The 72089-nt window shown below is 43.8% G+C and overlaps 2 protein-coding genes across 7 annotated transcripts; one reads left to right on the top strand and one right to left on the bottom strand.

Annotated features, from left to right (window-relative positions):
• Positions 1-20150: 20150 nt before the first annotated feature.
• On the bottom strand, positions 20151-27160 carry LOC140726598 (DNA ligase 4-like). The gene is made up of 2 exons (XM_073043185.1): positions 26862-27160; positions 20151-24669 (listed from the first exon to the last, which is right to left on the bottom strand). The coding sequence occupies exon 2, from the start codon at positions 24636-24638 to the stop codon at positions 21900-21902; it is 2739 nt and encodes a 912-aa protein (XP_072899286.1). The 5' UTR covers positions 24639-24669; positions 26862-27160; the 3' UTR covers positions 20151-21899.
• A 38-nt stretch (positions 27161-27198) lies between these two features.
• LOC140726601 (protein ABHD13) lies at positions 27199-58517 on the top strand. 6 transcript variants are annotated; one of them, XM_073043190.1, is made up of 3 exons: positions 33202-33235; positions 42220-42267; positions 56535-58517. In XM_073043190.1, exon 3 carries the CDS (start codon positions 56575-56577, stop codon positions 57586-57588), a length of 1014 nt encoding a protein of 337 aa, XP_072899291.1. In that variant the 5' UTR covers positions 33202-33235; positions 42220-42267; positions 56535-56574; the 3' UTR covers positions 57589-58517. The 6 variants fall into 6 exon arrangements, with proteins under 6 accessions (XP_072899290.1, XP_072899296.1, XP_072899291.1 ...); XM_073043189.1 differs by lacking the exons at positions 33202-33235; positions 42220-42267 and adding an exon at positions 27199-27242; XM_073043195.1 differs by lacking the exons at positions 33202-33235; positions 42220-42267 and adding an exon at positions 27210-27242 and having other exon boundaries at positions 56540-58517.
• Positions 58518-72089: the final 13572 nt, after the last annotated feature.

Raw genomic sequence — 72089 nt, 5'->3', positions numbered from 1 at the left:
CCACCATTCCAGTAACAGCATGTTCTGGGCCACTTTTCCGGTAACAGCAGGTACTGGGCCACCTTTCCGGTAACAGCTGGTACTGGGCCACCTTTCCGGTAACAGCTGGTACTGGGCCACCTTTCCGGTAACAGCAGGTACTGCGCCACCATTCCAGTAACAGCACGTTCTGGGCCACTTTTCCAGTAACAGCAGGTACTGGGCCACGTTTCTGGTAACAGCAGGTACTGGGCCACCTTTCCGGTAACAGCACGTACTGGGCCACCTTTCCGGTAACAGATGGTACTGGGCCACCTTTCCGGTAACAGCTGGTACTGGGCCACCTTTCCGGTAACAGATGGTACTGGGCCACCTTTCCGGTAACAGCAGGTACTGGGCCACCATTCCCGTAACAGCAGGTACTGCGCCACCTTTCCGGTAACAGCTGGTACTGGGCCACCTTTCCGGTAACAGCTGGTACTGGGCCACCTTTCCGGTAACAGCAGGTACTGGGCGACCATTCCAGTAACAGCACGTACTGGGCCATCTTTCCGGTAACAGCACGTACTGGGCCACCATTCCAGTAACAGCACGTTCTGGGCCACCTTTCCGGTAACAGCTGGTACTGGGCCACCTTTCCAGTAACAGCTGGTACTGGGCCACCTTTCCGGTAACAGCAGGTACTGGGCCACCATTCCAGTAACAGCACGTACTGGGCCACCTTTCCGGTAACAGCACGTACTAGGCCACCATTCCAGTTACAGCACGTTCTGTGCCACCTTTCCGGTAACAGCTGGTACTGGGACACCATTCCAGTAACAGCACGTACTGGGCCACCTTTCCGGTAACAGCACGTACTGGGCCACCATTGCAGTAACAGCATGTTCTGGGCCACATTTCCGGTAACAGCTGGTACTGGGCCACCTTTCCGGTAACAGCTGGTACTGGGCCACCATTCCAGTAACAGCACGTACTGGGCCATCTTTCCGGTAACAGCACGTACTGGGCCACCATTCCAGTAACAGCACGTTCTGGGCCACTTTTCCGGTAACAGCAGGTACTGGGCCACCATTCCAGTAACAGCACGTTCTGGGCCACTTTTCCGGTAACAGCAGGTACTGGGCCACCTTTCCGGTAACAGCAGGTACTGCGCCACCTTTCCGGTTACAGCAGGAACTGGGCCACTTTTCCGGTAACAGCACATACTGGGCCACATTTCCGTTAACAGCACCTACTGGGCGACCTTTCCGGTAACAGCACGTACTGGGCCACCTTTCCTGTAACAGCAGGTACTGCGCCAGCATTCCGGTAACAGCACGTACTGCGCCACCTTTCCGGTAACAGCACCTACTGGGCCACTTTTCCGGTAACAGCAGGTACTGGGCCACCATTCCAGTAACAGCACGTTCTGGGCCACTTTTCCGGTAACAGCAGGTACTGGGCCACCTTTCCGGTAACAGCAGGTACTGGGCCACCTTTCCAGTAACAGCAGGTACTGGGTCACCTTTCCGGTAACAGCACGTACTGGGCCACCTTTCCGGTAACAGCACGTACTGGGCCACCTTTCCGGTAACAGAAGGTACTGGGCCACCTTTCCGGTAACAGCTGGTACTGGGCCAACTTTCCGGTAACAGCAGGTACTGCGCCACCTTTCCACTAACAGCAGGTACTGCGCCACATTTCCGGTAACAGCAGGTACTGGGCCACCTTTCCGGTAACAGCAGGTACTGGGCCACCATTCCAGTAACAGCAGGTACTGGGCCACCTTTCCGGTAACAGCACGTACTGGGCCACCATTCCAGTAACAGCACGTTCTGGGCCACCTTTCCGGTAACAGCTGGTACTGGGCCATCTTTCCGGTAACAGCACGTACTGGGCCACCATTCCAGTAACAGCACGTTCTGGGCCACTTTTCCGGTAACAGCAGGTACTGGGCCACCATTCCGGTAACAGCACGTACTGGGCCACCATTCCAGTAACAGCACGTTCTGGGCCACTTTTCCGGTAACAGCAGGTACTGGGCCATCTTTCCGGTAACAGCACGTACTGGGCCACCATTCCAGTAACAGCACGTTCTGGGCCACCTTTCCGGTAACAGCTGGTACTGGGCCACCTTTCCGGTAACAGCTGGTACTGGGCCACCTTTCCGGTAACAGCTGGTACTGGGCCACCTTTCCGGTAACAGCAGGTACTGGGCCACCTTTCCGGTAACAGCACGTACTGGGCCACCATTCCAGTAACAGCACGTTCTGGTCCACCTTTCCGGTAACAGCTGGTACTGGGCCACCTTTCCGGTAACAGCACGTACTGGGCCACCTTTCCGGTAACAGCACGTTCTGGGCCACCTTTCCGGTAACAGCTGGTACTGGGCCACCTTTCCGGTAACAGCTGGTACTGGGCCACCATTCCAGTAACAGCACGTACTGGGCCATCTTTCCGGTAACAGCACCTACTGGGCCACTTTTCCGGTAACAGCAGGTACTGGGCCACCATTCCAGTAACAGCACGTTCTGGGCCACTTTTCCGGTAACAGCAGGTACTGGGCCACCTTTCCGGTAATAGCAGGTACTGGGTCACCTTTCCGGTAACAGCACGTACTGGGCCACCTTTCCGGTAACAGCTGGTACTGGGCCACCATTCCAGTAACAGCACGTACTGGGCCATCTTTCCGGTAACAGCACCTACTGGGCCACTTTTCCGGTAACAGCAGGTACTGGGCCACCATTCCAGTAACAGCACGTTCTGGGCCACTTTTCCGGTAACAGCAGGTACTGGGCCACCTTTCCGGTAATAGCAGGTACTGGGTCACCTTTCCGGTAACAGCACGTACTGGGCCACCTTTCCGGTAACAGCACGTACTGGGCCACCTTTCCGGCAACAGCAGGGACTGCGCCACCTTTCCGGTAACAGAAGGTACTGGACCACCTTTCCGGTAACAGCTGGTACTGGGCCAACTTTCCGGTAACAGCAGGTACTGCGCCACCTTTCCACTAACAGCAGGTACTGCGCCACATTTCCGGTAACAGCAGGTACTGGGCCACTTTTCCGGTAACAGCTGGTACTGGGCCACCTTTCCGGTAACAGCAGGTACTGCGCCACCTTTCCGGTAACAGCAGGTACTGGGCCACCATTCCAGTAACAGCACGTACTAGGCCACCTTTCCGGTAACAGCTGGTACTGGGCCACCTTTCCGGTAACAGCAGGTACTGGGCGACCATTTCAGTAACAGCACGTACTGGGCCATCTTTCCGGTAACAGCACGTACTGGGCCACCATTCCAGTAACAGCACGTTCTGGGTCACCTTTCTGGTAACAGCTGGTACTGGGCCACCTTTCCGGTAACAGCTGGTACTGGGCCACCTTTCCGGTAACAGCAGGTACTGGGCCACCATTCCAGTAACAGCAGGTACTGGGCCACCTTTCCGGTAACAGCACGTACTGGACCACCATTCCAGTAACAGCACGTTCTGGGCCACCTTTCCGGTAACAGCTGGTACTGGGCCACCTTTCCGGTAACAGCACGTACTGGGCCACCTTTCCGGTAACAGCAGGTACTGGGCCACCATTCCAGTAACAGCACGTACTGGGCCACCTTTCCGGTAACAGCACGTACTGGGCCACCATTCCAGTAACAGCACGTTCTGGGCCTCCTTTCCGGTAACAGCTGGTACTGGGCCACCTTTCCGGTAACAGCTGGTACTGGGCCACCATTCCAGTAACAGCACGTACTGGGCCATCTTTCCGGTAACAGCACGTACTGGGCCACCATTCCAGTAACAGCACGTTCTGGGCCAATTTTCCGGTAACAGCAGGTACTGGGCCACCATTCCGGTAACAGCACGTACTGGGCCACCATTCCAGTAACAGCACGTTCTGGGCCACTTTTCCGGTAACAGCAGGAACTGCGCCACTTTTCCGGTAACAGCACGTACTGGGCCCCCTTTCCGGTAACAGCACGTACTGGTCCACCTTTCCGGTAACAGCACGTACTGGGCCACCTTTCCTGTAACAGCAGGTACTGCGCCAGCTTTCCGGTAACAGCACGTACTGGGCCACCATTCCAGTAACATCACGTTCTGGGCCACTTTTCCGGTAACAGCAGGTACTGGGCCACCATTCCAGTAACAGCACGTTCTGGGCCACTTTTCCGGTAACAGCATGTACTGGGCCACCTTTCCGGTAACAGCAGGTACTGCGCCACCTTTCCGGTAACAGCAGGAACTGGGCCACCTTTCCGGGAACAGCACGTACTGGGCCACCTTTCCGGTAACAGCACGTACTGGGCCACCTTTCCGGTAACATCACGTACTGGGCCACCTTTCCGGTAACAGCACGTACTGGGCCACCTTTCCGGGAACAGCACGTACTGGGCCACCTTTTCGGGAACAGCACGTACTGGGCCACCTTTCCGGTAACAGCACGTACTGGGCCACTTTTCCGGGAACAGCACGTACTGGGCCACCTTTCCGGTAACAGCACGTACTGGGCCACTTTTCCGGGAACAGCACGTACTGGGCCACCTTTCCGGGAACAGCACGTACTGGGCCACTTTTCCGGTAACATCACGTACTGGGCCACCTTTCCGGTAACATCACGTACTGGGCCACCTTTCCGGTAACAGCACGTACTGGGCCACCATTCTGGTAACAGCAGGTGCTGGGCCACCTTTCCGGTAACAGCAGGTACTGGGCCACCTTTCCGGTAACAGCAGGTACTGGGCCACCTTTCCGGTAACAGCAGGTACTGGGCCAACTTTCCAGTAACAGCAGGTACTGCGCCACCTTTCCGGTAACAGCAGGTACTGGGCAACCTTTCCGGTAACAGCAGGTACTGCGCCACCTTTCCGGTAACAGCAGGTACTGGGCCACCTTTCCGGTAACAGCAGGTACTGGGCCAACTTTCCGGGAACAGCAGGTACTGGGCCACCATTCCGGTAACAGCAGGTACTGGGCCACCTTTCCGGTAACAGCAGGTACTGGGCCAACTTTCCGGGAACAGCAGGTACTGGGCCACCATTCCGGTAACAGCAGGTACTGGGCCAACTTTCCAGTAACAGCAGGTACTGGGCCACCTTTCCGGTAACAGCAGGTACTGGGCCACCTTTCCGGTAACAGCAGGTACTGGGCCACCTTTCCGGGAACAGCAGGTACTGGGCCACCATTCCGGTAACAGCAGGTACTGCGCCACCTTTCCAGTAACAGCAGGTACTGGGCCACCTTTCCGGTAACAGCAGGTACTGGGCCACCTTTCCGGTAACAGCAGGTACTGGGCCAACTTTCCGGTAACAGCAGGTACTGGGCCACCTTTCCGGTAACAGCAGGTACTGGGCCACCTTTCCGGTAACAGCAGGTACTGGGCCATCTTTCCGGGAACAGCAGGTACTGGGCCACCATTCCGGTAACAGCAGGTACTGCGCCACCTTTCCAGTAACAGCAGGTACTGGGCCACCTTTCCGGTAACAGCAGGTACTGCGCCACCTTTCCGGTAACAGCAGGAACTGCGCCACCATTCCGGTAACAGCAGGTACTGGGCCACCTTTCCGGTAACAGCAGGAACTGCGCCTCCTTTCCTGGAACAGCAGGTACAGCGCTACCTTTCCGGTAACAGCTGGTACTGGGCCACCTTTCCGGTAACAGCAGGTACTGGGCCACCTTTCCGGTAACAGCAGGTACTGCGCCACCTTTCCGGGAACAGCAGTTACTGGGCCAACTTTCTGGGAACAGCAGGTCCTGGGCCACCTTTCCGGTAACAGCTGGTACTGGGCCACCTTTCCGTTAACAGCAGGAACTGCGCCACCTTTCCGGGAACAGCAGTTACTGGGCCAACTTTCTGGGAACAGCAGGTCCTGGGCCACCTTTCCGGTAACAGCTGGTACTGGGCCACCTTTCCGGTAACAGCAGGAACTGCGCCACCTTTCCGGGAACAGCAGGTACAGCGCTACCTTTCCGGTAACAGCTGGTACTGGGCCACCTTTCCGGTAACAGCAGGTACTGGGCCACCTTTCCGGTAACAGCAGGTACTGCGCCACCTTTCCGGGAACAGCAGTTACTGGGCCTACTTTCTGGGAACAGCAGGTCCTGGGCCACCTTTCCGGTAACAGCTGGTACTGGGCCACCTTTCCGTTAACAGCAGGTACTGGGCCACCTTTCCGGTAACAGCAGGTCCTGGGCCACATTTCCGGTAACAGCAGGTACTGGGCCACCATTCCGGTAACAGCAGGTACTGGGCCACCTTTCCGGTAACAGCAGGTACTGGGCCACCTTTCCACTAACAGCAGGTCCTGGGCCACCTTTCCGGTAACAGCTGGTACTGGGCCACCTTTCCGTTAACAGCAGGTACTGGGCCACCTTTCCGGTAACAGCAGGTCCTGGGCCACCTTTCCGGTAACAGCAGGTACTGGGCCACCTTTCCGGTAACAGCAGGTACTGCGCCACCTTTCCGGTAACAGCAGGTACTGGGCCACATTTCCGGTAACAGCAGGTACTGGGCCACCATTCCGGTAACAGCAGGTACTGGGCCACCTTTCCGGTAACAGCAGGTACTGCGCCACCTTTCCGGTAACAGCAGGTACTGGGCCACCTTTCCGGTAACAGCTGGTACTGGGCCATCTTTCCGGTAACAGCAGGTACTGGACCACCTTTCCGGTAACAGCTGGTACTGGGCCATCTTTCCGGTAACAGCAGGTACTGGACCACCTTTCCTGTGCAGGGACTGGGCCACCTTTCAGTCTGAGAAAAAGATTAAAACACAAAATACTCCGCAGATGCTGGGGTCAAAGCAACACGCACAACACGCTGGAGGAACTCAGCAGGTCCGGCAGCATCCGTGGAAACAAACAGTCAACGTTTCGGGCCGAAACCCTTCATCAGGACTCTGTCGACTTTGTCTGGCACCTCAAAACCAGGTGCTTCGGGCAGGTGGGGCTCGTTAGTCCTGGTCGACTGCCCACCTTGGAGAAGGAAAACTCTGATTTTAAACCCTCCGCTGCCTTGCTGCCACACTCAATCATGGGAACGGCTATGGGAGTAAACCCTGAGAAAAAATCCAGAGCCGGAGTCCCGTAGGCGATCAATTGGGAGGACTTTATCAATCTATTGTCCGGCAACTCCTGCAGCCGAAGAGGCCACCATGTGTAACGATCTTCGTGCCAGTGGGTCCTGACCTCCGAGGCCGAGAGAGTGGGAATGTCTCCGTGCTAAGGCTTTTTCACTATAATATTTTTCACGCACAGGTCCTTGTGTTGTGCATCTTCATCTCAAGTGATTTTGTAAAATTGTACCGATGTTGTCAAATGTCTTCCTTGCTGGATTTTCAGGGGTTACTAAGTTGCATAAGAGACTATGTTCTTGCACCCACAAAGCTAAGAAGCATGGGTCTTTCTTTAGCTCAACCACTACATTTGCCTTACAATACAGCTCAACCCTCTCAATACACAACTTCATTAGCCTTCATTAGTGCTATCAAGTTCATCAACTTTCCCAACTGAAGCAAACGCTTTAAATTTGCTAGTTTTATCTTCCACTGTGTCCTATATAGTGTAATCACGCACCCCTTTGTTAGAGTCTGCGACAGCCTTCTCTGTACTGCTTAACTCTTTCCTCTCAGTGTTTTATCCATAACTATCGTTGCAGTTGGTGATATTCTCTGGTATTCAGGTTCATACTCACTGCCAGTTTGTTGTGCTTGTGCACAACTGCATATCAATTAAATCAAAACACATACGTGAGAAGTGGCTTTAACTTGTGTATTCACATTGCAGTGAGGGAGAGAGAACAATGAGCATGCATAGCCAATAGTTCAATATGCATGTGCAGACACAGATCAATATGCAAGCATAGACAACAGTCCATCCATAGTGCTGAAGGGAGTCATTGCTCTAAAATAATGCATTACACTTTCTGTTAAGACATCCATTATCCAGTTGCAGAGGGAGGAGCTGAGACCTAGCAAAGACACCCTCCCTACCAGTTTCTGGGGTATGATGATGTTGAATGCTGAACTGAAATCTATAAACAGCAGTCTGGCATATGAAACCACATTTTCCAGGTGGGACAGGACAGAGTGTAGGGCAGAGGCTACTACATTATTAGTGGATCAACTTGAGTGAAAAGCGAACTGAAATGGGTCCAATGTAACTGACAGAAAGGCTTTAATGTGCTCCATGACCAGTTGCTCAAAGCATTTCATAATGGTTGATGTTAATGTCACTGGAGTTAGTCATTTAGGCAGGTTACTGTCACCTTCTTTGGCATTGGAACGATGGTTGCGGCATTGAAAATTGAGGGGACAATGGAAGGTTCCAGAGAGATGTTGAATATATCTGTCAGCTGGGTTCCACGCAGTCTTTCAGAACCCATCCCGGTAGATTATCGGGCCCCGCAGCTTTGCGTAGGTTGACTCCGGCCAGGGTCTTCCTCACCTCAGCTTCAGCTAGACAGACTATCTGCTCCCCTGGGTGGAGGGGTACATTTCCTCACCAGTACTTTGTTCTGTGCATCAAACCTGACATAGAAGACATTCGGACTCTCAGAGTGTGATGCATCTGTGATCCTCTGATTTCCCCACCACATTCACCTCGTGTCTCTGGTGTTGCAGAAGTGACTGTAGATTCTCTGAGAATGCTTATATTTCATCTTACTTATGCAGTGGGAAAGCACAGTTCTTGCTTCCCTGAGAGCTGTTGCATCCCCTGATCTAAAGGCAGTATCACGATGCCTCAGCTTGGCATGGACCGCTGCAGTGAGCCATGATTTCTGATTTGTACTCACGGCTGTGTTTTGTGATGGTAATACCCTCTGTACACTTCTCTATATAGCTGATCACAGAATCCACATGTTCCTGTTGGTTAATGTGCTTGCCATAGGTAGCAACCTCCCTGAACATTCTCTAGATTGTATTATTCAGAGCAGATATTGCCCCCTCAGGCCAGGTTCTTACCACCTTTAGAACGGGTTTGATCAATGTTGGACTTAACATTGCAGATGATACCAAACAAGTTCTTTTGAACGCAAGCCTACTGGTGCAGCAGCTCCCCAAAGCACCCATACCTCTTACCTCTAATAATGGGTACCTCATACCCATTACCTCTGATATTTCAGACTATGCTCTAGGTGCTGTGCACGAGCAGTTGGTCAGAAGTACGTGGCAGCTGCTCACCTTCTTCACCCGCCAGCTCTGTCCTCCCAAATAGAAGTACAGCACATTTGACAGTGAGCTTCTCGATCTCTATTTGGCTGTCCGCCATTTTTTGTTTTCTCTTAGAGGGTTGCTATCTTACAGTATTCGTTGACCACAGTCCCCTTGTGCATGCAATGGCCAAAATATCAGACCCTTAGTCTGCATGGCAGCAGCGCCACCTAGCCTACAAATCTAAATTCACAATATATCAAAGGGAAAAATAATGCCAAGGCCAAATGCCCTTCACAGCCAGCCACTGAGGCCATACACATAGGGGGTGACTATGCTGGCAATGACAGCCGACCAAGCTATTAACCCAGAGGTTCAGGCTCACTGAACAGCAGTTACGGGCCTGCAATTGGCTATAATGAAGTTTGGAGAAGCTGGGGTTTCTCTCCTGTGCAATGGCTCAGCAGGTCACCCTCACCCCATTGAGCCCACAAACCAGAGATGGACTGTTTTGGACTCTATACATAGCCTCACAGAAAGTGGTCGCTCTAAAGTTTGTGTGGCATGGCCTTCAAAGGGACTGTTGCTTGTGTGGATTGCCATCGGGCAAAAATTAATTGTCATATTCAGGCCCATGGCCCCTCTGGAAGTCTCTGAGCGATGGTTCAACCAGTGGCCAGAGATTATTTCCCCTTGCATTAACAATGGCAGCAGATGTGGCTCAGACATTGATCAGCACCTGTGTTACTCAATTTGGCACCCCATCTGATATTTCCTCTGACCACAGTCCCCAGTGATGGCCCAGAGCCTTGGCGTTAGGCTACATCACACCATGTTGTGTCACCAGCAGTCCAATGGCTTATGTGAGTGGTTTCACTGCTCCATAAAGGCTGCTCTGAGGGCTTCCCTAACCAATGAGTGCTGGCATGATCAAATCCTGTGGGCCCTTTTGGGCCTCAGAACAGCTCCAAACAAAGACCAGCAGTTATATGTGGCTGAGTGGTACACAGACAGTCATTATGAGTGCCAGGTGATTTTATTCCTGAAGTCACGACCACCTGGTCAGCCTCCTCAGCAAATTCAATTCCTTTTCACTTACCCATTATGTGGTACAGCACTCCTCAGTTCCTGTTGACCTAAATTCCAATTTCCTGGTATTAGCCACCATGTTGCACACCGACATCCCCTTAGGCCCATTCCGCATTTAACAGCGAGAAAAGACAGGAGTGGTAAACCTGACCGTACTTTGATATATCCAGTCCACCAAGATTCAGAGGATTCGACTATTGTGTCCCCAGTGAAATGACGTGACTGTGAGTGTATCTATGCACCTCTGGATGGGCCAGAGTCACTTGCTGTTCCTCCAACCATGGAACTTAGGACTGGCTTGTCTGAGCTCCAGATAACCAGCTCACAATGCCAGTTTTAGTGAATTCTGGAGGTGGGGGAGGTAGGTCTGCGTGGTGTAACATATTTGGTGGAAATGTATATTATTCACAGCCACAGACATTGAGTTGGGGGTTTCACTTTATGAGGCTGGTCTGATGTGATGATGAAATTACATTAAAAGTTCTTAGTGTGCTTTGGATGCAGTTCTTGGTTTTTGATAAATCAGTTGCTACTGCTTTCCTGAAACATAAAACATCTCCACCATTATATATGTGGAAACCTACAGTATTGTACGTAGCCCGCAGAGCATCATCGTGGTTCACTGGCCCCATCTTGCTCAATTCTAAGCAAGAAAAATGACTTACCACAATCTATTTCAATTTATTTATTCATTTATTTAGAGATACAGCATAGTAATAGACCCCCTGAGCTGGACCACCCAACAGTCCACCTATTTGTGGGACAGCTAACAATGACCATTTAACCTGCTGACCGATAGATCCTTGGACTGTGAGATGAAACTGGGACAGCTAGGAAACCCTCACACACACTGGGAGGAATGTAAAAACTTGCTTACAGAAGAATTGAACTCTGATATCTGATGGCTATAGCTGTACTGTACTGTACTGTACTACCATGGCACCCTAATCACATAGGTGAGTGCAAAATGCATGTTTGCTGATGATTCAAAACTAGATGAGAATAAAAAATGAAAAGAGCTATGAATAGATGAACAAGTGGGAAAAGTTTCAGGCCCAGTCCTGAGGAAGAGTCTCTGTCCAAAATGTCGACTTACGCTTCTTGCTCTCAAATTGCAGTATGAATTCAATCATATTCTGATCACTGCCTCCTAAGGGTTCCTTTACATTAAGCTCCCTAATAAGATCTGTGTTATTACACCACACCCAATCTAAGATGGCCTTTCCCCAAGTAGGCTCAAGCACAAGCTGCTCTAAAAAGCCATCTCATAGGGATTCAACAAATTCCCTCTCTTGCGATCCAACGCCAACCTGATTTTCCCTATTACCTTGCATTTCAAGTCCCCCATAACAACTGCGATATTACGCTTCTTACGTGCCTTTTCTAAGTCCCTTTGCAATCTCAGCCCCACATTTTAGCTACTATTTGAAGGCCTATATATGATTCCCATAATTTTTTTTAACCTTGCGGTTTCTTAACTCCACCTACAAAGTTTCAACATTCTCTGAGCCTACGTCACTTCTTTCTAAAGACGTAACTCCATCTCTTACCAACAGAGCCACACCACTACTTGCGCCTTCCTGTCTGTCCTTTTGATACAAAGTATAACCTATGATGTTAAGCTCCCAACTCTGGCCTTCTTTCAGCCACAACAAAGAGATGCCCACAACGCTGCACCAACCAATCTCTAATTGTGCCATGAGTTCATCCACCTTATTCCGAATGCTACGCGTATTTAAATACAGCACCTTCAGTCGTGCATTCTTTGCCCTTTTGAATTTTGCCTTGGTGGTACAATTTAACTCATTGCTCTGTCTGCATTTGCACCCAATTGTCCTTCCTTACATTCATGTTACACCCATCATCTACTTGCAAACCTGCTGGTTCATCCTCAGCTCTATCATACTGGTTCCCATTGCCCTGCTATATTAGTTTAAACCACTCCCAACAGCTCTAGTAAACCTGCCCGCAAGAATTTTGGCCCCCCTCCGATTCAAATGCAGCCCATCCCTTTTCTACAGGTCCCACTTGCCACAGAGGTCCCAATTATCCAGAAATTTGAATCCGTCACCTGCTCCAATTCATCAGCCACACATTTATCTGCCACCTCATTCTATTCCTATCCTCACTGTTGTATGGCACAGACAACAATGCCAAGATTACTACCCTTGAGGTCCTGCTTCTCAGCTTCCTGCCTAACTCCCTGTAGTCTGCTTTCAGGGTCTCCTCCCTTTTTCTACCTATGTCATTGATACCAATATGTACCACAACGTTTGGCCGCTCACCCTCCCTTTTCAGGATATTGTGGACGCGTTCAGAAACATTGCAGGTCCTGGCATCTGGGTGGCAAACTACCATCTGTGTTTCTTTTTTGCATCCACAGAATTACCTATCTGTCCCCCTAAAGGGTATTCTGGGATTGCTTAGTCAGTGGAATTCAGGTGAAACTAATGATATCCTGGATTTACTATCTGACAGAACATCCAAAAGGAGAGGGCATTTAGAAATGTGAAGCAATTTCACTTTGAATATGATTCTGAAGTGCAAGTAGGGAACAAATCCTTAAATATAGTAATGAACTCTTCACTGCTGTGTCAACTATGTGTCTGGAGTACTGGCAACAGTACAAGTCAGTCAATATTGAAAGAGGTTTTGTGCCATCTCCTGTTCCTACATCTTATGATCTTATTACAAGCCAATTCAGTGGAAACCAGTGGGCCATTTCCTGCCAAAAGTATGAAGCCTATTTGTTTTCATTTTTCATAATTCCATGCAGTCACAGAGAGACCACAGCAGAGCAAGGGAACACAGTCAAACCCAGATCACTGGATCTATGGGAATGCTGTACCAGCACTTCTTTGTGGCATGGGAGCCAGCTGTTTATCCAATCTCCAGACAAAGTTCCTAGATGATTGCTGGGATTATATTCTGCTGTTGCTAACCAACCAATCACTTTTCATTTCTTTCTCATGAAGTTTATACACCCAGTATTCTTTTCTTCAGTATTGACAGACAGACAGACGTACTTTATTGATCCCGAGGGAAATTGGGTTTCACTAAGGAGAAGGATATTGAATTGTGTAAGGCAAGGGAAAGAAGTAGGGAAGTTATGGAAACTATGATGATTAAAGAGGAGGAAGTACTGGCACTTTTAAGGAATATAAAAGTGGATAAATCTCCAGGTCCTGATAGGATATTCCCAAAGACCTTGAGGGAAATTAGTGTAGAAATAGCAGGGGCTCTGACAGAAGTATTTAAAATGTCATTAGAAACAGGGATGGTGCCAGAGGATTGGTGTATTGCTCATGTTGTTCCATTGTTTTAAAAGGGTTCTAAGAGTAAACCTAGCAATTATAGGCCTGTCAGTTTGACGTCAGAGGTGGGTAAATTAATGGAAAGTATTCTTAGAGATGGTATATGTAATTATCTGGATAGACAGGGTTTGATTAGGAACAGTCAACATGGATTTGTGCGTGGAAGGTCATGTTTGACAAATCTTATTGAATTTTTTGAAGAGGTTACTAGGAAAGTTGACGAGGGTAAAGCAGTGGATGTTGTCTATATGGACTTCAGTAAGGCCTTTGACAAGGTTCCACACAGAAGTTTAGTTAGGAAGGTTCAATCATTAGGTATTAATATGGAAGTAGTAAAATGGATTCAACAGTGGCTGGATGGGAGATGCCAGAGTAGTGGTGGATAACTGTTTGTCAGGTTGGAGGCCGGTGACTAGTGGTGTGCCTCAGGGATCTGTACTGGGTCCAATGTTGTTTGTCATATACATTAATGATCTGGATGATGGGGTGGTAAATTGGATTAGTAAGTATGCAGATGATACTGTTATGACCCCAGCCCCCTCCTTTGTGAGATTCGCAAGAGCCCTAGTCAAGGGGGGGTCAAATGACCCAAGAGAGAGAGGGAGACGTGCTGAAGACCACGTTCCCCCGGGAAGCAGAATAAAGCGACTCTTTGACTATTGTCTCATGAAGACCACGTGTAAAGCCCTCGGGCAAAGTGGGCTGGTCACTCAACAAGACAAAAAGCTTGGACATAGCCATTGTCTTGGGAGACACCTTTGTGGGATAAGGAACTGGCCTACGTGCAAAATCTCAGAGCAATGTGAGGTGGGTGATGGGGGAAGGATTGCTTCGCCCCCCCACCCTGATGGACATCTACAACCCTGCCAGTCCAGATAAAAGGTGGGCTGCCGAGGCGGGGCACCAGACGCACCAGAAGACCGCGTTTTGAGAGCGACAGCCGGTGGTGGGGTTCGTGTGCGTCCTTTCCTTGCCTGGGATTGGCGACCTCACCACGGAAGAACGGCCTAGCTACAGGGGAAGCCACAGATGAGAGTCCATTCCCCAATGAGACTTCCGACTACCTCCTACAGGTTGGAAAACCTGTCGGGTAAATGTTTCATTCTCTCTCTCTCTTTCTAACAAAAGTGCACCAACGTGACACCACAACCGACGGCGGCTGGTGGAACTGCAGTGATCTAAAAGACTTTTAGATATCCAGCAAACGATATATATCTACATTACCCCTAGACAACAATAGAGCTTATTTCTGATTGATTATTACTATACCTGTGCTTTAGATTGAGTTGTGACGATGTATATGATCTGAATGTTTTGTATTAACCATACGTTTGTGCCCCTTTATAAATAAAAACATTTGAAAATAGTAGCATCAGGCTTCGGTGGATCCATCTATCTTTGCTGGAAAATTACCCGGTTACTGGGGAACGTAACAAGTGGGTTGCTCGTCCCGGATTTGAAACCAAAGTGGAGGGTCAGTGAATCGGGCTGTAAGTCCAAACTTAAATCTGGTTACGCAGGTAGCCAGACAGGAAACCAGTAAAGATGGATGTGGGTGAATTTATGAGAAATCCGACTGTAGAGGTGCTAGGGACAGCTGCCAAATCAGACTTGGTAAATCTGGCAAAGGGGTTAGGCCTCGCAGAGGTGAGGTCATCAATGAAAAAGCAGGAAGTGCGAGGGGTCATAAATCAGTATTACATTGAAAAGGAGGTGTTTGCAGCTGAGGATTTGGAAAATATCCCCGAAAAGAGATTAGCGAGTGGGACAGATCAGGTAGAGTTGGAGAAAGTAAGGTTGGACCATGATCTTAAAGTAAAGCAGCTAGAAGCAGCTGCAAAGGAAAAGGCTGAGGAAAGGGAGCAGGTGTTCAAAGTAAAGGAATTAGAGATGAAACGGGGTCATGAGCTCCAGCTAAAGCAGCTAGAAGCAGAAGCAGAAGAGAAAGAGAAACAAAGGAGCCATGAATTGGAGCTGGACAGGCGAAAGCAAGAGCGAAGAGCTCAAGGGCAAGAGAGAGAGGAGGGATTTGATGTTAGTCGGGCGTTGAGGTTGGTCCCCCTGTTCGAGGAGACGGATGTTGATAGTTATTTCTTGCTTTTTGAAAAGGTGGCAGTGAATCAGAAGTGGCCCAGAGAGCAGTGGGTGGCGTTGTTACAAAGTGTGTTACGAGGGAAAGCACAGCGGGCATATGCCGCGTTGCCCCCAGAAGGGGAAGGGAATTATGATCAAGTAAAGGAGGCCATTCTCTGAGGTTACGAGTTAGTACCTGAGGTGTATAGACAAAGGTTCCGAAATTTAAGGAAAGGGTGGAATCAAACGTATACCGAGCTAGCCCATGAGAAGGGGTGTGCTCTTGGACCGTTGGTGCACCGCGGAAAAGGTGGCCGAGAATTATGGGCGTATCAGGGAGTTATTTTTGATTGAGGAATTTAAAGGTTGTGTTCCGGAAGAGATCCAGATGTATTTGAATGAGAGGACGAATCAGTCCATCTCAGAAATTGCTAGGTTCGCAGATGAATATGCCCTAACCCACAAGACAAAGTTTTCCTTGCCAAAAAGTTACCAGAGAGACCGTGGGAACGGTAGAGAAAGTCCGCCGGCTGAGGCGGAGATCCCGTTGGGAGCTAGTGGTAAAATTGAGGAGGAGAGGCAAGATGGCAGGAGAGGTCCTGGCGTGACCTGTTTTAATTGTGGAAAGGTGGGTCATATTGCATCTAAATGCTTTGCTCCGAGAAAGGAGCCAGAGAGAGGGAAAGCAGCGATCCCTATCGGGTGTGCAGTGGTAATCAGAAAATCGGCAAGAGGGTCCCAGGGGAGCAGAGAGCGCGAGGGGTCGGAGATTTATATGTCACACGGAACCGTGTCTGTGAGGAAGGGGGACCCGCCAATTCCCGTACGGATTTGGAGAGACACGGGGGCGGAGCTATCATTAATTAGCCGTAACGTATTACAATTCGGACCTCCGATGGGCGAGGTAGCCCTGAGAGGAATAGGAAAATGGACAGAAATGGTGTCCTTACTTAGGGTCATTTTGGATTGTGAGCTGGTGTATGGATCAGTTGAAATGGGGGTGCCATCAGAATTCCCGAGAACTGACGTGGATGTCCTCCTTGGGAACGATTTAGCAGGAGGAAAAGTTTGGTCGGCCATGACTATGACCCGCCGTGTTGAGGCCCCGCCCATAGCAAACGATATATATCTACATTACCCCTAGACAACGATAGAGCTTATTTCTGATTGATTATTACTATACCTGTGCTTTAGATTGAGTTGTGACGACGTATATGATCTGGATGTTTTGTATTAACCATACGTTTGTGCCCCTTTATAAATAAAAACGTTTGAAAATAGTAGCATCAGGCTTCGGTGGACCCATCTATCTTTGCTGGGAAATTACCCGGTTACTGGGGAACGTAACAATACGAAGATAGGTGGCGTTGTGGATAATGAAATAGGCTTTCAAAGATTGTGGAGAGATTTTGGACAGTTAGAAGAGTGGGTTGAACAATGGCAGATGGAGTTTAATGCTGATAAGTGTGAGTTGCTACATTTTGGTAGGAATAATCCAAATAGGACATGCATGGTAAATGGTAGGGCATTGAGGAATGCAGTAGAACAGAGTGATCTAGGAATAATGGTGCATAGTCCCCTGAAGGTGGACTCTCATGTGGATAGGGTGGTGAAGAAAACTTTTGGTATGCTGGTCTTTATAAATCAGAGCATTGAGTATAGGAGTTGGGATGTAATGTTAAAATTGTACAAGGCATTGGTAAGGCTGAATTTGGAGTATTGTGTACAGTTCTGGTCACCGAATTATAGGAAAGATGTCAACAAAATAGAGAGAGTACAGAGATTATTTACTAAAATGTTACCTGGGTTTCAGCACCTAAGTTACAGGGAAAGGTTGAACAAGTTAGGTCTTTATTCTTTGGAGCGTAGAAGGTTGAGGGGGGACTTGATAGAGGTATTTAAAATTATGAGGGGGATAGACAGAGTTGACGTGGATAGGCTTTTTCCATTGGGAGTAGGGGAGATTCAAACAAGAGGAAATGAGTTGAGAGTTAGGGGGCAAAAGTTTAGGGGTAACACAAGAGGGAATTTCTTTTCTCAGAAAGTGGTAGCTGTGTAGAATGAGCTTCCAGTAGAAGTGGTAGAGGCAGGTTTGATATTGTCATTTAAAGTAAAATTAGATAGGTATATGGACAGGAAAGGAATGGAGTGTTATGGGCTGAGTGCAGGTCAGTGGGACTAGGTGAGAGTAAGCGTTCGGCACGGACTAGAAGGGCCGAGATGGCCTTTTTCTGTGCTGTAATTGTTAAATGGTTATAGTTTCACAACATTAAACTCTTCCTGCCTATGTCAAAATAACTAGTTTTGATTTAAACTCATGCAATTGCAGAAGGAAACTATTCATGTAATGAACGTCAGAGCAGACTGTGAACACCCATTCCAGAAACATCGAGGGACAGAGGGCAGAAATGGACCCTTTTGGCCTTCCTCATCTATATTGACCATAATGTCTACTTACACCTATCCCAAATACCCATGTTAGACCCTACCTGTGTGTTCTTCCAGTCCATAGACAATCAATGACACAAAAGGAAGCCATGCAGTCTATAGCATCCATGCTTGTTGAAAATTGGCTTTAGAGACTCTGCTGTGAACACGGGTGAGAGTGATTGTCTCTCTAAAGAGGATAGCCAGAATTATGTGAAGACCACAAAATTGAGGGTGGCTGAGTGCTGGGTGGAAAAATGACAAAATACAAGGTCAACTTCAATTTGTAAGAATGAGAGGAAACAAATAAAATCCCCAGGGGCCTTGAGGTGCAGTGCAGTGAGGTGATCTAGACACCACTCATACTTCAGAGAGATTTGCCCAATCGAGAAGACCAGATGTTTGGTGGGTTTGAGAGAGTCTAGTTGGCAAACAGAGGCAGACCAGGCTTAGGAGAGTGTAGCTCCAACTAACCTGTAACAGAAAACCAAAGTTCTCCATCTACCACACTTAGTACCCAGGCTATTCCCATAAGAGTGCAAAGAGAATGGGTACTAAAACAGATCGTTAAAGACAGCCCTGCTGTGCTGGAATCCCAGCAGAAATCCAGCCTTTGTACTGCTGTACATCGCTGTGCTAGGCAACAAGCTTGAATCCAATGGATCACTCCATGGCCACTGAGTTGTGCAGGTCAGGGGAAGCCATGCAGCTGCTCAGTACTGAGACATTAGTGACTGATGAGACTGCCAGCAACTGCATCAGCTGTTCACACACTCTGTGTTTTGAGTCAAGACCCTTTGCCAAGACTGGAATAAAAAAGACAAAGAGTAGATTTAAAAGCTGGGGGAGGGGAGAGAGAAACACAAGGTGATAGGTGATACCGGGAGGGGGAAGGATGAAGTAAAGAGCTGGGAGGTTGATTGGTGAAAGAGATACAGGGCTAGAGAAGGAGGAATTGAATAGGAGAGGACAGAAGGCCATGGAAGAAAGAAAAGGGGGAGTGGACAGTACAAAAGGTTAAGGTTATAGCATGATACTGATGAAATTGGAAAGTGCACAATGGAATTTAGCATTTTGGGAAGCTAAACCAGCCAGCTCAGAGCATACACAGTGAATGGCAAGGCCCCAGGGAATATTATTGAATAAAAGGACAAGAATAGTTCCCTGAAAATGGCAACAAAGGTAGTGAAAGTAGGCATACAGCATGCCTTCCTTCATTAGCCAAGGTATTCAGCACAATGTCATGTTAGTTGTACAATATTTCAGTCAGGTGATATGGGGAGAAGGTAGGAACAGGGTACTGATTGTGGATGGTCAGCCACGATCATATTGAATGGCGGTGCTGGCTCAAAGGGCCAAATGGCCTACTCCTGCACCTATTGTCTATTGAGAATATTGTGTGCAATTCTGATCCCACTTCTGGAATGATATGAAAAGCTAGAAAGGGTGAAGATTTACAAGGATGTTGCCTGGTTTAGCAGGCGTGAATTGAAAGGAAAGTCATCATCTGTCTAACAAATCTGATCCGAGTTTTTTTATGACAAAGGAGCTTAATGAGGGTAAGGCAGTAGATGTTAGCTACATGGACTTCAGTAAGGCATTGATAATGTCCCTCATGGTAAGTTCATTCAGAAGGTAAAGCCGAATGGGATTAAGAATCAATTACAAGTTTGGATTCAGAAGACAGGGAAAAGGGTTGGAAGGCTGTTATTCTCACTGGAAGTCTGTGATCAGTGGTACTCCACTAGGATTGATAGTGGGACATCTGTTGTGTGATGTATATCAATCACATGGATGAGAATGCAGTTGAGTAGATGAGACCAAGACTGGAGGAGTTCTGGACAGTGTAAATAATACAGTAGGATCCAGATCAGTTACAGATATTGGTAGAGAAGTGGAAGATGGGGTTTAATCTTGCACGCAGAGAGGTCAAATGGCAGTAGAAAGTACTTAGTTAAAGGTAGACCCCTAAGTAGCATTTTAGTACAGAATGATGTTGGGCTCCAAGTCCCTAGTTGTCTGAAAGTGGCTATGGAAGAGGATTAGGTAGTAAAGAATGCATATGGCATGCTAGTCTTCATTGTTGAAAATAAGAGTAAGGAAATCATGCTGCAGATACAATATACAAAACTTTAATCAGACTATACTTAAAAAAAAGCTTTATTTGTCACATGCATATCCCATCATACAGCAAATTGTAATGTTTGAGCCCAAGACCAACACAGTTAGAGGATGTGCTTGAACACTTGTGGAGTACTGCATGCAGGAAGGATGTGGGGACTGTGAAGGTGCAGGTCACCAGTATTAGAAGGTAAGCGCTATAAGGAAAGATTGGACAAACTTAGGCTGTTCTCCCTAGCACATTCAAAGCTAAGATGAGACCCGATACAGGTTTTTTAAAATTATAAGCATAAATTGGATAGAGTAGGAATTGTTTCCACATGGTAATTTCAAACACCAAAGTTTATGTTTTAAGCTGGGGGGAGCAGGTTTAAAAACGAAGATTGGTATTTGCCTGAAATGGGTTTCCGGGGTTCTAGTGAAATCACAGAATCTGGGGGAGTTTAAGAGGATTTTGATTAAAAACATGAATATTAAGGGAATAGGGGGATGTAGATGATTTAATATAAATTGGCATCAAGATAAGCACAATATAGAGGACAGAATAACCTGTCCAGTGCACTACTATTCTATGTTCTATCTGTGTCCCATGGTTTGGATGTCTAAAACAGAGGGTATGGACTTAAGGCGGGGAGGGGGGTTTAAGGCAACCTGAGGGGCAAATTTTTCAAAGTTGGTTTCTGCAATGAGTTGCCACAGGAGGTAGCAATGATAAGGTATCTGAGCAGGTAATTGGCTGAGGGATAAACAGAAGATGAGACTTGCCTGTTACATGGTAGATAATCTGATCCATGTTTCCTTTGGCTCAGTCCAGCATCTTGTTGGACACTGATTGTTTCAGAAAATGTTGAATCAAAACAGAGCATTTGGAATAACTGTTGGTATAATAAAAGCTAACATATTTGTGAATTTCCTTTCATGATATTACACTAAAATGACTTCAACTAGAATGAAGTGTTTTATGTAAACACCCTCTCCTCCAGTTTCTTACTATCTGCTTTCTTTTGGAATTATTTTCAAAGCTATGATCTTATTACCTTACAGCCTTTGCTTGGTTTATTTACCTTAACAAACATTTGTTACATTTTGTCTACAATGATATGTTTAGTTCATCATCAGCTTGGGATGTTATTACCAGTGTAAAACAACTTCTCAGTTAATTAAATGTCAATTCCAATACCAAGGACAGTCATTATTTTAGATGTTGACAAAAACTTAGTTAAAGGTGTTTACGTGGTAAAATAGTACATACTTCCTTTTTCAGTAGTCAAACAGGTATGGCTCATACACCAACAGCTCAACAGCTGGCATGTTATGATTCTGCTTTAAAAAAATGTTGCATTACCTGTTCTCTCAGAGAACATCACACATATAATAAAAGTACTCTTTGCTATTGCACTCCCATGCTGATCTTCCTTGAGGCTAACATTTCTAATGCTTTAGTTTAAAAATAGAAAATTCAAAGAGTTGGTTTTAATTAAACACATTAAGATGAAACAACCAGCACAACAGTTGTTTAATTGCATAGTTTCATATTGTGGTGTGCATTATAGTTTTATTTCTGCATGAAAAACCTCAGTTTTGTAAATAAGGACTGTTAATAATCTTTACCTGGAATTAAAGACAATGATCTAGGAGAAAAATATTCATTTATATAACAGAGATTCAGACATCACTTTGCAGCTGGTGAACTTAATGACTGCACAGCTCTACATTGCCCTCCAAGAATTGACCATTCTTACTAATTTTTCAATGATTTTTAGCAGTCTTCTAAAGTAAGTAATCTTTTTCATCTTTCATACACCCAGCTTTCAGTGAATCAGATACCCATGATTCCATCACAATTTTAAATTTCCTTTTAAATGTTCTCCTGAGCAATTTCAGTGCTGAGAGACGTTGTTTATCAAGACCAATAATGACATGGGAGACACCTTCTTGCAGTCTCGTGACACACTTCGCGCCATGAAAACGCAGCTCCAAGACCCTCAGATCTAAACTTGTGTTGCGTATCCGTGTACTGTTGTCACCAATTCTGCTGTAGAAGTCAATATAAATTATGCAGCATCTGAACATACTTAGAGGTGATTTGTCCCAGAAGTACTGATGCTCCAGGTCAGCAATAGATGAGAAGGGCAATTCCTTTACTGGTTTATTCATTCTTTCGAAAACTTCTTGCAGCTGGATTTTATCAACATCAGCATAATAGCTGTCACCATAGCTATCATATTCTTGAGCAAAATGTTCTTCTGTTGAAGGTGACATATGAATCATATACTGAGGTTGCCAGGGTACAAAATGTTTCTTTTGCAAACAATCAACCAACCACTCAGCTTTCACAATATCATGCTCATTAGCAGTGACAAGGTTTTTAACACGGATATTGACAGTGCCCACAATGATGCAGTAAGTATCAGGTCCAGGATTCTGTACAACTAATCCTCCACATTCAGCTATTCCCTTTTCCAGATCAGCTTTAGGATAATGGTCAAGGCCATTTAAGACACAAAATTCAACATTTTCAAAAATATTCGAAACTTTGCTGATATTGGTTAGATCTTGGGCCTTAAACTGTTCTGCGATACCAATCAATTTTTTGGCTTTTGTCAAAACTTTACGCTTCTTCTTCTCTGGCTCATCATCATTTAGGTCTACATGTTTGGATGCAAGTTTCCCTGATGCTTTTTTATGCAGTTGACTCAGATCATGCAAGGTCATGCACTCATACCAGTGTTTATCATCTCTGATCTTCTCAATTCGTGGAAAACGCAATGTACAACCTGTTTTATACGCATCACTGTTTACAATTTCAGCTGCCTTAACTTGCAGAACGACCGAATTGCAGGGCTCAATGTAGACCTCTGGTTTTTCAGTACCACACAGAATATTTTCAGGAGGATCTTTTTTATGGTAAGGTTTCCAGTGATTAGCTAGTTTCAGCCCCAGGTCGTACAGTTCCTTCATTGTATATCCAGAGCCTACACGGCAAACTGAGTGAAAGACTGCCGGCTTCTCACCAGTTGAAGGAACTTCTGCAACAGCACACAGAAAATGGGACACCATTCCACCCCGATGACCTTTACCAAAGTAACCTCCAACAATCAAGATGTCAAGCTCATCCATCAATCCATCAACATATTCTGGTTTAATTTTCAACCAGCCTTCACCACGTTTGTCTGGTTTATAAACAGATAAAGGATCCTTTATCATGATTCCTTCTTCCCGTTTATCTATGGCATCATTCAAGGCATCAGCAACATCTTTTTTTGTTTTTATTTCTGTTTTTTCCACAACCTGAAAATGCCCTGGCACTTCTGTGAAGATAGTCTGAAGGATTTCATGTCTTTTCCTGAGAGTTTCATTTGCCATTTTCTGATTATTTACCATTAGCACATCAAATACACAGAAACAAGTTTGTAATTCTGAATCCTCCACCATTCTTTTGATATCAAATTTGTTTCCTTTCTGCATAAAGGTTTTTGTAACAGGGTTGTAAGCCATCATTTCTCCATCAAGGATGCAATTTTGCACTGTGCTCTTGAAGGCATTATGAATAAATGGTGTGAGAGATCCTTGTAATGGTGAAGCACCGAACTGTTGGCTGTAATCATAGCTATTACGTGAAAAACATTTGTAAATATCTCCATCTTTGTGAAGCTGCATACGCTCCCCATCTAATTTAGTTTCTAGGTAAAAACTCTGATTGTGCATTAACTTTTCAATGTTTTTCATATTAGCAACACCAGCAAGCATTGGCTTAAAAGCAGAAAACAACATTATGGAGACATCACTGAGAGATACACTGGGATCATGGAGCTGTCTGCAAACTTTTTCCAAATCTGTTGTCACGCTATGAAGCTCTACAGCATCTGGATGGAATAACTGAAGTATAGTTTGTTGACTGATGCCTAACTTCATGTCTTTCAGGATCATACGAATAAGCCACTTTTGTTCCAATGCAGAACTCTGACAGATTAACTGCAACAGGCTCTTTTTGACTAAATCTTTTCTCTTGACAGCGTTATTAAGTGCAATGGAGTCCAAATGCTCATTTACCCCACAAACAGTCAACGTGCCTTTATTTGGACACCTCTGTTTCAGAACAAAATACGCAATCACAGCAAAATCACCTGCCTCTCCATATGAGGTTGATGGAGCTCGATAGTTCAAGAGTTTCAGAGCATCTTTTCCCTCTTTTGGCAAACCAAGAACTTCAATGTAAAGTTTTGCGAGCATTGTTTCTTTAATGCCATATGCCATCCTCTCCCTCTCCAGTTGAGGAAGTATCAGGCGCAGTGCTGGGTAAAAAGAATCAGTGGTGTCTAAATCATTCTTATGAAGAGCATTATGAAATTCTCTCCATGAATCCAGAAAGTCTTTGAAATACTTGTTTTTTTCCGGTCTGGATTTAGTTTTCTGTATTTTTTCCAAAGTTGAACAGAGATCACTGAAGGGAACTTCAGAAGCCACAGTTTTTACTGGTGAACTGCGCGACACAGATGCTGCAGACATGATCAAATTATTGCACTCAAAGATGTGTAATCTGAAAATTCAGAACATAATAGTTGATAATCATTTTGCTTTTAAGACAAAGTGAAAAAACACAGAAAAATCTGATTTAACACTCTGGTTTTAAATTCATTTACAGTATATTCAGTTTCCTGCTGTCATGGACTCCCTATTTGAACATCATAAATTCATGACCCAGACAACAAATGCTGGGAAAATACCCATGAGTCACATTGCAGATACATCCTTTTACCACTAGATGTGGTTTCTAAATCTATCAATGGTATAACCAAGGACTTCAGCAAAACTTTATACCGATTTTCTATAAATAATGCTACTGGTAAAATAATCAATTTGATGCAATGCATGACATTTGGACATGCAGACAACGATGCTGAGTTATCAGTACCGTGAGCTTTTCCTGCTTCCAGCCCTGATGGAATAGCTGCACAGACTGCACCTTCGAGTATTTCTGACGTTACTTTCAGATGGTACAATTTAGAATATATTCCCTCCTCCCTACTTCTTTTTTCCCCTTAATCACCTTTCAAGAGGGAAGAAGAAAGCTTCCCAGTATATAGATACATGAGAGAGGGCTGGACAGAGGCTCATAGATGATAAATGTAACTATCTTGGGATGGGGTGGGAGGGAGGTGTTTAACAATGGACAGGTTGAGCCATGAGGGATGTGAGGAGAGAGGAAAAGTGACCAAAGATAGAAAAAATCCAGGTTCATGAGTGTGTGTGAGTCAGTGTGACAGTGACAGAACACAAGGTGCAAATTACCTCAAATTAAAGTTATGTATGTGTGCATACCATTCAGCTGTAGTGGAAAGAGGTGTTCTTCCAACTTTCCATAGCAATTGAGAAGACCAAGGTCAGAGAGGTCAGAGGGAATGGAGAATTGAAATGACATGCAACCAGTAGCTTGGAGACTACTGTGCTCTGCAAAACATTTGACTTGTCTATGCTTGGCTTCACCAATGTGGAGGAGGCCACATTGGGAGCAGCGAATGCAGTAAACTAGATTCAAAGAGGTGCGTGTTAATCTTAACCTCATTTGGAAGGACCGTATGGTGGAACCGAGGGACAGGTAGGTGTTCACCTTTAATGGTGATGAGGGAAAGTGCCTGAGGATGGGTTAGGATGAATTGGAAGTGATGATTGAACTCAAGAGCCACAAGGGGAGATTCCCTCCCAGCAAGTGGGCTGAGGGTAAGATGAGAGGGGCAGCAATATTGCCATAAATAACGAAGAATTGTTTGTTGGATGTACTGACTAGTGGAGTGAAAAGGAATTCTTTCACTCATCTGAATGGTGGAGGGTTAGGAAAGAGGACAAGATAGAGAGGGTGGTCTAGTACAAAGGATTGTTGGATACAGGAACTGTCATAAGGTGACTTCTGGAGCACAGAAAATAGTGAAGGACAAAATGATGAATATGCTTGAGGATTCAAGACACAAAAGGCCTCAAAGGAGCTCAGGAGAGAGCAGGAATATAGTTTTGGGATAGCACGGGGGTTCCCAATCTGTTTTATGCCAACCAGCTTTACCGTTATCTGAGGGATCCATGAACTCCAGATTGGGAACCCTTAGGGTAGATGATCAGCCATGATTGTTTGATTTTGTGAACTCAGAGGCTGAAGTCTTCAGGTAGGAAATTAGTTATTGATTATTGTTTGGGTTGTGGTGACGCTATACATCTTGAAAGAAATAAAAGCAAATATTAATTACTGACAAGATTTAAAAGATGATTTTATGCATAAGTACTACTGAATGAAGAACACACGTTTTAAATAAAGATCTCAAAATATTTTCACACAACACGCAATATTATTGCATTGCTGCTGTCACTAACCAGTACCTTGAATACATATGGCGAGAACAAATGGGTGTTTTGACGTTGAGTACCACTCGACTGGCTTAATGGACTAATGGAATTTTGCTGAGGTAAAATGGTTTAAAATAATCCTTGAATGTTAGTGCATTTTTAAAAAAAATATTCATTTACGAGATGTGGGTGTCGCCAGCTAAGCCAGCATTTATTGCCCACCCCTAGTTGCCCTTGTGAAGGGGTGATGAGCTGCCTTCTTGAACCGCTGCTGTCTCAGAGGTGTAGATACACTCACAGTGCTGTTAGGGAGGGAATCTAATGATGTTGACCCAGCAACAATAAAGGAACGGCGAGACAATAAAATACGCTGAACGGATTTTGTACTAGACTTACCTAAAAAAGCTGCCCACCAAAAAATAGTTAATACATGTTCCCTTCCAGTGTTAGCAATCTAACAGTGATTTCGTCTCGAAGTTCACTCTTCAAAACTGTAGTCAAGACGGTACAGCAGATTAAAAAAGAACGGACTCTCAGACTGCAAGCGGGAAGCAAGGAGCAAACAAGTAGTTCAAACGGTTTACAAAAAGTAAAGTAAGGATTGGGAAGCGTACAACTCGACTTGTCAGGAGCAGGAATTACAAACTGGAGATCAGGGTTGTCTCACTTTGACCTCTTCCGTAAACGTCGCGTTGCATTGTGGAAGACCGGATGCTGTGGCAGAGACATTGCTGTCGTCACGTCCGGCATTTCACTTCGCCCGCAAAGATGGAGACGGTGAGTGTTTGAGGACTTTGGGCGCCGATGTCTGTTGGTCATTTTATGTGTGAGGGCAACGCACATGTTGGCGATTTACTGCTTCTCCCCCAGCCCCCTCCCTTCATCCAGGCGGCCTGGGACTGCGGCAAGATGAGGTTGGAGACGGCCGAGGCCGTGCGGTTGGCGAGGCTCCTCCGCTTCTTACCGCGGTCACAGACAGTCACACTCAGGTTCAGGTCCCCTGTCGGAAATAGGTATTTGCGGATGTTTGTATGTGCACAGTATAAACACTTAAATGCATGCTAAAATAAAGGGGAAAGGCTGCAAAATTGTGGATGGTTGTGTTAGATTTTAGATTTAAGGCTGCATATTTACTATCTTTTCCTGTAATTGAAAAATGGCATGTTCTGTGAATTCGTCAGATTTTGGTTTTTATTATAAACTATTTATGAAGATACCTATCGGACAACACTTATGAGATAAGAGAGTGTAAATAAGTAGACTACTTTTTCTGGTAAATCAGAGTTTGGAGTTAAAAATAACAGTTGAAAGAACTCGGTATGTTAAGCAGCATCTGTGGAAACGAAAATTCGATGTTCGTAGTGAAATTCTGCACAAGGGCTGGGAGTACAGAGTGCAGCTAAATGGTGTGAAGAGGTAAATAGGCACTGGCAGGCGTTGGGTGAGCTGGGGAGGACGGGTAAATGGTGACGGACAGCTGCTGGTGAGTGACGAAAGAAGAGAAGAGGTAAAAGGGTCAGATGGAGTTGGGAATCGGAAATGCGGCATAGAGGCAGGTTAAAAGGTGATAAGTTTGGAATACTGGGTTGATGGAACAAGTTGTGAGAGGATATGTGACTCAGCATTCGTGTGTGAGTGATAGGCAAATGGAAGGAAGGAGAGCTTGTGTGCATTGTGAGAGAGAATGGAACACAAGGGGTGTGAGCTACCTGAGACTGCAAATTCAATGTTTGTACCATTTGGCTGTTATTCTGGTTTGTGTTTGGCCTCACCTTGGAGTGGAGAATGCTGAGCACAGATGGGTTGGTGTGGAGTTGCAATGGCATGAGCCAGGAGGTTGGCATGGGCAATGAGAACAGAGTAACACATACACTTACTCCACATTTGGTCTCCATGATATTCTGAATAAATAAATAAATGTGGCCTCTTCTCTATGCAGAGCACTGAATGCAGTAGGTGAGGTTGGCGAGGTGCATTTAGACATTTGCCTTTGTTTTAGGTCTCTGGATAATTTGTCTTCTCATTGAGTTGTATATTCTTCAAGATCTAAGATGCCTACTGTTTGATAATTATGCTATTAAAAACAAATCCAAGTTTATCTGTAGTGGTAATTGTACAATGTTACAAGAAATTGAATATTTACACTTGATGAAAATGAAACTACTGAATGTGCTGGAAACCTTTATCAAAAACAATGAAAAATACTGGAATCACTTAAATGATCTTTAATATGTAAAAAGATAAACACAGTTAACATCCTGATCGAAGACCAGAAGAACAGTTCCAGTTAGTTGTCTTTCATTGCACAATCTGACTCGCTTATTGATACGAGCAGCATAGGACAAGAGAAACCTTGTCCAATCCAACCTACGTCTCCGTGTCTGCATTTAAATCTGATCACTTGTTTTTCTCACTTTACCAGTTCAGTTCCCTTCTACAAATACTAATTAATGCGCTGACCATCTCCAATGCATTTCATGCTTAAAAACAAATAAGTTCATGACATTGCTTGAGTTACAAGGATCCTGTGAGAGCCACGTGCAGAAATCCTTAGTGACAGGTGAGGTACCGCAGGCTTGGAATAGCTATTGTTGTTCTGCTGTTTAAGGAAGGCTGTGAACATAAACCAGGAAATTATAGACTGGTGTGCCTGACGTCAGTGGGAAAGTTATTGGAAGGTATTCTAAGAGGCCAGGTATGTGTATTGAGATAGAGAGGGACTGAGTAGGAATAGGCGACATGGCTTTGTGTGTGGTAGGCGTGTCTGACCAATCTTACAGTTTTTTGAGGAAGTTACCAGGAAAGTTAATGAAGGCAAGGCAGTGGATTATGTTGACCTGGACTTCAGCATGGCATTTAATGAGGTCGCACATGAGAGATTGGTCAAGAAGGCTCAGTCGCTCAGTATTCAAGATGAGGTAGTAAATTGAAAAAGACATTGGCTTTGTGGAAGAAAGTGATAGCAGATGGTTGCCTCTCTGACTGGAGGTCTGTGGTTAGTAGAGTGTTGCGGGGGTCGGTCCTGGGTCCGTTGTTGTTTATTGTCCAGATCGTTGATATAGATGACAATGTGGATCAGCAAATTTGCAGATTACACCAAAATTGGGGATGCAGTGGACAACGAGGAAGACAATCAGAGTTTGCAATGGAATCTGGACCAGCTGGAAAAATGGACTGAAAAATGGCAGATGGAATTTAATGCAGACAGGTGTGAGGTATTGCACTTTGAGAGGAGCAACCAAGCTAGATCTTGCGCAGTGAACGGTAAGGCACTGAATGGGGTAGGACAAAAGGGTCTGGGAATAGAGGTCCATAATTCATTGAAAGTAGCATCGTGGGTAAGACCATAAGACATAGGAGCAGAACTAGGCTATTCAGCCCGTCAAGTCTACTCCGCCAGTCCTTCATGGCTGATCCCAGATCTCACTTAACCCCATACACCTGCCTTCTTGCCACATCCTTTGATGTCCTGACCAATAAGGAAACTATCAACTTCCACCTTAAATATACCCACAGACTTGGCCTCCACTGGAGTCTCTGGCAGATCATTCCACAGATTCACTACTCTCTGGCTACAAAAATTCCTCCTTACCTCTGTCTAAAAGGTCACCCCTCAATTTTGAGGCTGTGGCCTCTAGTTCTGGATACCCTGACAAGAGGAAACATCTGTTCCACATCCACCCTATCTAGCCCTTTCAACATTCGGTAGGTTTCAATAAGATCCTCCCCACATTCTTCTAAATTCCAATGAGTACACTGACTCAACACTCCTCATATGTTAACCCCATCATTCCTGAAATCATCCTTGTGAACCTCCTCTGGATTTTCTCCAACGCCAACACATCCTTTCTGAGATACGGGGTCCAAAACTGTTGACGTTACTTCAGGTGCGGCCTGACTAGTGTATTCAAAGGTTCAGCAGTATCTCTTTGCCTTTATATTCTATTCCCCTTGAAATAAATGCCAACATTGAATTTTACTTCTTTACCACAAGCTCAACCTGTAAATTAACCTGGGAGTCTTGCAGGAGTAATTAAGTTCCTCTGCACCTCTGATGTTTGAAACTTCTGCCCATTTACATAATAGTTGGCATTATTGTTCCTTTTACCAAAATGTATTTTCATACATTTCCCAACATTGTATTCCATCTGCTACTTTTAAGACCTGCTGCAATCACATTGCTTCCTCAGTACTACCTACCCCTCCACCTATCTTCGTATCATCTGCAAACTTTGTCACAAAGCCATTAGTTCCATTATCTAAATCATTGACAAACATACTGTCCTCTGAGGAACACCACCAGTCACTGGCAGCCAACCACTTGCTGCCTCCTGCCTGTCAGCCATTCCTCCATCCATGCCAGTATCTTTCCTGTAATGCCGCAGGACTTTATGTTGTGAAGCAACCTCGTGTGGCACCTTATCAATTGCCTTCTGAAAATCCAAATAAATGACATCCACTGCCTCTCCTTTGTCCACCCTGCTTGTTACTTCCTTGAAGAACTCCCAACAGATTTGTCAGGCAAGTTTTCCCTTCACAGAAACCATGCTGACTGACTTATTTTATCATTAGGCTCTAAGTACCCAACCTCATCCTTAATAATACTTTTCAAAGCACTGAGGTTAGACTAACTGGTTTATAATTTCCTTTCTTTTGCCTTCCTCCCTTAAAGACTGGAGTAATATCAAGTGATTCTGGAAAGATCTTGACCAATGTATCTGTTATCTCTTCAGCAACCTCTCTCATCCTCTGGGATGTAGTTGATTTGGTCCAGGTAACTTAACCACCTTAAGACCTTTCAGTTTGCCTTGCACATTTTCCTTTGTAATAGCACTCACTCCTGCTCCCTGACACTCACGGACCTCTGGCACACTGCTAGTGTCTTCCACAGTGAAGACAGATGCAAAGTACCCATTAAGATCATTTGCCATTTCTTTGTCCCTCATTACTCCCTCACCAGCATCATTTTTCAGTGGTCCAATATCAACTTTCACCTCCCTTTTACTCTTTTTTTAACTGAAAAATAACTGCTTTATATTATTGGCTAGTTTGTCCTCGTGTTTCATCCTTTCCCTTATAGTTGCCTTTTTGTTGGATTTTAGAAGCTTCCCAATCATCCAACTTCTCACTCACTTTTGCTACCTCATATGACCTTTCCTTGGTTTTTATGCAGTCCTTACCTTCCCTTGTCAGCCATGGTTGCATACCCCTGCCATATGAGTACTACTACTTCTGTGGGACATATCTATCCTGTGCCTTGTGAACTATTTGCTGAAATTTCAGCCATCTCTGCTCTGCCATCATCCCCGCCAGTATCCTTCTCCAATCCACCTGGGCAAGCACCTTTTTTGTGCCTCTGTAATTCTCTTTATCTATTGCGATACTGATACATGTGACTTAATGCTTCTCTCTCTCAGATTGCAGTATGAATTCAATCATATTATGATCACTATCTCCTAAGGGTACCTTTACATTAAGCTCACTCATAAGATCTGGGTTATTACAGAGCACCCTGTCTAAGATGGCCTTTCCCCGAGTAGGCTCAAGAACAAGCTGCTCTAAAAAGCCATCTTGTAGGCATTCAACAAATTCTCTCTCTTGTGATCTGACACTAATCTAATTTTCCCAATCCCCTTGCTTACTGAAGTCCCCTATTACAATTGTGTCATTACCCTTATTAAATTCCTTTTCCCGCTCCCTTTGCAATCTTAACCCCACATCTCAGCTACTGTTTGGAGGCCTATATGTTCCCATCATATATTCCCATCATGTTTTGTTTTATGCACAACATGCTAGAGGAACTCAGCAGGTTGGGCAGTATCCATAGAAATGAACAGTCAATGTTTCGGGCCGAGACCCTTCGTCAGGACTGAAGAGGGAAGGGGCAGGGGCCCCCTAAAGAAGGTGGGAAGGAGAAGGCTGCTAGGTGCCAGGTGAAAGACCAGTAAGGGAAAAGATCAAGGGGTGGGGGAAGGGACAGGCAGGAAAGGTGAAGAAGGAATGTAAGGGGAAAGCACTGTGTAGTAGAAGGAGGCGGAACCATGAGGGAGGTGATAGGCAGCTGGAGGAGGAGGCAGAATGAAACTGGGATGGGGGGAGGGAGGGGGAGGGAATTACCAGAAGTTGGAGAATTCAATGTTCATACCAAGGGGCTGGAGACTACCCAGATGAGGTGATATGAGGTTTTGCTCCGCCAACCTGAGTTTGGCCTCATCATGGCAGTAGACAAGGCCATGTATGGACATACCCGAAAGGAAATGTGAAGCAGAGTTGAAGTGGGTGGCAACCGGGAGATCCTATCTGTTGTGGCGGACGGAACGGAGGTTCTTTCCCCTTGTACTCCTTCTTCACCTTTCCTGCCTATCCCCTACCTGCTTCCCCTCCCCCACCACTTGATCTTTCCCCTTACTGGTTTTTCACCTGGCACCTACCAGCCTTCTCCTTCCTACCCTCCCCCCACCTTCTTTATAGGGCCCCTGCCCCCTCCCTCTTCAGTCTTGACGGTCTCAGCCGGAAATGTTGACTGTTCATTTCCACGGATGCTGCCCGACCTGCTGAGTTCCACCAGTGTGTTACTTTGACCCCAGCATCTGCTGAGTATTTTGTGTTTATGTTTTGTTTTACCCATGCAGTTTCTTAACTTCACCCACAAAGAGTCAACATTCTCTGATTCAATGTCACCTCTTTCTAAAGATATAATTCTATCTCTTACCAACAGATCCATACCACCGCCCATGCCTTCCTTCCTGCCTGCCCTATCGATACAAAGTGTATCCTTTGATGTTAAGATCCCAACTAAGGCCTTTCAGCCACAACTTTTATATGCCCATAACGTCATACTGACCGAGAGAGTAGATAGTCATAAAGAAAGCTTGTGGCATATTGACCTTCATCAAAGTATTGGGTTGTTTTGTTGAAGTTTTATAAGACGTTATTGAGGACTAAGTTGGGATACTGTGTGCAGTTTTGGTCACCTACCTCAGGAAAGATGTAAATAAGATTGAAAGAGTACGGATGTTGCTGGGTATGGAAGACCTGAGTTATAATGAAAGATTGAATAGGTGATAACTTTATTCCATGTAATGTAGAATACTGAGGGGAGGTTTGATAGTGGGTTACAAAATTATGAGGGGTATAGATAGGGTAAATATACGCAGGCTTTTTCCACTGAGGTTGGGTGAGACTACAATGAGAGGTCGTGGTTTAAGGGTACTCAGAGGGTGCAGAGAGTGTGGACTGAGCTGCCAGCGCTAGTGGTGGATGAGGTTTTGAGTTCAATGTTTAAGAGAAGTTTGGATTGGTACATGGATGGGAAGGGTATGGAGGGCTATGGTCTGTGTGCAAGTTGATGCAAAGATACTGGATTGCCTCCTGTTAATTCCCTATCCCTTGGTTGGATAATTTGTACATTTGACCACTGTAAATCACTAGTGTATTAACACTGAAATGTTACATAATTTCAGTATTAACATTGTCACATTAATTATACATAAATTGCAGTTAGTAGTATGAGCTGAGCTTCAGTGTTCAGTCTAAGCTGTGTATTTTGTTTATCACTAGTAGTAGAGACCTCAGTAGTAAGTCAGTAGATCATCTATAGAACCCGTGTCTGTCTTTTGATTAGATGATAACTGATCCTCTTCCACTTGTTTCTTTCCTCTCCTTTTGTGACATTTTTCTGATAAGTGCCTGTTTTTAATAAGTAGGTCCATTCCAATATTTTTCCTGAATATCCAAGAGCTTTTTGAGCTGGCATATTGTATAGAGTTATTAGATGTCTGTTTGAAGCGTGGGTGTATTGTTTGTTACACTGAGATTGGAAAGTATCTTTCATAACTAGAGGTTATATAATAATGGTCAAATAATAAAGCTTTGTATTGGTTTGCAATGTGAATCTTAAGTTATGGAGATAGGGTGGCAGGGATTAGTTCAAATGTGACTTTTTGATTTTTAGAGTGATATTTTAAAAATTAATCAAATTTATTGCCTTGCAATTGTGCTAGCACATCATAAACACAACAAATTCTGCAGATGCTGGAAATTCAAAGCAATACACACGAACGCTGGAGGAACTCAGCAGGTTAGGTCAAGTTATGGAAATAAATAAACAGTTGAAGTTTCATGCCGAGATCTTTCTTCAGGACTGGAAAGGACGGGGAAAACATCAGAGTAAAAAGGTGGGGGACAGGGGAAGGAGGACTAGTTAGAAGGTTATGGGTGAGGTCAGGTGGGTTGGAAAGGTAAGGCTGGATATGAGCGGAGAATGGACCATAGGAGAAAGGGAAGGAGGGGGGCACCAGGGAGAAGTGATAAGAGGTGAGAGGCCAGAGTAGTGGAACAGAAGGGGGAAGGAAGACATTTTTTACTGTAAGAAGTCGATGTTCATGCCATCTTTGGAGGCAACCCAGATGGAGTATGAGGTGTTGATCCTCATCATGGCACAAGAGGCCATGGACTGAAACATCGGAACAAGAATGGGAATCTGAATTAAGATGGTTGGCCAGCATGATATTCCACTTTTTGTGGATGAAGTGCAGGTGCTCGACAAAGCAGTCTCCCTGTTTACAGTGGGTCTCACCAATATAGAGGAGGCCACATCGGGAGCACCGGATACAATAGATGGCCCCAGTAGTTCACAGGTGATGTGTTGTCTGAAAGGACTGTTTGGGAAAGCCTAATCCTGGGAACAGGTGCGAGGGAGATGAAGGAACTGAGAAAAGGGAAAAGCATTTTTACAGGAGCCATAAATTGCCTTTACCGATTCCCATGGGTATCTTGACTATACTTCTTCCCACCCATCTTCTGTAAAAATGCTGATCTTTTTTCTCAGTTCCTTTGTGTATGCCACATCTGTTCCGGGAGGCTTTCCTTTCCGGGACATAAGAGACATCTGATGTCTCCGGGACATCAATCTTCATTTGAAGAATGGTGTTTCCTTTCCTCCACCATTAATGCTGCCCTCAAGTGTCCTCCATTTCTGCACACACCCCACCTTCCCAGTGCCTTAACAAGGATAGAAATCCTCTTGTCCTAACCTACCACTCCATGAGCCTCCACATCCAGCACATCATTCTCTTTAACTTCTGACACTTCCAGAGGGATCCTATCACCAAACACATCTTTACTTCCCCTAGTCTCCATTTTCCACAGGAATTGCTTCCTCGTGACTCCCTTATCCATTCGTCCCTCCCCACTAGTCTCCCTCACCTGTGTTCAGGGCCCTAAATAGTCCTTCAGGTGAGGCAACATTTCTCGTGCAAAACTGTTGAGTAATCTATTGTATACAGTGCTCCTGATTTGGCCTCTACATTGGTGTGGCCTGTCACAAATTGGAGACTACTTAGTCAAGCACCTCAGCTCCATCTGACGCAAGTGTAAATTCATTGGCTAAACATTTTAATTCTGGTTCACATTCGGTCCACAGCTTCTAGTGTGCATGGTGATGAGGCCATTCTCAGGGTGGAGGAGCAACACCCGTACCTGATGGCATGAAGATTGATTTCTCCTTCCTGTAAAATAAAAAAATCCCTCCTGCCTCCCCTTTTCTATTCCACATTCTGGCCTCTTATCACTTCTCACCTGCCTATCACCTCTCCTGGTGCCCCAACCCTTCCTGTTCCCCCATAGTCCATTCTCCTTTCCTAACAGATTCTTTCCTCTCTGTTCCTTTACTGTTTCCACCCAGCAGACTTCACCCTGTCACCTTCTAGCTATCCTCCTCTCCCCTCCACATACCTTTTTAGTCTGACATCTTCCCTTGTCCTTTCCAGTCTTGAAGAAGGGTCTCGGCTCAAAACGTTGACTGATTATCCAGTCACGCTAACAAGTAATTCAAAAGCAACTTACACATTAAATCTTTAAAGCAGAACTGTCAAATAATTTAATGGCCTGTAAATTGCCCCAAGTTACTGCAAATAGAATCTCAGCATTTTTTAATGGAACCACCATCTCAGGATACAGCACCTCTAAAAAGTATTCACCACCCCCCCCCCACGGAAGTTTTCATGTTTTAGTGTTTTGCAACATTGAATCACAGTAGATTTAATTTGGCTTTTTTGACACTGATCAACAGAAAAAGACTTAAGTGTCAAACATCTCAATGAAATGAACTAAATTAAACAAATATAAAACACAAAATAATTGATTGCATAAGTATTCACCCCCTTAAAGTCAGTATTTAGTAGATGCAACTTTGGCAGCAATCACAACCTTGAGTCTGTGTAGATAGGTCTCCATCCGCTTTGCACATCTGGACACTGCAAGTTTTCCCCATTCTTCTTTACAAAACTGCTCAAGCTCTGTCAGATTGCATGGGGTTTGTGAATGAACAACCCTTTTCAAATCTGGTCACAACTTCTCAATTGGATTGAGATCAGGATCTGACTTGGCCACTCCAGGACATTAACTTTGTTTTTAAGCTATTCCTGTGTAGCTTTTGCTTTATGCTTGGGGTCATTGTCTTCCTGGAAAACAAATCTTTTCCCACATCACAGTTCTCTTGCAGACTGCATCAGGTTTTCCTCCAGGATTTCCCTGTATTTTTCTGCATTCACTCTACCCTCTCCCTTCACAAGCCTTCCAGGGCCTGCTGCAGTGAAGCATCCACACAGCATGATGCAGACACCACCATGCTTCACGGTAGGGACGGTGTGTTTTTGATGATGTTCAGTGTTTGGCTTATGCCAAACATGGCATTTAGTCTGATGGCTTAAAAGCTCAAATTTGGTTTCATCAGACCATAGAACCACCTTCCAGCTGACTTCAGAGTCTCTCACATGCCATCTGGCAAATTCTAGCTGAGATTTCATTTGAGTTTTTTTTCCAACAGTGCCTTTCTCTTTGCTACTTTTCATAAAACTGTGACTGGTCCTGCCGAAGGGTCTCAGCCCGAAACATTGACTGTACTCTTTTCCATAGATGTTGCCTGGCTTGCTGAATTCCTCCAGTATTTTGTGTGTATTGACTATGAAGCACCCAAGCAACATACAGTTGCTGTATGTCCAGTGTCTCCCATCTCAGCCACTGAGGCTTGAAACTCCTCCAGAGTCGTTAATAGATCTCTCGGTGGCCTCCCTCACTAGTCCCCTTCTTGCACCGTCATTCAGTTTTTGAAGTCAGCCTGCTCTTGGCAGATTTACAGCTGTGTTGTATTCTTTTCATTTATTGATGATTGGCTTAACTGTATGCCAAGGGATATTCCGTGACTTGGAAATTTTCTTGTATCCACTTCCTGACTTGTGCTTTTCAATAACCTTTTTGTGGAGTTGCTTGCAGTGTTCTTTTGTCTGCATGGTGTAGTTTTTGCCAGGATACTGACTCACCAAACACAGGTGTGTTTTTGCTGCAATCAATTGAATTATTTTGTGTTTTATATTTGTAATTAATTTAGTTCACTTTGTGAAGATCTCATTTCAATTTGACAGGAAAGAGTCTTTTTCTGTAGATCAATGAATTGAATTGACTTTATTACTTACATCCTTCATATACATGAGTAAAAATCTTTATGTTAGGTCTCCGGTCAATATGCAATGTGCAATTTATAGTAATTTATAATAATATGTACAACAGGACAGTCAGCATAACATAGAAATACAGCATGAATCAATCAGTCTGATGGCCTAGTGGAAAAAGCTGTCCTGGAGCCTATTGGTCCTGTCTTTTATGCTGCGGTACCGTTTTCCCAGTGGTAGCAGTTGGAACAGTTTATGGTTGGAGTGACTTGGGTCCATAATGATCCTTTGGACCCTTTTTACACACCTGTCTTTGTAAATGTCCTGAATAGTGAGAAGTTCACATCTACAGATGCACTGGACTGACTGCACCACTCTCTGCAGAGTCCTGCGATTAAGGGAGGTACAGTTCCCATACCAGGCAGTGATACAGCCAGTCAGGATGCTCTCAATTGTGCCCCTATAGAAAGTTCTTAGGATTTGGGGGCCCATACCAAACTTCTTCAACCGTCTGAGGTGAAAGTGGCGCTGTTGTGCTTTTTTTCACCACAGAGCCGGTATGTACGGACCATGTGAGATCCTGGGTGGTATTTATGCCGAGGAACTTAAAGCTGTTCACCCTCTCAATCTCAGATCCATTGGTGTCAATAGGGGTTAGCCCATCTCCATTCCTCCTGTAGTCCATCCACAACCAGCTCCTTTGTTTTTGTGACATTGAGGGAGAGGTTGTTTTCTTGACACCACTGTGTCCTGGTGATGACTTCCTCTCTGTAGGCTGCCTCATTATTATTAGAGAGCAGGCTAATCAATACAGCATCGTCGGCAAATTTAATTAGCAGATTGGAGCAGTGGGTGGTGACACGGTCATGGGTATACAGAGAATAAAGGAGGGGGCTTAGGACACAGCCCTGAGGGGGACCTGTGTTGAGGGGCAAAGGTGAGGGAACCCACTCTTACCACCTGGTGACGATCTGACAGGAAGTCCAGGATCGAGCTACACAAGGCAGGGTGAAGGCCGAGGTCTTTGAGCTTCTTGTCAAGCCTGGAGGGAATTATGGTGTTGAATGCTGAACTGTAGTCCAAGAACAGCATTCTCACATAAGCAAACACGAGGAAATCTGCAAATGCTGGAAATTCAAGCAACACACACAAAATGCTGGTGGAACGCAGCAGGCCAGGCAGCATCTATAGGGAGAAGCGCTGTCGACGTTTTGGGCCAAGACCCTTTGTCAGGACTAACTGAAAGGAAAGATACTAAGAGATTTGAAAGTAGGAGGAGGAGTGGAAAATGTGAAATGATAGGAGAAGACAGGAGCGGGTGGGGTGAAGCTGAGAGCCAGACAGGTGATTGGCAAAAGGGATACAGAGCTAGAGAAGGGAAAGGATCATGGGATGGGAGGCCTAGGGAGAAAGAAAGGGGGAGGGGAGCCCCAGAGGGAAATGGAGAACAGGCAGAGAGAGAAAAAAAACTAAATATATCAGGGATGGGGTAAGAAGGAGAGGGGCATTAACGGAAGTTAGAGAAGTCAATGTTCATGCCATCAGGTTGGAGGCTACCCAGCCAGTATATAAGGTTTTGTTCCTCCAACCTGAGTGTGGCTTCATCTTGACAGTAGAGGAGGCCGTGGATAGACATATCAGAATGGGAATGGGACGCAATTAAAATGTGTGGCCACTGGGAGATCCTGCTTTCTCTGGCGGACAGAGCGTAGGTGTTCAGCGAAACGGTCTCCCAGTCTGCGTCGGGTCTCACCAATATATAAAAGGCCACACCGGGAGCACCGGACGCAGTATACCACACCAGCCAACTCACAGGTGAAGTGTCGCCTCACCTGGAAGGACTGTCTGGGGCCCTGAATGGTGGTGAGGGAGGAAGTGTAAGGGCAGGTGTAGCACTTGTTCCGTTTACAAGGATAAGTGCCAGGAGGGAGATCGGTGGGAAGGAATGGGGTGTACGAGTGGACATGGGAGTCGCGTAGGGAGCGATCCCTGCGGAAAGCAGAAAGGTGGGGGGGGGAAGATGTGCTTTGTAGTGGGATCCCGTTGGAGGTGGCGGAAGTTACAGAGAATTATACGTTGGACCTGGAGGCTGGTGGAGTGGTAGGTGAGGACAAGGGGAACCCTATCCTGAGTGGGGTGGCGGGCGGAAGGGGTGAGGGCAGATGTGCGGGAAATGGAAGAGATGCGTTTGAGAGCAGAGTTGATGTCCATTGTCCATTCATTCCCCCCCCCCCCCCCATCCCTTCCCACCGATCTCCCTTCTGGCACTTATCCTTGCAACCGGAACAAGTGCTACACCTGCCCTTACACTTCCTCCCTCACCACCATTCAGGGCCCCAGACAGTCCTTCCAGGTGAGGCGACACTTCACCTGTGAGTCGGCTGGAGTGATATACTGCGTCCGGTGCTCCCGGTGTGGCCTTTTATATATTGGTGAGACCCGACGCAGACTAGGAGACCGTTTCGCTGAACACCTACGCTCTGTCTGCCAGAGAAAGCAGGATCTCCTGGTGGCCACACATTTTAATTCCACGTCCCATTCCCATTCTGATATGTCTTTCCATGGCCTCCTCTACTGTCAAGATGAATCCACACTCAGGTTGGAGGAACAACACCTTATATACCGGCTGGGTAGCCTCCAACCTGATGACATGAACATTGACTTCTCTAACTTCTGTTAATGCCCCCCTCCTTCTTACCCCATCCCTGATTTATTTAGTTTTTTTTCTGTCTCTGCCCATCACTCTGCCTGTTCTCCATCTCCCTCTGGTGCTTCCCTCCCCCTTTCTTTCTCCCTAGGCCTCCCGTCCCATGATCCTTTCCCTTCTCTAGCTCTGTATCCCTTTTGCCAATCACCTGTCTGGCTCTCAGCTTCACCCCACCCCCTCCGGTCTTCTCCTAACATTTCGCACCCCCCCCCCCCCCACTTTCAAATCTCTTACTATCTTTCCTTGCAGTTAGTCCCGATGAAGGGTCTCAGCCCAAAACATCGACAGTGTTTCTCCCTATAGATGCTGCCTGGCCTGCTGCGTTCCACCAGCATTTTGTGTGTGTTGCTTCTCACATAAGCATCCTTCTTTTCCAGATGTGTAAGGACGGCGTGTAGAGCTGTGGCTGTTGCGTCATCTGTCGATCGGTTGTGTCAGTAGGCGCATTGTAGGATCCAGTGTGGGTGGCAACATACTGCAGATGTAGTCCTTGAGGAATTTGCTTTTTATTGAGGTGAGTGGGACAGGACGCCAGTTGTTCAGACATGTTACCTTGGTCTTTTTAGGTACAGGGACAATGGTGGATGTTTTGAAGCAGGAGGGCACTCTACACGGGGAGAGGGAGAGATTTAAAAATGTCTGTACACACACACAAGTTGTGTTTTGCACATCCTGAGTACCCACCCTGGGATGCCGTCTCATGCCAAAAAAAGCCAAATTAAATCTACTGTGATTCAATGTTGTAAAACAGTAAAACATGAAAACTTTGAAGCGGGGTGAGTATTTTCTATAGGCACTGTAAAGACTTTGCCTCCATAGTTGTGTGGCAAAGAATTCCACAGATTCACCACTGTTTGCTTAAAGAAATTCCTCCTCATCTCCATTCTAAAAGGATGCTTCTCTGTACTGAGGCTGTGTTCTCTGGTCTTAGACTCTCTCATCATAGGAAGCATCCTCTCCACATCCACTCTATCAAGGCCTTTCACCATTTGATAGGTGTCAAGGAAGTTGCCCCTCATTCTTCTGAGTTCTTGTGAATAGAGGCACAGAGTCATCATATGCTCAATAATTTTGCCACTTTTATTCTCTTACTTTGTCCAGTATGTTTTCATCAATGATTTTGTTATGTCTAAGGTCTTTTGGTCACTGTTATTTTGTTGTCTTCACTGCCCTGTTAGTTCTTTATTCATGATCATTTCAACTCCTTTAGCCCTCAGGGACCCATGTATAATTTTTGTTACACTTCCTATTTACTATGTTATAGAAGCACTAATTTTATTTTGTTATCTTTGCTAATTAACTCTCCAGATTTGCCCAGGAGACGTACAAGCAAGCAATTTTAAAATTCAGTATTTGAATATGATTGTAATGGTGTCATTGGAGACCAGCATAGTGACTTGGTAAATTTATTTGCATTTCATAAATTTTTAATTCACCAACTCTTCTTAGATGTGAACTTTTGTGACTTGTACTGTGCTTCAAAATACAAAAGCTTAGAGATGCTGAAAATCTACAATTAAGCCAGGTTTAGTTTCTGGTTGGAGAATTGGTTAGTGTTTCAGATTGATGCTTACCTGACTTGACCTGGCAATAACAGCAGGCTCACTGCATTGTGGTTGGTTCTTACCTGCACTGAAATTACCTGGTAAGTCGTTTAGTTCTATAAAATTAATCCAACAAGTTACAATATGATTAAAGCAAGCAAATTACCTGTATTAACCTAGATGTGGATGCAATTATGAAATACTCAGCCCTGTTCACTGTAAATCCTTTCTGCTTCTTGGAACATGCTAAAATTGGAAATGCTGTCTTCTAGGTGAAAAATTGTTGTCATACTCATTGAATTCTGTTAAGATGATGGCATGTCTCTATGGGGCCAACCAAAAGTGTTGTCACTTTAAAACCGTTTTCACAATTGCAAGACACTGCTGCACATTAAGAATTGCCAATCTATCCCATCAATGGTTTGCTTGATGGTGGAGGAGCTGGACCTGATATAGATCATGTTGCTGCACGCTACAGAGAGGCGTCGCAGTTGGTGTGTGAAGGTGGTGTGCAGTATAAAACTGAATGATTATTTTACTAATGAAGGTAAAATTAGATGCCCTAATTATTGTTCCCTCTGTGAAGGAAAATATGTCATACTTGTTTGATCTAATAAAAACATTGCTAATTTTAGTGGTACCATCAAGTGTAAATCAATGGTGAAGTCTTGAGTCCCGTGGAACCCTGCAAACAGCTTCAAGCCCTAAAGAAGCTTCTATCATAGAAATTATAATTTCAAACAGCATGCAAACAGACAATTTGGCCCAGCTTGGCATCAGCCATCAAACTTCCATTTTTTTGCCATATTGCGATCTATTGTCAACTTCATAATTCAACCACTCCTGCAATTTAACTTAACACTGCAAACATTTTTGGTTTGGGATACCTTGCATGAACAGCTGTCTTCAGATCATGCCAAAGCATCTCAGTTGGGTTAAGTAAACACAAAGTACACTGCAGATGCCGTGGTCAAATCAACACGCACAAACAAGCTGGATGAACTCAGCAGGTCGGGCAGCATCGGTTGAAATGAGCAGTCAACGTTTTGGGCTGAGACCCTTCGTCAGGACTGATTGGGTTAAGGTCTGAAATGTTACTTGGCCATTCCAAGACACGCATTTTCTTCTTTTTAAATCATTCTGTTGTTGATTTACTGTTGTTTAATTCATTGTTTTGTTGCATCATCCAAATTCTATTAAACTTAAGGTGACGGACCTCTACCCTGACATTCTTCTGTAAAATGTCTTGATACAATCGATAACGATTTTGAATTCATTGTTCCCTCAATGATTGAAAGCTGTCCAGGCCCTGAGGCAGCTCCAAACCCTGATGCTTCTTCCACCATGCTTCACAGTTGGGATGAGGTTTCACTGTTGGAGTGCAGTGCCCGTTTTCCTCCAAACATAAACAGTGTGTATCTCTGCCAAAAAGTTCAATTTTGTTTCACCTGTCCACAGAAACATTGTAGAACATCCAGGTGGTCTTTTGCAAACTTGAGATGTGCAGCAATGTTTTTTTTGGAGAGCAGTGATTTCTTCTGGTGTCCTTCCATGAGCACTATTCTTGTTCACTGTTTTTCTTAAAGTGGGCACACGAACAGAGACTTTAGCAAGTTCTAGAGATTTCTGCAGTCTTTTTTGCTGTTACCCTTGGGTTCTTTTTCACCTCCTTCAGGATTGCACGTTGTGCTCTTGGTGTGATCTTTACAGGACACCCACTTTAGGGAGAGTAGCAACAGAACTGAATTCCCTCCATTTGTAGATAATCTCTCTTACTGTGAACTGATGAACTTGGGTCTTTAGAAATGCTTTTGTAGCCTGTAACCTTTTCCAGCTTCATACATCTCTACAATTCTTCTAAGGTCCTCTAAAAGTTGTTTTAATCAATGCATGACACACATAAACAGAATATTCTTGAGAAAAGCAGGCTTTGTCAGTAACCTGACTTTGTGTGTCTTTTTTATAGATCAAGGCACCTCTACAACTCACACATCCGATCTCATCTCATTGATTGGAACTCCTGACTCCAAATAGCTTTTGTAGAAGGCATTACCCCAGAGGTTCACATACCTTTTAGAACCTAAGCTGAATGTTTAAATGGTGTACTATGTATTGACAAAGAACTACAATTGTTTGTATGTAACAAATAAGAGAAAATCTGCAGATCCTGGAAATCTAAGCAACACACACAAAATGCTGGAGGAACTCAGCAGGCCAGGCAGCATCTATGGAAAAGAGTGAACAGTCAACGTTTCAGGCCAAAACCCTTTAGGACGGGAGAAAAAAGGATGAGGAGTCAGAGTTAAAAGATTGGGGGAGGGGACAGAGAATCACAAGGTGATAGGTGAAACCGGGATGGGGGTGGGGGTGAAGAGCTGGGAATTTGATTGACGAGAGATATAGGGCTAGAGAAGGGGGAATCTAATACGAGAGGACAGGGGCCATGGAAGAAAAAAAAGGGGGGAGGCGATGGGCAGGGAAGGAGATGAGGTGAGAGAAGGAAAGTGGGGTGGGGAATGGTGGGGGGGGGGGGGGGTTCATTACCAGAACTTCAAGAAATCGATGCTTGTGCCATCAGGTAAGGTGTTGGTCTTCCAATCTGAGTATGGCCTCATCGTGACAGTAGAGGAGGCCATGGAATGACTATCAGAATGGGAAGTGGAATTAAAGTGGGTGGGCACTGGGAGATCCTGCTTTTTCTGGTGGATGGAACATTGGTGCTCAGTGAAGCAATCTCCTAATCCACTGTCAACACTGCCGTCAATTGCATCACTTCCATTTCATGCATGTCTGCTCTCACCCCATCTCCTGCCACTCTACCAGGGATACGGTTCCTCTTGTCCTCACCTACCATCCCACCACCCTCTGTGTCTAGCACATAATTCTCTGTAAGATCCGCCATCTCCAAAGCTTATCTTTACCCCTCCCCCACTTTCTGTTTTCCACAGGGATCACTCTTTTCTCCATTTGTCCCTCCCTACTGATCTCCCTCCAGGCACTTATCCTTGCAAGTGGAACAAGTGCTACACCTCCCTTATCGTCATTTGGGGCCCCAAACATTCCTTCCAGGTGAGGCGATACTTCCCCTGTGTCTGGTGCTCCCAGTGTGGCCTCCTGTATATCAGTGAGACCTGATGTAGATTCAGAGATCACTCTGAACACCTACACCCTGCCAGAAAAAGCAGGATCTTCCAGTGGCCACCCATTTTAATTCTACTTCCCATTCCGATATGTCTACCCTTCTCTACTGTTGTGATGAGGCCACTCTCAGGTTAGAGGAACAACACCTTGTATTCCGTTTGGGTAGTCTTCAACCTGATGGCATGAACATCAATTTCTCAAACTTCTGGTAATGCCCCCCTCCCCCCTTGACCATTACCCATTCTTTTCCCTCTTTCACCTTATCTCCTTCCCTGCCCATGGCCTCCCTCTGTTGCTCCTTACCCCCCCCCCTTTTCTTTCTTCCATGGCCTTCTGTCCTCTTTTATTAGATTCCCCCCTTCTCCAGCCCTGTATCTCTTTCACCAATCAACTTCCCAGCTCTTCATTTCACCCCTCTCCACCTTTTAACTCTCCTCATCTTTTTCCTCCAGTCCTACTGAAGGGTCTCAACCCAAAACATCGATTGTACTCTTTTCCATAAATGATGCCTGGCCTGCTGAGTTCCTCCAGCATTTTGTGCGTGATTAGTTTAGGCAGATAGTGTTTGTTATTACTGTGACTTAGATGAAGATCAGACCACATTTTATAAGCAATTAATGCAGAAAACCAGATAATTGCAAAGGATTCGCAAACTTGCTGTGCTCAGTTCTGGTCGCCTCACTACAGGATGTGGAAACCATAGAAAGGGTGCAGAGGAGATTTACAAGGATGTTGCCTGTATTGGGGAGCATGCCTTATGAAAACAGGTTGATTGAACTCAGCCTTTTCTCTTTGGAGCCGACAGAGGATGAGAGGTAACCTGATAGAGGTGGATAAGATGATGAGAGGCATTGATCGTGTGGATAGTCAGAGGCTTTTTCCCAGGGCTGAAATGGCTGCCACAAGAGGACAGGTGCTTGGGAGTAGGTACAAAGATGTCAGGGGTAAGTTTTTTACTCAGAGTGGTGAGTGTGTGGAATGAGCTGCCGGCAACAGTAGTGGAGGTGGATATGATAGAGTCTTTTAAGAGGCTTTTAGATAGGTACATGGAGCTTAGAAAAATAGAGGGCTATAGGTAAGCCTAGTAATTTCTAAGGTGGGGACATGTTCGGCACAACTTTGTGGGCCGAAGGGACTGTATTGTGCTGTAGGTTTTCTTTGTTTCTGAACATTTTCTTGCAACTATAGTTAGCTGCCTCCCTGAATATGCTCCAGTCCACATTTTTGAAACAGTACCGCAGCTCTGATGTAGCACCTTCTGGTCAGGTCCTGTTGTCCCTGTAAACTGGTATTAGCAAAATGGATATGTAGCCTGGTTATGAGGTTGGGGCTGGGGTTGGCCCTATAGGGTCCACAGTCGTTGTTTATAAAATTCTCTCCTAGTTACGAAGTTGACATTCTAGTAGAACTTTGGCAGGTCTGTTTTTATATGGAAGAACACAATTAGAAAAAAGGAAAAGCAAAAGCTGTATGAGTATAATTTGGTCATAGTGTTCAGAATCAGAATTAGGTTTAATATCACCGGCATATACAGTCAAATTTGCTAACTTTTCAGCAGCAGTACAATGCAATACATAGAAACATAGAAAACCTACAGCACAATACAGGCCCTTCGGTCCACAAGGTTGTGCCGAACATGTCCCTACTTTAGAAATTACTAGGCTTACCCATAGCCCTCAATTTTTCTGAGCTCCATGTACCTATCCAAAAGTCTCTTAAAATACCCTATTGTATCCACCTCCACCACCGTTGCCAGCATCCCATTCCACGCACTCACCACTCTCTGAATAAAAAACATAGAAAAGAACTGAATTACATTAAGCATATTTATGTATATTAAATAGTTAAAATAGGTAGTGCAAAAACAGAAGTTTTAAAAAAGTAGTGAGGTAATGTTCATCAGTTTCCATTTTGAAATTAGATGGCTGTCCCTGAATCATTGAGTGTGTGCCTTCAGGCTTTAGTACCTCCTTCCTGATGGTAACAATAAGAAGAGGACAAGTCCTGGGTTGTGGGGTGCTTGATAATGGAAGCTGCTTTTCTGAAGCACTGCTCTTTGAGTTGTCTTGGATAATATGGAGGCTAGTACTCATAATGGAGCTGACGGATTTTGGAACTCTCTGCAACTCACTTCAATCCTGTGCAATAGGCCCCCGTACCAGACAGTGCTATAGACTGTCAGAGTGCTCTCCACAGTACATCTGTAGAAACTTTCGAGTGTTTTGGTCTTCTCAAACTCTTGATGAAAGGCTTGCCTTCTTTATAGCTGCATCAATATGATGGGATGGCTGCCATTGGGAGCTGAACGTCCAAGGATATAGGGTGTATCAGAAAAATAGGTTAATAAGTAAAGGAGGTGGTGTGGCCCTGTGTATAAGAAATAATATTAAATCATTAGAAAGGAATAACATAGGATAGGATGGGTTGAGTTGAGAAACGGCAAGGTAAAAGGACCTCCAAACAGCAGCCGGGATGTGGATTACAAATTACAGCAGGAGATAAAAAGGCGTGTCTGAAGGGCAATGTCATGATAATCGTTGGGGGTATTAACATGAAAGTGGATTGCGAAAACCAGGTCAGTACTGGACCCCATAAAAGAGAATTTGTAAAATGTACGAGGGATGGTTTTTTAGAACAGCTTGTCGTTGAGCCCACCAGGGAATTGGCTGCGCTGGATCGGGTGTTGTGCAATAATCTGGAGGTGATAAGAGAGCTGAAGGTTACAGATTCACTTTGAAATTTGAGAAGGAGAAACTAAATTCCAATGTGTCAGTATTTCAGTGGAATAAAGGAAATTACAATGGCATGAGAGGGGAACCAGCCAAAGTTGACTGGAAATGGATGCTAGCAGGAAGGGCAGAAGAGCAGCAATGGCTAGAGTTTCTGCGAAAAATGAGGGACGTGCAAGACAGATATATTCCAAATAAGAAATTTTCAAGGGGAAGAAGGACACTACCGTGGCTGACAAGTGAAGTCAGAGCCAAAGTAAAAGCAAAAGAGAGGGCATACAAGGAAGCTAAAGCTAGTGGGAAGATAGAGAATTGGAGATGAATTATGAAAGGAAGCTGGTGACTAATGTCAAAGAAGATACGAAAAGTTTTTCTAAGTATACAAAGGGTAAAAGTCAAGGGTAGATATAGGAGCAATAGAAAATGACGTTGGAAGTATTGTAATGAGAGATGCAGAGATGGCGGAGAAACTGAATGCGTATTTTGCATCGGTCTTCACAGTGGAAGACATTTGAAGTATACCGGCCATTCAGGAGTGTCAGGGAAGTGAAGTATGTGCAGTGAAAATTAAAACTAAGAAGGTGCTCAGGAAGCTGAATGGTCTGAGGGTGGATAAATCTCCTGGATCTGATGGAATGCACCCTTGGGTTCTGACGGATGTAGCTGGAGAGATTGCAGAAACATTAACAATGATCTTTCAAGAATCAATAGATTCTGGCGTTGTACCAGATGACAGGAAAATTGCAAATGTTACTCAGCTATATAAGAAGGATGGAAGGCAGAAGAAAGGAAACTATGGACCTGTTAGTCAGTCATCAGTGGTTGAGAAGTTGTTAGAATCGATTATTAGGGATGAGATTACGAAGTACCTGGAGACACATGACAAGATACACCAAAGCCAGTATGGTTTCCTGAAAGGAAAATCCTGCCTGACTAACCTTCTGCAAGTTTTTTAGGGAACTACAAGCAATGTAGACAAGAGAGGTGCTGTAGACAAGACATGGTGTGCTTGGATTTTCAGAAGGCCTTTGACAAGGTGCCGCACATGAGGCTGCTTAGCAAGGTAAGAGCCCATGGAATTGCAGGGAAGTTACTAGTGTGGGTGGAGCATTGGCTGGTCAGCAGAAAACAGATTGGGAATAAAGGGATCCTATTCTGGCTGGCTGCCAGTTACCAGTGGAGTTCCACAGGTTCTTTTTACGATATATATCAATGATTTGGACGATGGGATTAATGGATTTTTGGCTAAATTTGCTGATGATGCAAAGATAGGTGGAGGAGTGAGTAGTGTTGAGGAAACAGCCTGCAGAGAGACTTAGATAGTTTAGGGGAATGGGCAAAGAAGTGGCATATGAAATGTAATGTTGGAAAATGTATGGTTATGTACTTTGGTGGAAGAAATGAATGGTAGACTATTATTTAGATTGGGAAAAATTCAAAATGCAGAGATGCAAAGGGGTTTGGGAGTCCTTGTGCAGGGTACTCTAAAGGTTAACCTCCAGGTTGAGTCAGTGGTGAAGAAGGCAGATGCAATGTTGGCATTCATTTCTAGAGGTATAGAATGTAAGAACAGGGATGTGATGTTGAGGCACTATAAGGCACTCATGAGACCACACTTAAGAGTATTGTGTGCAGTTTTGGGCTCCTTATTTTAGAAAGGATATACTGACGTTGGGGAGGGTTCAGAGAAAATTCACGAGAATGATTCTCGGTATGAAAGGGTTACCGTATGAGGAACGTCTGGCTGCTCTTAGGCTGTATCCCCTGGAGTTCAGGAGAATGAGGGGGGATCTCATAGTAACATTTTGAATGTTAAAAGGCCTGAACAGATTAGATATGGCAGTTATATCCTATGATAGGGGAGTCTAGGACAAGAGAGCACGACTTCAGGATTGAAGGATGTCCACTTAGAACAAAAATGGGGAGAAATTGCTTTAATCAGAGGGTGGTAAATCTGTGGAATAAGTTGCCATGAGCAGTTGTGGAGGTCAAGTCATTGGGCGTGTTTAAGGCAGGGATAGATAGGTTCTTGATTAGCCAGGGCATCAAAGGTTATGGGGAGAAGGCAGGTGGATGGGGTTGACTGGAAGAATTGGATCAGTCCATGATTGACTGGCAGAGCAGACTCGATGGGCTGAATGGCCTACTTTTGCTCCTATATCTTTTGGTCTTATGTTAGCTCCTCAGAGATATTGAAACCCAGGAACTTGAAATTGTTCATACTCTTCACTTCTGATCCCTCTCATTGGATTGGTTTGTGTTCCCTCATCTTACCCTTTCTAAAGTCCACAGTCAGTTCTTTGGCTTTACTGACATTGAGTGCAAGTTTGTTGCTAAACTCTAGTGACAGGTTTAGCTGATTGTTTCAAGAACTAAATGGTTGAAGGGAAGTAGCTGTTCTTGAAACTAGTGGTGTGGGACTTGAGGCTCTGTATCTTCTGTCCGATGGTAGCTGCAAATAGATAGCCTCCTGTAGATAGTAACAGTGAGTTGGAATGTGCCCATGATATATAGGGCAGAGTCCACTCCTTTACATTGCTGTATCAGATCATGATGCAATCAGTCTAGATCCATTGAATATTACATCTTCAAACATTTATTAGAAAGTTTACTGACAAGCTGAACCTCTTTAACATTGAGCATCATAGGAAGTCATTCCTGCCTGTGGCCATCAAACTTTACAACTCCTCCCTCGGCGTGTCAGACACCCTGAGCCAATAGGTTGGTCCTGGACTTATTTCCACTTGGAATAATTTACTTATTATTATTTAATTATTTATGGTTTTATATTGCTATATTTCTACACTATTCTTGGTTGGTGCGACTGTAACGAAACCCAATTTCCCTCGGGATCGATAAAGTATGTCTGTCTGTCTGTTTAACCTCCAAAGAAAGAAAGAAAGCATGCTTTCCTTATGATTGTATCTATGTATTTGGCTCATGATGTATTTAATGCTCAGGAATTTAAATTTGCTGAGTCCCTCCACTGCTGATTCCCCCAATGTAGGCTGGTGCATGTTCAATCTCCTTCCATTTCCTGAAGTTAATATTCAGTCCTTTAGTTTTGACGACATTAAACAAGAAGTTGTTATTGTGGCATCACTCAGTCAGTTGTCCTATGAAACTGGTAAGCTGACTCATCGCCACTGTACTTTGTCCAACCACGTAAGTACTGTTGCAGATTTGAAGATGACATTGTAGCTGTGCTTACTACACAGTCATATGCATAGAAAGTAAAAGGGCAAAGCAGGGGGCTAAGCAGGCAACCTTGAGGTTGCTGATCAGTGAGGAGGAAGTAGTCTTCACTGATTGAGGTCTGTCAATGAGGAAGTGAAGTATCCAGTTGTAGAGGAAAGTACGAGGCCCAATACCTTCAATAAGTTTAATTGCTTTCAAGCGTGTTAATCTTTTTTTTTAAGTTAATGTCTTGGCTTTCTTAATACCTGCTTCAGGAAATGCTTATCAATGTCCAGTTTGACCTCCAGAACAGCATTATCAAGTGGCAGTAATCTGCCTGCGGATACCAACTGGGTTTCACACGACCACTTGACTCATCAGCCCTCAGCCAAATATGAACAAAAAAGGTTAATTCCAGACAGGATGAGAATGACTGCCTAACAATTGATGTAATATGGATGGCAGAACCCATAGTAAACTGATGCAAATGACTTACAACTCATAAAGTTGTGATTGTTGAAGATCATTCATCCATCCCAGGAGTTGCTTGAGACAGTGCAAATGCCAAGTCATTAGCCATGACTGTATATTCAACAGCACCAGCCACCAAAATGTGCGTCTACGAGAAAGTCAGACATTGGGTGTTGAAAAGCAGAAGTAGCTGCAGATGCTGGAAATTAAAATTAATGTTGGAATTATCCAGCACAATAAGCAAAATGTCAGAAGAATATAATCCATGACTCAGGGTGATGACCTTTCCTCAGAACTGAGAAAAGTCTTTAAAAACAAATTATATTTTAAGTTGCAGAGAAGGAGAGATGCAAAGAACAATGGGGTTTCTGTATGAAAATGATGCAAGTAGTAGCATAGAAAACCTACAGCACAATACAGGTCCTTCGGTCCACAAAGTTGTGCCAAACATCATCCTACCTTAGAAATTACTAGGCTTACCCATAGCCCTCTATTAGTGTTCATGTCATTAGGAGAAGGTGATGTAGGCTTTTAATCACAGTTGATCTCTCTGGGGGAAACATTTTCCTGGGCTGTTTGTGATGGCAATATTTGCTGGTCTTGTGAATAAATAAAAACCTTGATAATAATTTTATCCATTCTTGTAGAACAATTCAAGGAATACAGTAGCTCTGAGAATGTCTTTGGCTAAGCATTCTCATGTTGGTAACTATTTTGGAATTGCATGTTTTGGAAAAAACAACTTTGGAGAAGTGTGTTCCTTGTGACTAATCTGACTAATGGTTTGTAAATAGAATGTCGTTATTGAACTTCAAACTATGTTTTAGTTTATCAGAGTCAGAGCTTTCAGTTGAAATTATTGTAAACCATGCTGTAGCAAGCATTTTGGAATATAATTATTGCATTGTCAGATGTTGATGTTGTAGCTTGCCATATCTATGCCATATTGTTCATGATTTTTTTAAATGCACAGAAAATCTAGAAATGATGTGAAGAATATTTTGATATATTTTGGCAGGATACTTGGTAGTGTGGAGGAGCAGAGGGATCTGGGGGTATATGTCCACAGATCCCTGAAAGTTGCCTCACAGGTAGATAGGGTAGTTAAGAAAGCTTATGGAGTGTTAGCTTTCATAAGTCGAGGGATAGAGTTTAAGAGTCGCAGGGTAATGATAGAGCTGTATAAAACTCTGGTTAGGCCACATTTGGAGTACTGTGTCCAGTTCTGGTCGCCTCACTATAGGAAGGATGTGGAAGCATTGGAAAGGGTACAGAGGAGATTTACAAGAATGCTGCCTGGTTTAGAGAGTATGGATTATGATCAGAGATTAAGGGAGCTAGGGCTTTACTCTTTGGAGAGGAGGATGAGAGGAGACATGATAGAGGTGTAGAAGATATTAAGAGGAATAGATAGAGTGGATAGCCAGCGCCTCTTCCCCAGGGCACCACTGCTCAGTACAAGAGGTCATGGCTTTAAGGTAAGGGGAGGGAATTTCAAGGGGGATATTAGGGGAAGAAGGTTTTTTACTCAGAGAGTGGTTGGTGCATAGAATGCACTGCCTGAGTCAGTGGTGGAGGCAGATACACTAGTGAAGTTTAAGAGACTACTAGACAGGTATAAGGAGGAATTTAAGGTGGGGGGTTATATGGGAGTCAGGGTTTGAGGGTCAGCACAACATTGTGGGCCGAAGAGCCTGTAATGTGCTGTATTATTCTATGTTCTATGTTTAACACTATATTCTTCTTCTAAGCCATTAGTAATTTTTTTAAATGTTGGCCATTTTCCAAGTAATTACAGCATAGCATTTTGTTATAGGATACAAACAGTGAAAAATATCAAATGGAGCAAAAGCTTACAAGTACTGTAAAACACGAGGAAATCTGCAGATGCTGGAAATTCAAACAACACACACAAAATGCTGGTCGAACACAACAGGCCAGGCAGCATCTATAGGGAGAAGTGCTGTCGACGTTTTGGGCTGAGACCCTTCGTCAGGACTAACCGAAAGGAAAGATAGTAAGAGATTTGAAAGTAGTGGGGGGAGGGGGAAATGCGAAATGATAGGAGAAGACCGGAGGGGGTGGGATGAAGCTAAGAGCTGGAAAGGTGATTGGCGAAAGTGATACAGAGCTGGAGAAGGGAAAGGATCATGGGACGGGAGACCTCAGGAGAAAGAAAGGAGGGGAGGGGGAGCACCAGAAGGAGATGGAGAACAGGCAAACAACTAAATATGTCAGGGATGAGGTAAGAAGGGGAGGAGGGGCATTAACGGAAGTTAGAGGAGTCAATGTTCATGCCATCAGGTTGGAGGCTACCCAGCTGGTATATAAGGTGTTGTTCCTCCAACCTGAGTTTGGATTCATTTTGACAATAGAAGAGGCGATGGATAGACATATCAGAATGGGAATGGGACGTGGAATTAAGATGTGTGGCCACTGGGAGATCCTGCTTTTTCTGATGGACTGAGCGTAGGTGTTCAGCGAAACGGTCTCCCAGTCTGCGTCGGGTCTCACCAATATATAAAAGGCCACACCGGGAGCACCGGACGCAGTATACCACACCAGCCGACTCACAGGTGAAGTGTCGCCTCACCTGGAAGGACTGTCTGGGGCCCTGAATGGTGGTGAGGAAGGAAGTGTAAGGGCAGGTGTAGCACTTGTTCTGCTCACAAGGATAAGTGCCAGGAGGGAGATCGGTGGGAAGGGATGGGGGGGGGGAAGGGGAGACAAGTGGACAAGGGAGTCGCGTAGGGAGCAATCCCTGCGAAAAGCAGAAAGGGGGGGGAGGGAAAGATATGTTTGGTAGTGGGATCCTGTTGGAGGTGGCGGAAGTTACGGAGAATTATACGTTGGACCTGGAGGCTGGTGGGGTGGTAGGTAAGGACAAGGAAAACCCTATCCCGAATGGGGTGGCGGGTGGATGGGGTGAGGGCAGGTGTGCGGGAAATGTGAGATGCGTTTGAGAGCAGAGTTGATGGTGGTGAAGGGAAGCCCCTTTGTTTAAAAAAGGAAGACATCTCCTTCGTCCTAGAATGAAAAGCCTCATCCTGAGAGCAGATGCAGTGGAGACAGAGGAATTGTGAGAAGGGGATAGCATTTTTGCAAGAGACAGGGTGGGAAGAGGAATAGTCCAGGTAGCTGTGGGAGTTTGTAGGCTTATAGTAGATATCAGTAGATAGGCCGTCTCCAGAGATGGAGACAGAAAGATCAAGAAAGGGGAGGGAGGTGTCAGAAATGGACCAGGTAAATTTGAGGGCAGGGTGAAAGTTGGAGGCAAAGTTAATAAAGTCGACGAGCTCAGCATGCGTGCAAGAGGCAGCGCCAATGCAGTCGTCGATGTAGCGAAGGAAAAGGGGGATGGATACCGGTATAGACTTGGAACATGGACTGTTCCACAAAGCCAACAAAAAGGCAGGCATAACTGGGACCCATACGGGTGCCCATGGCTACACCCTTGGTTTGGAGGAAGTGGGAGGAGCCAAAGGAGAAATTATTGAGAGTAAGAACTAATTCCGCTAGATGGAGGAGAGTGGTGGTAGAGGGGAATTGGTTAGGTCTGGAATCCAAAAAAAAGTGAAGAGCTTCGAGACCATCTCAGTGGGGGATGGAGGTATATAGGGACTGGACGTCCATGGTGAAAATAAGGCTGTGGGGGCCAGGGAACTTAAAATCATTGAAAAAAATTCAAAGCATGAGAAGTATCACGTACATAGGTGGGAAGAGATTGAACAAGGGGGGATAAGACAGTGTCAAGGTATGCAGAAATGAGTTCAGTGAGGCAGGAGCAAGCTGAGACAATAGGTCTACCTGGACAGGCAGGTTTGTGGATCTTGGGTAGGAGGTAGATACGGGAAGTACGGGGTGTGGGAACTATGAGGTTGGTGGCAGTGGATGGGAGATCCCCAGAGCTGATTAGGTTGGTGATGGTATAGGAGACAATGGCTTCTTAGTGGGGTCACGATCAAGGGGTAAATAAGACGAGGTATCAGAGAGTTGTTGCTGTGCCTCGGCCAGGTAAAGGTCAGTACGCCAGACAACAACAGCTCCCCCCTTATCTGCAGGTTTTATAGTGAGGTTGGGATTGGTGTGGAGGGAGCGGAGAGCAGAGTGTTCGGAAGGAGTGAGGTTGGAATTGTACTGTAAAACTCCAATTTGACTGTAGTGGATGCTGGTTAATTGGGACCAGTGCATTTTGTCCCAATTAAACAGCTGGCCCAGTTAGCTGAATTTTCATGGAAATAGTTAAGGTAGTTTAAAAAAAGGGGAAGTGAGTAACAAACTGTGTATTTAAATGAAATAGAGAATAAATTAACACCTGCTCCACCCCCTGCTCCTGGCACTCCTTCTCTGCCACTTCTCCCACACCCTTCCCGAGATGCTCCCCCCTCACCATTCCAAACATCCTTTGCTCCTGCCAGATTTACAAACTCGTTCTCCGCTCCATGTTGACAAATATACTATGGTGCAAAAAGAGCCTTAGGCTTCCTAGCTTATATATACGTACCTAAGACTTTTGCACAGTACAGTAGCTGCTCTTGAACATGGTGGTGTGGGACTTGGAGGCTTCTGTTCTTCCTGCCAGATGGGACCTACAAAAAGTTGGCATGGCCCAGGTAGTATGGATCTTTGATAGTTTGGCCTTCTTGATGCGGCACCACCTATAGATATTACCAGTTGTGCGGAAGGATGTGCAGCTTCTTAAATTCCTCTGCTGTACCATTGCTGTATTGACATACCAGACCACGATACACCTAGTCATTTATAGCTGATAAATATCATTTTAATCTTTTACAAAATAATTATGCTGCAAATACTGAAGGATTAATCTGTATATTTATTTTTTTATATAGAACAGATGTAGCTGAGAAACTCGTGCCTTTGAAAGAGACTATGATGGAGAAAACATGGAAGTCATGGAACTATGTCAGGAAATGGCTGATTGTCTTGATATCATGGTCCTGGAGTCTGTGCCGAATTTCACTACTAGCTCTAATTTTAACCTTCCACTTGTATGGAGGCATCTTTTTGCTTTTTCTGATCCTTGCATCAGTAGCAGGTATATTGTACAAATTCCAGGATGTACTCCTCTACTTCCCAGAGCAACCACCTTCGTCACGTTTGTATGTTCCTGTACCTACTGGAATCCCACATGAAAATCTTTTTGTTAAAACCAAAGATGGAATCCGACTTAATTTGATTCTGTTGAGATACACTGGAGATAATGCTTCATATTCGCCAACCATAATCTATTTCCATGGCAATGCTGGTAATATTGGTCACAGGATACAAAATGCGCTGTTGATGATGGTCAATCTAAAAGTTAACGTACTACTTGTAGATTATAGAGGTTACGGAAGGAGTGAGGGGGAACCGAGTGAAAAAGGCCTTTACTTGGATTCAGAGGCTGTGTTGGATTATGTTATGACCAGACCTGATCTTGATAAAACCAAAATAATCTTATTTGGTCGCTCTTTGGGTGGCGCAGTTGCTATTCACTTGGCCTCAGAGAATCCACATAGGATTTTTGCAATAATTATTGAGAACACCTTCCTCAGTATCCCACATATGGCCAGCACTTTGTTCTCCTTCTTTCCCATGAGGTATCTTCCACTTTGGTGCTACAAGAACAAATTTTTGTCCTACAACAAGATTGCACAGTGCAGGATGCCATCCCTTTTGATTTCTGGATTGTCAGACCAGCTAATTCCACCAGTCATGATGAAACAACTCTGTGAGCTGTCTGCATCACGGACTAAGAGACTAGTCATTTTTCCGGATGGAACTCATAATGATACCTGGCAGTGCCAGGGCTATTTTGCTGCTCTTGAACAATTCATCAAAGAGTTATTAAAAAATAATTCACATGAAGAAGTAAAAACCACATCTAATGTAACAATAATATAATTTTTTCTGTATATAGTGTAAATTTTACATGTGTATGTACAGAAAAGATGAAGGTTAACTTGGAAGTCATTATTGGATATTTTATCACTAGTGGTAGAATATTTTTACCTGTTTCAGTGCATGAGAGAAGTATTCTGATGTTTCATACAGTTTGTTGATCTGATCAGCTACGTTGTTCAATACTGTAATAAGAGGTTTCTTTTAGTGAGCACCGTATGATTTAAACATCATTTTATTTATTCCCCTTTTGCATTAAAATGATTTAATTTTGTCAGCAATTTTGTACCTTTTGCAGTTGACAGAATTGTCTATGGACCAAATGCATAGTTACCTTTTTTCAGAAGTGACAAGTGCTCCATGTTCAATTAAGTTGAGACTAGTTTATCCTCATTTTAATTGTTAATAAATAAAAATGTGTGATTGGATTATTATGAATTTTGAGATTTTATTTCCTTAACTCTTTTGTTGCCCATGAGCATGAATGTTTCAGCTCCATCACCTGTGTTGTAACTAAATGTATTCAATAGATGACAGTAGAAAAAGTAAACTTCTTTTGAAATTTTGAATAGACTAAATTGATGTGGATTCTTGTGGAACCAATCCACCCATTCAATTTAAAAAGCATGAAAAGTGAAATGTAGTTTGTTGAAATTCTATAATTTTAGCATTGATCCAGTTTCCTGTACAACTATTGAGACCTATTGGCTCTAGTAGCTCTTAATTGTATTTTATTTGTATTGTTTTAAGCATTGTTTTTGTTCCAACTTTTGAAGTTAGTCTGATATTTACAAGATCACTTTTCTGTATTTCTCTACCTCCAGAAATCTGTTGTTTCAAGTTTACTTTGTAAGTCCTATTGTGGCGAAAATGTGTTTCATTACATAAAAAGTATGAAACATTAAACACAATAAAGTGTTTTTATACTTCAACAGAGCTGTAATAAAACATTTAATCCTGCTTGATGTATTAAATTCAGAAACACAGAAGTTGAAACCTGCTGTTCCACATAAGATTCCTTCGTGACAAAGTGAAGTGTTCAAATTGCATCACATTTAGGAATTACTAAAAACCCTGCCTTCTAATGTGAAGAGCCAGTTGCTTAAAAATATAAAGAATTTTTCTTAGTTGATGTTCTTCATATTATCAAAGAAGTAATTTGAATCTTTGGTGTTCTAACTTTGGAAATTGCTTCAGTTCAAAGGATTAAACCAAAGAGGTATCACAGCAGTAAGAAAAGTTCACAGTAAGTTTATGTGTTTTTGGAGCTGTCTTGAAATTACTGCTGTTCTTGGTATGTATGAAATTTTTAAAAAAATCTTTCTGTCGTTTGACACTATTCACCTTTAACCTTTAATTGGTCTTAGATTGGTATTGTAGTTATTGTATAGAAATGATGTAAGACAACTTTGCTTATATGCAAAGAATAGTTTCATTGAAAATGAGTTTGCACCATGTATGCTAACACACGTAGTTTTTCACTATGCATTCTACCAGGAGTATTGCTAAATTTAAATGTGATTTCTTATATGAAATACAAAATACAAATTTTTTTTGAAAGGTTTGGAATTTTCTGTAATTCTGCACTATAATATTTTGTCTAAATTTTTTTTTGCCTCAGCTGACACTTGTATCTGTTCCAGAATGTCTTTACATTCTTGTTTACAAATCTTGTCCAGAAGATTTGATTGAAGCTCCAATACCTAAATTTGCAACGTGCTTAACGTGCTATTGGCCATGCCAATCACAGGAATGGTACATGAAATGAAAATTAATTCTTTCTGAAGTTTAGCAAATCGTGGTTTACATATCTGATTCTTGGAGCAGCAAGTCTGCAAGTGTTTAGTTTTTCTGATTTCCTGTATATTCTTAAAATAAAGTTTACTTAAATTTTCATCTTAATTATGTTTTTTTTCTGCAGTGGATTTATGGGATCTTAGCAATAATAGCTGCGGGTCTCTAAGTGGAAAATATTCTTTAAGGCATAGGAGCAACATTCGGTCATTGATTCTACACCACCATTTGATCCTGGCTAATTTATTCTTCCTTCTCAACCCTTTTCTCCCTAACTAATCAAGAACCTATCAACCTTTGCTTTAATTTTACCCAATGAGTGGTCTCCACAGCAATCGGTGGCAATGAATTCCACAGAGTTATTTTCTGTTTGTTTTCAAAAGTTTCCTCGTCTTCTAGCTTCCTGCTCGTTTTTGCAGTATTGTATATCATTGCTTTTGCTTTTGTGCTTTCTTTGACTTCCTTTGTCAGCCACTGTTGCCTCATCCTCCCTTTAGAATGCTGGAGTGAAATAATGTTCCGTCTTCTGAATTACTCCTAGAAACCCCTGCTCTACCATCGTCCTTGCTAAGATCCCTTTCCATCTAACCTTGGTTAGCTGTTCTCTTATGCTTCTGTAGTCACCTTTACTCACATGTAATGCCCGTGCATCTAATTTCATCTTCTCCATCTCAAACTACAAGTTGAATTCTATCATGAGCACAGCCTTCTAATCAAATCTGGTTTATTGCACAACAAATCTCTAGTGGGTTCAACCAGAGCTGTTCTAAAAATCCATCTCAGGCATTCTACAAATAATTTTTCTTGGGATCCAGTGCCAATCTGATTTTCCCAGTTTACCTGTCCATTGAAGACCCCCCATGTCACCTTTCTGACATGCCTTTTCTATCTACTATTGTAATTTGCACCTCATATCCTGGCTACTATTTGGAGGTCTGTATATTTAGACTCACATCAGGATCTTTTTACCTGTGCAGTTTCTCAGATTTACCCACAGAAATTCTATATCTTATGATCTTTTGTCACTTCTTACTCTAGATTTTTTTTTTACCGGCAGAGTTATCTTTTGCCCACCTTTTCGATAGGATCTATACCCTTGGTGTGGTCTTCTTTCTGCCACAGCTCTGTGATGCACATAACATCCTACTTTCCACCTTCACACTGTTCTTATAAGATCATGCACTTTGTTTAATATTAACTGCAGAAAGCAATGCACAGAATGGCCACACTGTTGATACTGTTGTATGATCAAATTAGATGAAATTCAAGGTGTAGAAAAGGAAAACAGGAAAAGTGTTTTTTTTAAATATACCTTGGCCGGCTGACCAATATATTTTAAACCAGAGAAAGGGAAATTTAATACAGGTAAAAAGCTTAATTTCAACATTGTCACTGCAACAGTGTTCAGAGGTCCCCTTGTCCTCACCTACCACCCCACCAGCCTCCAGATCCAGCATATTATCCTCTGCAACTTCCGCCACCTTCAACAGGACCCCACCACTAAGCACATCTTTCCCTCTCTATCCCTCTTCGCAGGGATCGTTCCCTCCACGACTGCCTGGTCCACACGTCCCTCCCCACAGATCTCCCACCTGGCACTTATCTCTGCAAGTGTAAGTGCTACACCTGTCCTTACAACTCCTCTCTTAACACCATTCAGGGCCCCAATCAGTCCTTGCAGGTGAGGCAACACTTCACTTGTGAGTCTACTGGGGTCATCTATTGCATCCGGTGCTCCTGGTGCGGCCTCCTCTACATCGGCGAGACCCGACGCAGATTGGGGGACCGCTTCATCGAGCACCTCCGCTCATCCACCACAACAGACAGGATCTCCCAGTTGCCACCCACTTCAACTCTGCTTCACATTCCCATTTGGATATGTCCGTACTTGGCCTCTACTGCCATGATGAGGCCAAACTCAGGTTGGAGGAGCAACACCTCATATACAGTCTGGGTAGTCTCCAGCCCCTTGGTATAAACATCGAATTCTCCAACTTCCGGTAATTCCCTCCCTCCCCCTTCCCCCATCCCACTTTCACTCTGTCTCCTCTTCTAGCTGCCTATCACCTCTCTCATGATTCCACCTCCTTCTACTACACATAGTGCACTTACATTCCTTCTTCACCTTTCCTGCCTATCCCCATCCCCACCGCCAACCCTTGATCTTTCCCGTTACTGGTTTTTCACCTGGCACCTACCAGCCTTCTCCTTCCCGCCCTCCCCCCACCTTCTTTATAGGACCCTTGCCCCCTCCCTCTTCAGTCCTGACAAAGGGTCTCGGCCCAAAACATTGACTCTTCGTTTCCACGGATGCTACCCGACCTGCTGAGTTCCTCCAGCATGTTGTACATGTTAATTTCAACATGATTGCATGGCAGCAACTGACACATAAGCTTTAAAGTTAAGAATCAACTGGATGCTGCAGGCACAAGGAGGGGTTTTTGCTGAGCTAAAAATGAACTTCCATCAACTTATGAAGCAACCTGCCTATTTTTAAATACAGTGCAGTGCAAGTTATATTGCATATCCATCAGAGATGAAACTTTCTTTTACAGAATAGTATAGACTTATGTAGTGGGGATATTAAAAAGAGGGTTCCATTGATTTTAATTAGTCTTGACCTTGTTATCCACAAGAGATGTGGACATGGATTCCTTGCAGATAACAAAGAATGCAAATGTTTTTATTGATCAATGCAGTATAGGAACAGGCCCATCAATCGACAAATTTGGCATCGCACATGATGTTAACTTAAACAAGTCCCTTCTGCCAAAGCATAATCCATATCCCTCCATTCCTTGGATATTCCTGTGCCTATTTGAAGGCCTCTGAATATCATCATAATATTTGCTTCCATTACCACCATTCGCAGTATATTACACACGCTTACCTGCTGCTCTGTGTAAAAAGAAAAATAAACTTGCCTTGCATGTGCCCTTCACACTGTACCCAACTTAAAGCAATGCTACTCTGGGAAAAGATTCTGGCTCTCCTATCTAAACCTTTCATAATCTTATCATCTTCTATCAGGTATCCCCTCAACATCTGATACTCCAGAAGAAACAATCAAAGTTTATCCAACCTTCTCTTGTAGTGAATATCTTCTAATCCAAACAGCATACTGGTAAAACTTTCCTGAACTTTAGTCAAAGCTGCCACAAACTTCCTGTAATTGGGCAACCAGAACTGCAAGCAATTGCAGCTGATTCCTAAATGCCAAGCCCTCATAAGTGTGTTGCATGTCTTTGTTACCACTCTATCTTCTTGCTTTGCCACTTTCACGTCTGTATGGACTAGGGCCCAAAATTACACTGTGCTTTTAAGGGTCCATTTTGGATACTATTGGAGATAACCTCCCAGCGGAATGCCACAGAGACCAGGTAACTGGCACTGAGCATGGATCTGTAGTGCAGAAGGGAAAGAGGGAGAAGTGGGGGGTAGTAGTGATGAGGGACTCAATAGTCAGGGGAAACAGGCAGGAGATTCTGTGGACGTGAACAGGACACCCGAATGGTATATTACCTCCCAGCTGCCAGGGTCAGGGATAGCATCCACAGTAATTTGGAGGGAGAGCAGCCAGATGTCTTGGTGCATATTTGTACCATTGACATAGAAGGGAAAAGCAAAGTCCTGAAAAGAATATTTGGAAAATTAGGTATTTAGAAAGCTGAGAAGCTGGAACTCCAGGGTAGTAATTTCGAGATTGCTGCCTGTACCATGAGCCAGTAGAGTAGAAACAGGATGATTTGGCAGATTAATCCGTGGCTGAGAGCTGGTGCAAGGGGCAGGGCTTCAGGTTCTTGGATCATTGGGACCTCTTCTGGGGGAGGTATGACCTGTACAAAAATGATGGGTTGCACTTGAATCTGAGGGGGACCAATATTCTCACGGGCAGGTTCGTTAGAGCTGTTGGGGAAGGTGTAAACTAATTTGGCAGGGGGCTGTGAACCAGAGTGAAGGTACTCAGAATAGGATGGATAATTTTTAAAAAAAGGCAAAGCTGGCAAGCAGATGATAAGACAAAATTGCAGCCAGCAGGGTGAGTATCAGTGCATTAGGGATGCAAAATCAAAAAGCGTAGCAAATACAGTACTCAAAGTATTATATCTCAATGCACGGAGAATAAGAAATAAGATGGATGATCTTGTTGCACTATTTCAGATTGTCAGGTATATTGTGGCTATCACTGAATCGTGGCTGAAGGATAGTTGCAGTTGAGAGCTGAATGTCCAAGGTTTTGTGTTGTATCGGAGAGATAAGAAAGTAGACAGAGGGGTTGTGGCTGTGCTGGTAAAGAATAGCATCAAGTCAGTAGAAAGATATGACATAGGATCGGAAGATGTTGGATCCTCGTGGGTTTTGTTAAAAAGCTGCAAGGTTAAAAGGACCCTGATGGCAGTTATATACAGGCCTTCCAACAGTAGCTGGGATGTGGACCACAGATTACAAAGGGAAAAAGAAAAGATGTGTCAAAAGGGCAATATATGACAGTCATGGGAGATTTCAACATGCAGGTTGATTGCGAAAATCAGGTAGACAACGGATCTCAAGAACATAAGTTTATTGAATGCCTATGAGATGACTTTATAGAGCAATTTGTTGTTGAGCCTACTAAGAAATCAGTTTCCTGGATTGGATATTATATAATGAACATAGGCAGCTTACGGTAAAGTAAGGTAAATATGATTGAGTTCAACTTGAAATTTGATAGGGAGAAAGTAAAGTCTGAAGCAGCACTATTTCAGTGGAGTAAAGGAAATTACAATGGTATGAGAGAGAAATTGGCCAAAGTAAGTTGGAAGGAGATGCTAGCAGGGATGACAGCAGAGCAACAATGACATTTCTGGGGGAAATGAGGAAGGTGTAGGATAGATGAGTTCCAAAAACAAAGAAATATACAAATGACAAAATAGAACAACCGTGGCTGACAAGGGAAGTTAAAGCTAATGTAAAAGCAAAAGCAAGGGCATGCAACAAAGCACAATTTAGTGGGAAGACAGGATTGGGAAATGATTAAAAGCCTACAGAGAGCAACTAAAAGAATCATGAGGAGTGAAAGAGATGAGAGTGGATATAGGACCACTAGAAAATGAGGCGGGAGAAATAATAACGGGAGCCAGAAATCACTGTGGAAGGCACTTGTAGTGTGCCAGATGTTCAAGGCTGCGAGGGAACAGAAGTGAGTGCAGTTACTATTACAAGGAAGAAGGTGCCCAAAAAGCTGAAAGACCTAAGAGTACATAAGTTAACCAAAGCAGAGGAGCTGTACCCTAAGGTTCTGAACGAGGTAGTGTTAGAGATTGTGGAGGCATTAGTAATGATCTTTCAAAAATCGTTGGACTCTGGCATAGTGCCAGAGGACTAGAAAATTGCAAATGTCACTCCACTCTAAGAAAGGTGGAAGGCAGCAGAAAAGAAATTATAGACCAGTTAGCCTGACCTAAGTGGTTGGGACGATGTTGAAGTCAATTGCTAAGGATAAGGTTATGGTATATTTGGTGACACCGGACAAGATAGGATAAAGTCAGCACGCCTTCCTTGAGGGAAAATCCTACCTGATGAACTTGTTGGAATTCTTTGTGGAGAAAACACGTAGGATAGATAAAGGGGATGCAGTGGATGTTATATATTTGGACTTTCAAAACACCTTTGACAAGGTGCCACACATGAAGCTGCTTACCAGCTTAAGAGCCCATAGTATTATACAGGAAAGTTACTGGCATGGTTAGAGCATTGGCAGATTGGCAGGACACAGTGAGTGGGAATAAAAGGATCCTTGTCTGGTTGGCTGCCAGTGAGGCGTTGGCTTTGTTGCCAAGTCCGCAGATGATACAAAGATTGGTGGAGGGGCAGGTAGTGTGAGGAAACTGGTAGGCTGCAGAAGGACTTAGACAGATTAGGAGGATGGGCAAGAAAGTAGCAAATGAAATACAATGTTGGAAAATGCATGGTGGTGCACTTTGGTAGTAGAAGTAAATGTGCAGACTTTTCTAAATGGGGAGAAAATAAAAAATCTGAGATGCAAAGAAATTTGGGAGTCATTGTGCTGAACACCCTGAAGGTTAATTTGAAGGTACAGTCAGTGGTGAGGAAGACAAGTGCAATGTTAGTATTCATTTCAAGCGGTCTAGAATACAAGAGAAGGGATGTGATGCTGAGGCACTGGTGAAGCCTCACCTTGATAATTGTGAAAAGCTCTAAGAAAAGATGTGCTGGCCTTGGAGAGGGTTCAGAGGAGGTTCACAAGGATAATTCCAAGAATGAAAAGGTTATCATGTAAGGTATGTTTGGATGTCTCTGGGCCTGTACTCGCTGGAATTTCATAGGATGAGGGTGGATCTCATTGAAACCTTTCAAATATTGAAAGGCCTGGAGAGAGTACTTGTGGAAAGGATGTTTCCCATACTGAGGGAGTCTAGGACAAGGGCACACAGCCTCAGGATCAAGAAGTGTCTATTTAAAACAGATGCTGAGAAATTTCTTTAGCCGGAGGGTGGTAAATTTGTGGAATTTGTTACAACAGGCAGCTGTGAAGGCCAGGTCATTGGGTGTATTTAAGGTGGAGCTTGATAGGTTCTTGATTGGAGGCAAGGTTATGGGGCAAGGCCAGGGAGTGGGGCTGAGGAGGAGAGAAAAGATTGAATGGCAGAGCACAATCGATGGGCCAAATAGCCTAATTCTGCTCCTATGTATTATGGTCTGATGGTCTTAGAACCATAGAACACTACAGCACAGAAAATAAGCCATTCGGCCCTTCTAGTCTGTGCCGAAACTTTATTATGCTAGTCCCATTGACCTGCGCCCAGCTCATAATCCTCCAGACCACTCCTATCCATGTATCTATCCAATTTATTCTTAAAACTTAAGAGTGAGCCCGCATTTACCATGTCAGATGGCAGCTCGTTCCACACTCTTAACTGTATCTGTATATTTACAGATACTCCAAAGGCTTTTTTTGTATCCAATATGACTGCAAATAAATTAACACTAACCAATATTATTAGAAAGCTTAGCAGAGAAGTGGGCACTACAGCTCCAAACATCTATGCTGTTTGTAACTTTGCTAATGCCCTTCATCTGCATTAGGCTCAGATCCCACTGCACCTTTCCTCACCAATCTCCCTTTAAAGCAGTGTTTCCAGCCTGGGGCCACAGACCCCTCACTTAAAGGTGTTGGTCCATGGTTTAAAACAGGTTGGAAACTCCATTGTATTAGCCTTATCCATTGTGTGCCTCTCATAATATTATTAATGCACTCAATTATCTATCAGGTCGCTCCTTTGCATCCTCTACTGCAATGAGACTAATCCTAGTCTATCTGCCCTATCTATAGCCCTGCATTCCAGGCAGCATCGTCAAAAATATTTTGTTGCTACCACATCCTAAGTGTGGTAGCCAGAACTGTATATGATACAGGTGTAATCTAACCAGTATTTGTGTGGCAGTCAGAACTGTACGTGATACAGGTGCAATCTAACCAGTATTTGTGTGGCTGTAACATAACTTCTTAAATCTTATATTGATTGCCCAGCCAATGAAGGCAAGCATACTGAATGCTTCATTCATGACCCTCTCCACCTGTGTTTCCATTTTCAGGGAGCTATAAACTTCCACCTCAAGGCATCTCTGTACATCAAAATTCCTGATCTCCCTGCCATTTACTCTATATGTTCTGCCTGTATTTGATATCTCAAAATACATTTCTTCATACTTGTCTCCATCTATCACTTCACACAATTTTCCAGCTAATTTCTTTCTGTCCATCCTTAGGCAGCCTTCTTTACTATCTGCAGCTCCTCTGATATTTGTAACTTTGGCATAATCAGATCATGTCTGCTTTCATCCAAGTAATTTATGTATATCACAAGCAACTAAGGTCTCAGCAGCAATCCCTACAGGACACTCCTCCAATAGGAGGAAGAAAGTGCTCTTGACAATTTCCCTCTGCCTTCTGTCATCAAGTCAATTTTGAATCCAGTTTAGCAACACAACTTGGATCCCTCATGATTTCAACTGAAAAATTTACCCAGACCTTGTCAAAGCCTTGCCAAAGTCTGTATTTACTACGAATACTGCTCTGTCTTCAGTTTTCTTAGTAAAAAAAGTTGAAAGGTGGGATTCCCCCCACACAAAGCCATGCAGACTGTCCCAAATGTGTTCCTGCCTTTCCAAGTATATATAATTACTCTTCATTAGAATTGTTTTCTGGTAATTTCCTTACCACAATATAAAGTTTACTGGCCTGGTGGTTTCCTCATTTGTTTATACTAACCTTTTTCAGTAAGGGAACAACATTTGCTTTATTATGTCAGCTGAAACTATCAATGAAATAATCGACTCCCTTCCTTCCCATAGCATCCTGGAATAGATCACATCTAGTGTTGGGGATTTGTCCACCTTAATGTATGCCAGTATCTAACACCTCTTCCTTCCTGATATAAACATATTCTAGGATATCAACACACCTCCCCCATAACTCTCCAGCTTTCACATCTTTCTCCTTGGTGCACTCATATCCCCTGGCTTGACGCACAAGATTCCTCCCTTGATCCTTGAGTGCTCCTACCCCTTCCCATGCTAAACTCTTATTTGTAATATGTTTATAAAAGTTACGATTATTCTCCTTAATCTGCTTACCAAGGCCATTTCATCTACCCTTTCACTTCTGGCCTCCTTGCTTTCACTTCACTTCTCTATCCCCCGTAAACTTTAATAAATATGTTGAAATCATTAAATAACCTAAAGTTAGTGATATTAGGCAAAATGTGAACTATGACAAAATGTGGAAGTTCCATGATTCAGCCTGTAACTCTGAATGCTGATTCCCATGGTCCCATCCACTGACGGGGCCCTGCTTCTTGTGCTCCTTCATTTGCTGGGTGCTGAGTTCTCTCGCTCTCTTCCAAACTGGCAGGAATTGGTAGGAATTTTCATTCCTAAGGTCATTCTCCTGGATCTCTGGATCTTCCCCAACGTCAGCACCTCCTTTCTTGGATATGCCCAAAACTGCTCACAGTACTCCAAATGTGATCTGACCAATACCTATATAGGTTTTACAATGCAACAATGAAACAAATTATATTTTACTTTTCATTTCATGTTAATACATTCAGCAATTAGTTAGAAGGTATAGGGTAGTGTAGTGGTACAGTACAGGTGACCCAGGTTCAATTTCCAATGCTGTCTATAAGGAGTTTGTACCTTCTCCCCGTGACCACGTAGGTGCTCCGGTCTCCTCCCACATTCCAAAGGCATACTGGCTGGTAGGATAATTGGTCATTGTAAATTGTCCTGTGATTAACGCAGTTTGAAGGCCCAGAAGTCAATAAATAAATATTTGATAGTTTGATCTGTTTGCCATAGTAGAAAGTGATACAGTAGTGTACACCTCTCTCAGGAGCATCCAATTACTTTTTGTATCAATTTTCATGCCTTCAGCACCATTATCAAAGGTACACCTATTGTCTAATCCATATTGTATTTGTCATATTGCCTTTGAAAGTACAATGATGAGTCTTGGGATATTGAGTCAGTTAATGTCTGTGTTGGACTGGCTTCAGACAGTAAGGACAGCTTGCCATTCATGGATGCCTTTATCTATGCTACCCTATTCTTTCTGGATGTTACAGTCACAGATCTTTGAGGTCCTGATTGTGAATTGGAGCAATCCCAAGAGGACCATATCTGAAAATCCACAGTGATTGCTGTAAATATTGAATAGGTCAGATAACATCTTCTAAAGCTTTTGGGAATACTACAACCCCAGAAGCTTTAGCAAGATTAGCCCTTGGATTCAGAGCAGTAAGAACAAACAAGGAAAGACAGAGGGTTGCGTCCTGGTGAACGTGTAGCTCAGCAGGATCTCGTACATTGTCACTACTTCCCAGATCCACTGACATCCCAGAAGGGCCTGACCCTCTCCAAATATTACAACATTTATAAGAGAAAAGCCACTATACAGAGAATGGCAAATTGAAATATAGCGTAGCATTAAACATCATAATTACTATTATTAACTGGCTTGTTAGTCGCAGGGTCATCAAAACAAAAGGCAAATCCTTTTTTCCATGGCAAGTTATAGTAAGAATGAAGATAGCTGTCACCTCCAATCAATTAACCCAGGCAACCTGTTCATATTTTATACCTTCACAGTATGGTCCGTGACCCAGCCCAAGAATCCCCTCATAACAAGTGTCTATACCAAATTTTGAACCACAGATCTATTTAGAATGTATAAATAGCCTATCTGACATTAATAAATGGGTGATTAATCCTTAATTAATGTTTCAGAGATCTAAAATCTATTTCAATAGATACCGGTCAAATTTGACCCAGAATAGCCTCAATGTACAAAAGCTTGTAGCACCTGTACAAAAGTATAACATTTTTAAATATTTTCATTTTTGCGCATTTTGGGTCACTTTAGGAAAAGTCATCAAATTTTGGCTAAAAAATGGCATTTAAGATGTTTTTACTGCTGTCAAATGTCAAAACGGGTGAAAGTCAACTCAAACAGTATGTAAAGGTTAAGATCATTCCAAAATGGTCAAGAAAGAAAGGTGTTGCAGGCAATAAATGACACACAACAAGATTGGCTGGACAAATTGGGGAAGTTATATTTGAAGGGAGGAGTCTTCAAAGGAGGTGGAGTTTGTATTAGGAAGAAAGTATCTTGCAGATCAATCATTGTTTAATTATAGTTCGAACTGTGCAGTGGTATAATTGTGTGCAACTGCAGAACTTGAAAACTTTACAGAGAAAGTCAACTTTAAGCAAATGGCAACTATGTGAATAATTGTGAAGTTCGCCAAGCTGAACGGATTATTGTGCTGCAGCAGTTGAAAAGTGGGATGAAGATGTTACAACAAAGGGAAGAATACCACACAGAACACAGAAATTTGATTTGCTCTGCCTTCATCCTAACTTCTGCAGTTTTCTTGATGGCCTACATAACAGCAGTAACTCTATGCCAAGTTTGTGCTCTACAAGCAGAAATATCAGCTCTAAAAGAGGATTTGGGAATGTACAGGTCCCAAGGGGATTACTTGCAAGCATTGATGAGGATGAGCCAGGGTGTTTCAACCAACTGGAACACTTCATTAAATCAGGTACAGCTAATTAAATCCAGAAGAATTGCAATTGCTCAAATCAAATCTCTTCTCATCTGTTGTAATACATTGAATATTTTAAAATTACATGTTTTTCTTTATAGGTTGGTGAATCTCTTGAGAAAAACATACACGACAGGGAGAAATCAACAGAAAGAAAACGAATATTTCGAGGAAGGAGGTCCCTTCTTGAACGAGGTTTGTGTGTGAGCATGTGAGATAAGCCTTGGATTTATTCTGTATACAAAAATTTGCATTTGAGTGAATTGACAATTTATGTGACAGTGTAATCTAAATGTTATGTTTTAGCAGAAGAATTTTTGTTAGACTTTATTTAGAATAAACCACATTATATTGGAATCAGAACCTCACCCACTTCCAGATATTGTCTGTTCCCCATTTTACCCTATCATGTTTTATTTTTTTTAAGTGTTTAAGGAACCTCCAAGTATATATTTAAATAAACTAGATATTATTACAAGCTTGTGGAATATGAATGATTCAGCTAGTGCAAATAAAATGCATAACATTCCTATTGTCTCCAGAGACCATTGTCCTGATCCAGATATTGCTTATCTGAAACAAATAATCTTACCACTTGTGTTACGATGCATTGTCTTGTGCCATGGAAAGTTAACTGGTAATCTGAAATATGATTCAGAGCTTTAAAGTGTTTATGCCCATAAAACTGATTGATTAGTACCTCCCAAGATGGTTCTTAATATACATTAAGAAACGTTATGCAGTCGATGTTTGCTGACTTTAATTGGAAAAGATGTTCTTGAACTCAGATTATACTCGGCCAAATAGAAAATTCTACCAGAGAGTAATTGTCTTGCTTCTGTTTACTTTTAAATAAAGTAGTTCCCCATTGTGAAGTTTAAAATACTTTTCCCTTATCATGACGCAACAAAACCTTGTAATTCCCCCTGTAGTCCATGGTACTTTTCTAACGTTCCAATAAAAATACACAGTGCCTTGTAGAAGTATTCAACCCCCTGCCTCTTGTTCATGTAATTGAGTGTTACAACCAGAGATTCTGATCAATTTAACAGATAATTTTTATTTGTGAATCACATGTGCCTTTTTTTCACAGTAGAGCACAAAAATCAGGGAAAATTGTAAAGCATGAAAAACTGAACTATCAGTTCAAAAGTATTCATCCCCATTTGCTCAGTGCTTAGTTGAACCACCTCTCACAGCTAATGCAGCCAATAGTCTTTTTGGATGTCCTTATTAGTTTTGCACAATGTTTTGTCCTCCTCCTCACAAAATTGCTCAAGCTGTGCCAGCTTAGTTGGGGGTAAAGTTGGACAGCAAACTTGAGCTCTCTGTAGAGATGTTTGATCAGTTTAAGGTCAGAACCCTGACCGGGCCACTCAAAGATATCAATTTTCTTCATTTGAAACTCTAGCAGTGTGCTTTGGGCCATTTTCCCGCTGAAAGGTGAACTTCCTTCCCAGTTTAAGCTTTTTGGCAGAGGTTAGCAGGATTTTAATCCATTTACTCTCTATATTTAGCAGCATTCATCTTCCCATCTATCCTGATCAGATTTCCAGTTAAATCCTGCTGCTGAAAAGCATCCCCATAGAATGATGCTAC

This window comes from Hemitrygon akajei, chromosome 4, assembly GCF_048418815.1.
Source record: "Hemitrygon akajei chromosome 4, sHemAka1.3, whole genome shotgun sequence".
NCBI classification, from domain to species: Eukaryota; Metazoa; Chordata; class Chondrichthyes; order Myliobatiformes; family Dasyatidae; genus Hemitrygon; species Hemitrygon akajei.
The sequence above is the reverse complement of the archived record's forward strand: the minus strand, read 5'-3'. Positions and strand labels throughout refer to the sequence as shown.

Bases quoted from the DNA above. Each gene is read 5' to 3' on its own strand.
- LOC140726601 (XM_073043189.1), top strand. From the start codon at position 56,575: ATGATGGAGAAAACATGGAAGTCATGGAACTATGTCAGGAAATGGCTG.
- LOC140726598 (XM_073043185.1), bottom strand. From the start codon at position 24,638: ATGTCTGCAGCATCTGTGTCGCGCAGTTCACCAGTAAAAACTGTGGCT.